The sequence below is a fragment of the Oryctolagus cuniculus genome, chromosome 21, assembly GCF_051225735.1.
Source record: "Oryctolagus cuniculus isolate XC-2025 breed Fujian yellow rabbit chromosome 21, ASM5122573v1, whole genome shotgun sequence".
Classification (NCBI taxonomy): Eukaryota; Metazoa; Chordata; class Mammalia; order Lagomorpha; family Leporidae; genus Oryctolagus; species Oryctolagus cuniculus.
The window spans coordinates 38692765-38764853 of NC_142887.1; the positions used below are offsets into that span (position 1 = coordinate 38692765).

At 39.9% G+C, this 72089-nt stretch overlaps 1 long non-coding RNA gene and 1 pseudogene across 1 annotated transcript; one reads left to right on the forward strand and one right to left on the reverse strand.

Annotated features, from left to right (window-relative positions):
* Positions 1-10573: 10573 nt before the first annotated feature.
* On the reverse strand, positions 10574-42786 carry LOC149119942 (uncharacterized). The gene is made up of 3 exons (XR_016227453.1): positions 42739-42786; positions 14001-14136; positions 10574-10935 (listed from the first exon to the last, which is right to left on the reverse strand). It is a non-coding gene; the product is annotated as an uncharacterized LOC149119942 (long non-coding RNA).
* Positions 11188-11255, forward strand: LOC149119943 (U6 spliceosomal RNA; annotated as a pseudogene).
* Positions 42787-72089: the final 29303 nt, after the last annotated feature.

The following is a 72089-nucleotide window of genomic DNA, read 5'->3' on the forward strand; positions in this document are numbered from 1 at the left end:
TGCCCTGAACTCAATATGCCAGCCTCAAAACCAAAGCTCACATCAGAAAATTCATTACAAACCATGATAAATAAGGGAAATGTGAAAAAGCCAAAGAAATGCAAGAGTCCTTTGTGATATTTGGCAGGATTTAGACACAAAGAAACTGGCTGTTTCCAGATTCATCCCCCCCTTCCACAGACTGACTTTGTAATTTTGATTGAATTCACCTCAAAATCGCTCTCACACTCCATTTGGAGGGAATTAGAATCTGTCACCTCAGCAGAAGCGTTCCATGTCATTTTCCAAAACACAGAATCTCACCTTGGTTGTGTTGCCTATGGATTTCTAATCCTGAAAGGGCAATTTGCTGTGTTTTTTTTTTTTTCTTTCATAATGGCTACTCTGTCCAAAATTTTGCTTGTATTGCATCAGAATACAAAATTTGGGAAGGAAGAAGACAAAACCAACTCAGACCCCGAAAACATTTAGGAAATTGCCACACAAGAAACCACAAATCAGCTGAGGCACCCAAAACAATGACAGCAAGCCAGAAGTGGAGCAAGCCAACAGCTGTGCCCTGATTGAAAAAGAACCTTCCTCTTGTGCCCTGAACTCAATATGCCAGCCTCAAAACCAAAGCTCACATCAGAAAATTCATTACAAACCATGATAAATAAGAAAAAAGAGAAAAAAGCCAAAAAAATGCAAGAATCCATAAGGATATAGGGCTTGATTTAGTTGCTAGGAAACCGGCTGTTCCCGGATTCATTCACCCCTCCAGCTGACTGCCTGTGGAATTCTGACTGAATTAACCTGAAAATCACTGTGAAACTCAGTTTGGAGGCAATTAATATCTGTCACCTCAGCCAAAGTGTTCCATTTTATTTTCATAAACACAAAAACTCACCTTGGTCATGTTACCTGTAGATTTCTAAGCTTCAAACGCCTATTTGTTGTGTTTTTTCTTTCATAATGGCTATTCTGTACAAACTCTTCTTTGCATTGCATCAGAATACAAAATTTGAGAAGGAAGAAGGCAAAGCCAACTCAGACCCTGAAAACATTTGGGAAATTGCCACACAAGAAACCACAAATCGGCTGAGACACTCAAAACAATGACAGCAAGCCAGAAGTGGAGCAAGCCAACAGCTGTGCCCTGATTGAAAAAGAACCATCCTCTTGTGCCCTGAACTCAATATGCCAGCCTCAAAACCAAAGCTCACATCAGAAAATTCATTACAAACCATGATAAATAAGAAAAAAGAGAAAAAAGCCAAAGAAATGCAAGAATCCATAATGATATTGGGTTTGAGTTAGTTGCAAGGAAACCGGCTGTTCCCAGATTCATCCACCACTAAAGCTGACTGCCTGTGGAATTCTGACTGAATTAACCTGACAATTGCAGTGAAACTCAAGATACCAAATTTCAGCTGAGGCACCCAAAACAAAGACAATAGCCAGAATTGGAGCACACCAACAACTGTGCCCTGTTTGAAAAAGACCATTCCTCAGGTGCCCTGAACTCTATATTGCAGCCTCAAAACCAAAGCGCACATCAGAAAATTCATTACAAACCATGATAAATAAGGGAAATGTGAAAAAGCCAAAGAAATGCAAGAGTCCTTTGTGATATTTGGCTGGATTTACACACAAAGAAACTGGCTGTTTCCAGATACATCCCCCCCTTCCACAGATTGACTTTGGAATTCTGATTGAATTCACCTCAAAATCGCACTCACACTCATTTGGGAGGGAATTAGAATCTGTCCCCTCAGCAGAAGCGTTCTATGACATTTTCCAAAACACAGAAACTCATCTTGGTTGTGTTGCCTGTAGATTTCTAATCCTGAAAGGGCAATGCGCTGTGTTTTTTTTTTTTTTTTCTTTCATAATGGCTACTCTCCAAAATCTTGCTTGTATTGCATCAGAATACAAAATTTGGGAATAAGAAGGCAAAACCGACTCAGACCCAGAAAGCATTTAGGAAATTGCCACTCAAGAAACCACAAATCGGCTGAGGCACCCAAAACAATGACAGCAAGCCAGAAGTGGAGCAAGCCAACAGCTGTGCCCTGATTGAAAAAGAACCTTCCTCTTGCGCCCTGAACTCAATATGCCAGCCTCAAAACCAAAGCTCACATCAGAAAATTCATTACAAACCATGATAAATAAGGGAAATGTGAAAAAGCCAAAGAAATGCAAGAGTCCTTTGTGATATTTGGCAGGATTTAGACACAAAGAAACTGGCTGTTTCCAGATTCATCCCCCCCTTCCACAGACTGACTTTGGAATTCTGATTGAATTCACCTCAAAATCGCTCTCACACTCCATTTGGAGGGAATTAGAATCTGTCACCTCAGCAGAAGCGTTCCATGTCATTTTCCAAAACACAGAATCTCACCTTGGTTGTGTTGCCTATGGATTTCTAATCCTGAAAGGTCAATTTGCTGTGTTTTTTTTTTTTTTCTTTCATAATGGCTACTCTGTCCAAAATCTTGCTTGTATTGCATCAGAATACAAAATTTGGGAAGGAAGAAGGCAAAACCAACTCAGACCCCGAAAACATTTAGGAAATTGCCACACAAGAAACCACAAATCGGCTGAGGCACCCAAAACAATGACAGCAAGCCAGAATTGGAGCAAGCCAACAGCTGTGCCCTGATTGAAAAAGAACCTTCCTCTTCTGCCCTGAACTCAATACGCCAGCCTCAAAACCAGAGCTCACATCAGAAAATTCATTACAAACCATGATAAATAAGAAAAAGAGAAAAAAGCCAAAGAAATGCAAGAATCCATAATGATATAGGGCTTGATTTAGTCGCTAGGCAACCGGATGTTCCTGGATTCATCCACCCCTCCAGCTGACTGCCTGTGGAATTCTGACTGAATTAACCTGAAAATCACAGTGAAACTCAGTTTGGAGGCAGTTAATATCTGTCACCTCAGCCAAAGTGTTCCATTTTTTTTTCCAAAACACAAAAACTCACCTTGGTCATGTTACCTGTAGATTTCTAAGCTTCAAATGCCTATTTGTTGGGTTTTTTATTTCATAATGGCTATTCTGTACAAACTCTTCTTTGCATTGCATCAGAATACAAAATTTGGGAAGGAAGAAGGCAAAGCCAACTCAGACCCTGAAAACATTTGGGAAATTGCCACACAAGAAACCACAAATCGGCTGAGGCACTCAAAACAATGACAGCAAGCCAGAAGTGGAGCAAGCCAACAGCTGTGCCCTGATTGAAAAAGAACCATCCTCTTGTGCCCTGAACTCCATATTGCAGCCTCAAAACCAAAGCTCACATCAGAAAATTCATTACAAACCATGATAAATAAGAAAAAAGTGAAAAAGCCAAAGAAATGCAAGAATCCGTAATGATATTGGGTGTGATTTAGTTGCAAGGAAACTGGCTGTTCCCAGATTCATCCACCACTAAAGCTGACTGCCTGTGGAATTCTGACTGAATTAACCTGACAATCCCAGTGAAACTCAAGAAACCAAATTTCAGCTGAGGCACCCAAAACAAAGACAATAGCCAGAATTTGAGCAAACCAACAGCTGTGTCCTGTTTGAAAAAGACCATTCCTCCGGTGCCCTGAACTCTATATTGCAGCCTCAAAACCAAAGTTCACATCAGAAAATTCATTACAAACCATGATAAATAAGGGAAATCTGAGAAAGCCAAAGAAATTCAAGAGTCCTTTGTGGTATTTGGCTGGATTTAGACACAAAGAAACTGGCTGTTTCCAGATTCATCCCCCCCTTCCACAGACTGACTCTGGAATTCTGATTGAATTCACCTCAATATCGCACTCACACTCATTTGGGAGGGAATTAGAATCTGTCCCCTCAGCAGAAGCGTTCCATGTCATTTTCCAAAACACAGAAACTCATCTTGGTTGTGTTGCCTGTAGATTTCTAATCCTGAAATGGCAATGCGCTGTGTTTTTTTTTTTTTTCTTTCATAATGGCTACTCTCCAAAACATGCTTGTATTGCATCAGAATACAAAATTTGGGAATAGGAAGGCAAAACCGACTCAGACCCAGAAAACATTTAGGAAATTGGCACTCAAGAAACCACAAATCGGCTGAGGCACCCAAAACAATGACAGCAAGCCAGAATTGGAGAAAGCCAACAGCTGTGCCCTCATTGAAAAGAACCTTCCTCTTGTGTCCTGAACTCCATATTGCAGCCTCAAAACCAAAGCTCACATTAGAAAATTCATTACAAACCATGATAAATAAGAAAAATGAGAAAAAAGCCAAAAAAATGCAAGAATCCATGATGATATTGGACTTGATTTAGTCGCTAGGAAACCGGCTGTTCCCGGATTCATCCACACCTGCAGCTGATGCCTGTGGAATTCTGACTGAATTAACCTGAAAATCACAGTGAAACTCAGTTTGGAGGCAATTAATATCTGTCACCTCAGCCAAAGTGTTCCATTTGATTTTCCAAAACACAAAAACTCACCTTGGTCGTGTTACCTGTAGATTTATATTCTTCAAATGCCCATTTGTAATGTTTTTTATTTCATAATGGCTACTCTGTCCAAACTCTTGTTTGTGTTGCGTCAGAATACAGAATTTGGGAATGAAGAAGGCAAAACCAACTCAGACCCAGAAAACATTTAGGAAATTGCCACACAAGAAACCACAAATCGGCTGAGGCACCCAAAACAATGACAGCAAGCCAGAATTGAAGCAGGCCAACAGCTATGCCCTGTTTGAAAAAGACCATTCCTCCTGTGCACTGAACTCTATATTGCAGCCTCAAAACCAAAGCTCACATCAGAAAATTCATTACAAACCATGATAAAAAGAAAAAAGAGAAAGAAGCCAAAGAAATGCAAGAGTCCTTTGTGATATTGGGCTTGATTTAGTTGCAAGGAAACCAGCTGTTCCCGGATTCATCCACCCCTCCTAGCTGACTGGCTGTGGAATTCTGATTGAATTCACCTGAAAATCGCACTCACTCTCGATTTGGAGGAAATTAATATCTGCCCCTCAGTGGAAGGGTTCTATGTCATTTTCCAAAACCCAAAAACTCATCTTGGTCATGTTGCCTATAATTTCTAATCATGAAAACCCAATATGTTCTGTTTTTCAATTTCCTGATGGATCCTCGTTCTAAACCCTTGTTTGTATTGCATCAGAATACACAATTTGAAAAGGAAAAAGGCAAAACCAACTCAGACCAACAAAGCATTTAGGAAAAAGTCGCTCAAAATGAAAAATTGCCTGAGGCACCCAAAGCAATTACAGAAAGCCAGAATTGGAGAGAAACAACAGCTGTGCCCAAATTGAAAAAGACCATTCCTCTGGTTCCCTGAACTCCTTAAGCCAGCCTCAAAACCACAACCCACATCAGAAAATTTATTACAAACCATGATAAATAAGAAAATGTGAAAAATGCAAAAAAGAAAAAGAAATGCAAGAGTCCTTCGTGATATGGCGCTTGTTTTAGTACAAGGAAACCAGCTGTTTCCGGATTCATCCACCCCTCCCAGCTGACTGACTGTGGAATTCTGATTGTATTCACCTGAAAAGAGAGAACATTTATAAGTATATTGGGACTGTGGAACCTGTCATTTACCAATCACATGTTAGACTGAATCATAGACCAAATATAGGGAAGAAATCCTATGCATGTAAACCTTGTGGGAATTCATTCGGTATTAAATACCCTCCATCACAGCACTCATATTGTGGAAAACCCTCATGTGTGTAATGATTGTGTGGAAACCACTCACCAGAAGTCAGATCTCATTAGACATCAGAGAATTCACACAGGGTTGAAATCTTACAAATCTAATGACTGTGGGAAGTTCTTTGGCCAGAAGAAACACCTCATAAATCATCAGAGAATTCACACAGGTGAGAAACCTTTTGAATGTAATGACTGTGGAAAATCCTTTGGCCAGAAGGCAAACCTCATAAATCATCAGAGAATTCACACAGGTGAGAAACCTTATGAATGCAATTACTATGGAAAATCCTTTGGCCAGAAGGCAAACCTCATAAATCATCAGAGAATTCACAGAGGGGAGAAACCTTATGAATGCAATCATTGTGGAAAAGCCTTTGCTGAGAAATCAAAGCTCACAAAGCATCAGACAATTTGTACTGGGGGAAACCTTATGATTGCAATGACTGTGGAAAAACCTTTGCTGAGAAGTCAAACCTCAGAAAGTATCAGAGCCTTCACACCATGGAGAAAGCTTATAAATGAAATGACTGTGGAAAAGCCTTTGGTTCCATCCTTGCATACCAAGGATAAATCCCACTTGGTCTGGGTGGATGATCTTTCTGATGCATTGTTGGATTCAATTGGCCAGAATTCTGTTGCAGATCTTTGCATGTATGTTCATCAGGGAAATTGGTCTATAATTACTTTCTTTGTTGCACTTTTTTCAAGTTTAGGAATGAAGGTGATGTTGGCTTCATAGAAAGAATTTGGGAGAATCGCCTCTCTCTCAATTGTTTTGTATAACTTGAGAAGAATTGCAGTTAGTGCTTTAAATGTCTGTTAGAATTCAGCAGTGAAGCCTTCCAGTTTTGGGGTTTTCTTGGTAGTGATGGTCTTTATTACTGGTATCATTTCCATCTGGTTATGTGTGTGTTTAGGTTTTCTATATCTTTGTTGCTCAATTTAGGTAGGTTTTATGGATGGAAGGATGGTGGAAAGCCTCTTTGCTGTACTTCATAACTCATAAGATATCAGAGTATCCACACAGGGAATTTTCTACTTGACCTTTTTGTGCAAGTTATATCTCATGAAATATTAGAGAATTCACCAAGGGGAGAAATGCATGAATATAATACATGTGAATAGCCTTTGTGGTGCAAATCAGACCTCATCAAACATAAAAGAATTCTCATGGGGAGCAATTTTATGAATGTAATGACTCAGAGCCTTTTACCATAATTCAGCCCTCATTGTACATCATCAAATTCATATAGGGAAAAACTCCTTTGAAAGTAAAATCCCTTTAATTAGAAGCCATACCTCATAAGACAACAGGGAATTCACGTGGGAGAGAAACCTTATGGGTGTAATGAGTGTTGGAAAGCTCTGCCCAAATCTCTCCTTATATCAGAATGCACAACATATATATCTAATGAATGAAATAAATGTGAGAAAGTCATTTCACATAGGTAATGCCTCATAATCCATCATGGAATTTGAACAAGGGAGAGACCTTAACAATATAATGAATGTGGAAGAGCTTTTCTCCAAAATTCATGTAAGTATTGTGACAAAACCTTTTGCTGGAAATCACATCCTATCCAACAGAGACTCATGTAAAGGAGAAAGCTTATAAATATTATTAGAGTCAGAAGTCAATGGTACATCAGAGAATTGACACAGGTGGTTTCTTAGGCGTATACTGATTGTGCAAAAACATTTTCTTTATTTCAGGCTTGTATAGACACAGAATTCACAAAAGGTGATAGTCTTTGCATGCTGTAAATACAATAAAACCTTTAGCCAGAAATTAGACATCAACAGACTTCAGAGAATTCATAAGGAACAAAAGTCTATGCAATGAATTTGGAAAATGTATTTCTGTTATAAATCAGTCTTCAATTCCCATGAATAGACTCACAAATGAGAAAACATGCATGCATAGAAAAGTTTTGTACCATAAATTATCTCTAGATGGTAAACTAATATATCACACAAAAGAAATATCATGAGTGTAATGGAATTGGGAAACCCTTTGCTATAAGGCCGATTTCCAGAAAGCTTAGCAAGATTACAGAAAAGTCTCTGAAAATGTAACATGTCTGAAAGATTTGTTGGCATCACAAACTGGAGGATAGCTCAAGTGCATGTGTTTTTGTGCCTGGCATCCAAATTGATATCTCTTTTTCTTTGATGAATTCCTTGTTTATTTATTTAGCAGATTTAGAGACAAAGGATTCCTGTCCATTGATTTACTACTATATGCCCACAATTGCCATGGTAAAGTATATGGCAAAAACTGAGTGCTGGGGGCTGTGAATCTGATTCATCACTGATAACATTGAAGACATTGGTTCCTGGTTCTTATGCTGCTATGCATGGAAATGTTTCTCTAATTTCATTTTCAAATAGTTCATTGTTAATATAAAGAAATGCTTCTAATTTTTAAAATTTCATTGAAATAATTTGTGATTAATGTGTCCTAGTCATGCATTATTACAGGGTGTAGTGCAATATTTGCACACATTTATGCAGTAAAAAGTGATCAAGCTAAGCAACTACAGTTTTATTAAGTTTTTAAAGAGTTATTTATTTGAAAGACAGAGTTACAGAGAGAAGTAGCAGCAGAGAGAGAGAGAGGTCTTCCTCTGCCGGTTCACTCCCCAGATGGCCACAATGGCCGGAGCTCTGCCAATCTGATTCCAGGAACCAGGAGCTTCTTCCAGATCTCCCACTTGGGTGCAGGGACCCAAGGACTTGGGCCATCTTCTACTGCTTTCCCAGGCCATAGCAGAGAGTTGGATCAGAAGAGGAGCAGCCAGGACTAGAACTGGTACCCACATGGGATGCTGGTGCTTCAGGCCAGGGTGTTAGCCCACTGTGCCACAATGCTGGCCCCCAAGCAACTACAGTTTCTAATTCTTCTCCATGATTTGAGACTACCAGCTCCTCTCCTTCAGTTCTTTACACAGAACCTAATATGGTTGAATGTAGTCATCTCATTATATTATGGAACACCAGAAGTTCTTTCTGCCTCTTTGATTTTTGATACCTATTATCCAATCCCCCTCTATCCCTAGCTGCTTCCCTTCTCAGCCTCTAGTAATCACAGTTCTGTGTTCAGATCCATTATTTTCTTTCACTTCCACATGCGACAAGGACCAGGTGACATTTGTGTTCCTGCTTCTGGCTTATTTCAATTAATTTAATAATATTTTGTTCTTTTTTTGTATCTAAAAGAGGTTGCCCTGTCCATTGTTTTTCATTGATGGACAGCTAGATTGGTTTCACATCCTGGCTGCAGTGAACTGTGTTATAGTGGCTGTGTTATGGGAAAATTGCTGTATCTTTGATATGCTCTCCTCCTTTCCTTCTAATAAAATTTCCTTATTCTATATAGCCAAGAGCAAGATAACTCTCACATGGTAGGTCAATTTTTATCTTAGTTTAATTTTTGTTATTTATTTGAAAGAGTTACAATAGAGGTAGAGACACAGAGAGGTCCTCCATTAGCTGGTTCGCTCTACAGATGACTACAAAGGCCAGAGTTATGCCATTCTGAAACCTGGAGACAGGAGCTTCCTCTGGGTCTCCCTCATGGGTGCATGGGCCCAAGGACTTGGGCCATCTTCTACTGCTATCCCAGGAGATAGCAGAGAGCTGTATTGGAAGAAGAGCAGCTGGAACTAGAACTGGCACCCAAATGGGATGCTGGCCCTTCAGGCCAGGGCTTTAACTCACTGCACAACAGCGCCAGCCCCAATTTTTATCCTTTTTAAGGAATGACCATACTGTTCTGCATAACATCTGTACTAACTTGTGTTTTCACCTACCATATATGGTGGTTTTCTTTTCCCATGTGCTCTCTAGCATTTGTTATTTTTTATCAGTTTGGCATAAAAATGATATAGTATTGTTCATGTTTTTGTGTATTTTGAAATCAGTTAATTTGTTTATTAAATCTTTATTATTTGAAAGGTGGATTTAGAGAGAGAGGGAAAGACATAGATAGCTTTCATCTGCTGGCTCACACCCCAGAGAGTTTCAACAGTTGAGCCTGGGGCATGCTGGAGTCAGGAGCTTCATCCAAGTCTCCCACATGAGTGGCAAGGACCTGAGTCCTTCGTCCATCTTCTGCTGGTTTCCCAGGTGTTTAGCAGTGAGCTAAATTGGAAGTGGAGATTCCTAAACTCAAAGTGGAACTCAGATGTTATGCTGGCCTCACAGATTGCAGCTTTCCCCACTTGGCCACAATGCCAGCCCCTCTATCAATTTAATTCCTCAAAAATAGCTCAGTAATGTTGGCATCTATCTCATTTTGTTTTTTCTCTGTTATTATTCAACTTATTGATGTCTTATTTTTGTTCACATTATTCCTCTCAATTGCTCTACCTGAGGTGAGTAGGGCTGCTGTGTTGCTTAAATGAAGTGTATGCTTTAGATTACTCATTTAATGAGTGCATGTCATTCACATAGCACTTCACTGAAGTTCTACTATGTCCCAAATCCTCTTCTAGGCACAGAATTTAGACCACTTTTCTCTTAGGCCCAGATCTTGCCTTTAACATACTACTTGGAATTTAGTAGCTCATGAAATCTGCAGACTGCATAAATGAATGAATATTTTGAGGGCTGTGCTTTTGTGGAGGAACTTCATAGGAGACCGAAGGAATAAAATAAATCAAAAGTATCCACAGTATATAGAATGTATACTATTTTACAAGTCACAGAGAAGAAGAAGAAGAAGAAGGAAAGTAGTAAGACTAGAAAGTTTGTGGCAAGACTAACAGGCGCTGGTCAAGAACTTAATAAGCACATTAGGAAAGCAGTAAGGTTTCTTTTTTTTTTTTGAGGAAAAGTTTTTATTTCTAGTGATGAAATTGGCTACAGAACATTATGAAAGTTTAAAAATACAAAGAGAAATTGTCTATAATTAATAGATTCAAAATTTGACAATCAGTGAATATCATTATTAGTCATTACCAACAACAGTTATTGATTTGAAAGGCAGAGTGACAGGAAGAGGGAACCACTGCTTCACTCCCCAGACACTTGCAATAGCCAAAGCTTGACCAAGCCAAAACCAGGAACTGGGAATTCATTCTGGATGTCCCATTTGGGTGCAGGGACCCAAGCACTTCTGCCATCCTCCGTCTCCTCCCAGGGTGCACACTAGCAGAAACTTGCCTCAAAGCAGAGAAGCTACCACTCAAGCCAGGCATTTGTATATGGGATGTGGGTGTGTGGTGGTGATAGCAAGCCCTCATGGATAAAAAAAAAAAAAAAAAAAAAAAAAAAAAAAAAAAAAAAACAAAGTTATTTCTATGCCAAGGAAATTACTCTGTAGTCTTTCTCTTATAAACTACGTATTGCTGAACCTAGATAATTTTTCCTTTATTTAACAATGACATGAAAATGTCAGTTGAGTTGGCTTTCCTGAAGACCTTGTTTCTTGAATATTAGTGGCTAGCTGAGATAAATTTTTTTCATCTCTTTCTCGCTTCGGCAGCACATGTGCTCGCTTCGGCAGCACATATACTAAAATTGGAATGATACAGAGAAGATTAGCATGCCCCTGCGCAGTAAGGTTTCTTTACCTCCCTGTAGGCTCTGCTCTCCAGAGGTGAACAGGGTCCTCTAAACCCACTTGCTGCACACACAAACACCTGAGTGTTGTATTCTCCCACAGGTGTTGGAGACTGATATGGTGTTCTGATTTATATTTACATAATGGCTAGTGACATCGGGCATATTCACATGTTTTGACCATGTACATTTCTTCTGAGAAATGTCTATTCAGATCCTTGCCTGTTTCTTCACTGTATTTTTTGGAGTTTTTCCAATTCATGTAAATGTTCTGGAAATCTGTAAACATTCAGAGTTTTAATTTTTCCTGCCATCTGTTCATTGTATCTACACTCTGATGTTTACTTTGTTGTGAAGAAGTATCTTAGTTGGATATACTCAAATGTCTCTGTTTTTATTTTTGTGACTATTGCTATTGGAATCTTACCCAAAAGCTATTGTGTGTTGACAATATTTAGAGTTTCCCTATGTTTACTTGGGTTTGGGTCTTATGATTACATTTTAATTCACTGTGAGTTCACTTTCACATAGTGTAAGAGATGTTGGAGTCTCTTTTCAGGCTTCTACATATGGATAATCAAGTTCCTCTGCACCACTTGTGAAAGAGATTCTTCTTTCTCCAGTTCATTTTAGTTCCTTTGTTAAATATGAGTTGCTGGTAGAAATTTGGGTTTATTTCTATGCTACCAAGTCTTTTCCATTGAACTATGTGTCTGTTATTATATCAGTGCTAACACTTCTTCTTTTTTTTTGCAGTATATTTATTTGAAAGGCAGAGTTACAGAGAGGTAGAGGCAGAGAGAGAGAGAGGTCTTCCATCCACTGGTTTACTCCCCAAATGGTCACAATGGCCGGAGCTCTGTTGATCTGAATCCAAGTGTCAGGAGCTTCTTCCAGGTCTCTATGCAGGTGCAGGGGCCCAAAGACTTTGGCCATTTTCTACTTTTTTCTCAGGCTATACCAGAGAGGGGTATAAGAAGTGGAGCAGCTGGGAAACATACTGGCACCCATATGAGATGCCGGCACTGCAGACGGTGACTTTACCTGCTTTGTCATAGTGCTGACCCCTGTAATATGTCTTAAAATATGGTGTGATGTCTCCAGCTTTTTTTTGCTTTATAATATTGCTTTAGATGTTAAGCATCTCTCATGTTTCTATGTGAATTTTAGCATCATTTTTTCTAGCTCTGAGAACATCGTTGGTATGTTGATTGGGATTACATTGAATTTGCAAATTGCTTTTGGTAGTATGGATATTTTGGTATTATTCTTCCCATTCACAAACATAAGTTTTCTGTGAGACTGTCAAAAAGCCTTGACAAAAATTGGACTTTATTACACAAAAATTCATCACTTTTTGGGATCATTTAAATCCATAATTTTGCACTAATATTTGATAAATAATTAAAGACTTTGAGCATTTTAGTAGGAGAAATTAAAATATTTATCAATTTATTCAAATATTGTTTAGATGTGATATTCAAATATTGTTTAGAGCCATTGTCTATATTCCCTCTAAATTACGATCTTTTTGCTTTTTGCCTGTTAAACTTGTCCCTTGATTCAAGAACCCTTTTTAATGTAATGTAAACTGAAAATGTCATTTCATAAGCTAAAAAAAATGACAAAGAAGGAAAAAGAAGGGAGGGAGGTTGAGTATATAATTATGTTCTCCGAATTTTTTCTATAAAACATATTGAATCATTTAAAAGCTAATTAAAATTAAACTCAAAATTGGACCATTATGACCAATATTTAAAACAAGTGATTAAAAACTGTAGATGTCTTCAATTTTGATTATCATTCTTCTTTAGAATATCTGAAAGAAATCCGGCTTCTCACTTTAAAATATACCAGTGTGTTAGAATTCAGTATTAAATGACTTTGTTTAAAAGTTTTATTTAATCTATTGCTTTAAGTAGTAATACTATGGCCATTGTAAAACAAAATCCTTATCATTTTTCATAAAACAGAAAGGGCCTTTAAAACATCATCACTAAAAATATTAAGAGACCTAAAATATAACATTCTTAAAACCCAAGTGATACCATTCAAAATTTTCAAATATGCAGGGATAGTTCATGTCAAGTAACTAAATAATTGTTAAGTGTATATATGGAATAGCTTCTATAAATTCTTTTGGCAAGGGCTGGCACTGTGGCATAGTGGGTGAGGCTGCCACCTGCAGTGCTGGTATTCCATAGGGGCATCAGTTCAAGACCTGGCTGCTCCACTTCCTATCCAGCTCTCTGCTATGGCCTGGGAAACACTATAAAATGGTGCAAGTCCTTGGGCCCCTGCACCTGCATAGGAGACCAGGAAGAGGCTCCTGGCTCCTGCCTTCCAGTCAGCACAGCTCCAGCCATGGAGGCCAACTGTGGAGTGAACCAGTGAATGGAAGACCACTCTCTCTGCCTGTCCTTCTCTCTCTGTGTAATTCTGACTTTCAAATAATATAAATAAATCTTTAAAAATTCTTTTGGCAAATAGATGAAGCTACTTGTTATACATTTCAAATAAATAGCAAACATACTAGAAAAATATATTGAATAAAATTTAAGCAACTCATAGCTATACACAGAAATTTCTCACCATAACAACATAGCAACCACTAAATTTCCAAATTCAATTTTCCACAACTTAGAATCTTTAACTCCAGAAGGAGTACAAAATTGACAGAACAGTGGCCTATGTATCAGGATACCTAATGCTAATACAGAATTATCCCTGCCACAACTTACCTATGTGACCTTGAACAATTCACTTTACTTCTCTGGGCTTGGCATTTAGCATCCTCATGTGATAAAGGAGGCTTGGATAAGATCAGTTGTACTCTATCTTGAGACTTCAATGATCTCTCAGTTTCCAAACAGGCACCTTAAGGGAAAGTAAACCTTTAGATCAAAGCTTACATTTTTAAATATAAATATATTTTAAACTGTTTCTACAACTAGTACAAAACAACACATTCAAATGTGTACCATGCCACTTTTCAATATTTGGGAATAATTAATGCATCATTTTAGAGCATTGTCTTGAGGCCAGTGCTGTGGTGTAGCTAGTAAAGCCACTGCATGCAGTGGGGGCATCCCATATGGAGGCTGGTTCAAGTCCAGGCTGCTCCACTTTCCATTCAGCTGTCTGTTATAGCCTGGGAGAGCAGTAGGAAGTTGGCCCAAGTCCTTGGGCCCCTGAATCTGCATGGGAGACCCTGAAGAGGTCCTGGCTCCTGGTTTCAGATTGGCATATCTCTGACCTTTTAGGCCATCTGGGGAGTGAACCAGCAGATGGAGGACCTCTCTCTCTCTCTCTCTTCCTCTTGTTCACTATCTGTGTAACTCTGACTTCCAAATAAATAAATAAATAAATCTTTTTAAAAATCAAAAGAATATTGTCTGGCACACAGTGAACCACTAAGTACAAGATATTATTAGGAATATTAGATTGAAATATTGAAATAAACTAGGCAATAAGCCTTAAGATGCAAATTAATACCAAGAAATATAATCTCAAATTTCTGTGTTCAACAAGGTAGTCTCTTTTCACTACTAACTTTATACTAAATAAGATATTTTGATATTTTGTTAAGAGTAAATTTATCGGGGGCCAGCGCCGTGGCTCACTTGGTTAATTCTCCACCTGTGGTGCTGGTATCCCTTATGGGCAAAGTGTTCTAGTCCTGGTTGCTCCTCTTTCAGTCCAGCTTTCTGCTATGGCCCGGGAAGGCAGTAGAGGATGGCCCAAGTGCTTGGGCCCTGCACCCGGATGGGAGACCAGGAGAAAGCACCTGACTCCTGGCTTTGGATGGGCACAGCTCCAACTGTGGCAGCCATCTGGGGACTGAACCAATGGAAGGAAGACCTTTCTGATTTCTCACTGTATATAACTCTACCTGTCAAATAAAAAAAATTATTAGTTTTTCATAAAAACTGCAGTATTGAAAAAGTTCTAAAATCCCTCTAATTCTAAATGTCTGTGACTGCTAACTCATTAGCACATATTGCATTCTTTACATCTGGGTAATCATGACAATTCACTTTTAAATGATTAACAGATCTGCTGTTATATATAAATACATGCTTTTCCGAAAATCATACAATAAGCAGGCTACATACTTTACTTCAAGTAGAACTGCCATATCCAGTCCTACAATTGTAAATAAGACAGTTTCAATTGTTCAGCATTATCAATTATAAATTCCAATCGTGTAGCAATACTCATAAGAATTTAGGGGGCCGATGCTGTGGAGTAGCAAGTGGAGCTGTGGCTTGCAGTGCTGACATTCCAATTGGGTGCCAGTTCAAGTCCTGGCTACTCAAATTACTATCCATCTTTTTAGGCAAGTAAGACTTACTATCCAGCAGTAGAGGATGGCCCAGGCCCTTGGGCTCCTGCACCTGCATAGGAGACCCAAAAGAAGCTGCTGGCTCCTGGCTTTGGATTGGCAGAGCTCCAGCCATTGTGGCCAAATGGGGAGTGAACCAGCGGTTGGAAGACTGCTCTCTCTCTCTCTCTCTCCTTCTCTGTGTAACTCTGATTTTCAAGTAAAATAAATGAATCTTTTTTTAAAAAGGATGAAATAAAAAGGAAGATGAAGATTACAAAATTGTTTAATTTTTTTAATAAATATAAATTTCCAAAGTACAGCTTTTGGATTACAGTGGCTTCCCCTCCCCCAAAACATCCCTCCCACCCATAATCCTCCTATTTCCTGCTTCCTCTCCCATCCCAGAAGATTACAAAATTGTATGAAGGACATTTGTACAGTAAACAAATATACTGATTTCCAATGCAATATTTGAATACTTGAAGCAGGAAGGCTAAGTACTTCTTTGCCAAAATAACATGTTTTCTCCAGTGTAAAACCCATTTGCCATCCCAATACACAAAGGGATTTGGGGCAAGAAGGAAAAAAGAAGTCCACACATGCAGAAATTTTAAGCAAAACAAAATAGAGAATGTATTTAGTTTCATGTAAATCACATGAGAATTAATAGTATTCTACCAATTTGCAACAAATATTTTTAACTTTAATGAATGAATGAACTTTCAGTTACATAGCAGGAAACTTCTACCCTCTCCCATAAAACTGAAAGAGAAACTTTTTAAAAGTAAAAACTGATGAAAGAATTCTGCAATACATGTTAATGTTAAGTAGCCCAGCAGAGTTTATTTAGAAATACAAACACACACACAGAAAATAAATACATTAAAATCTTACTGAATAGTCCAGTAATAGTTCAGGATCCAATATGTGTGCAAAAGATTCTGGATTTCCCAGTCACTTTGTATAGGAAATGATGTGCTTTGCTATGTAGCATGTACCTTTAGATTCCTGAACACCTCCACTTTGCTTCTTACCCTGAGTCCCAGCAAATACAGGAACACAGCTGTTGAGTCATTCATTTTCTGGATTTGGGAATATCAAAGAATTAATGAGTATAGAAAGTTGTACAGCAAAGACCAAGAATATCCAAGGGAGGTCAGGAAAATCAATTGAACAAGTCAAAATACTATGAATGTATACTGAATGCTCTGTTTTTAATATGTCTTACTTACCTAAAAAGACATGAGGGCTATTGCTCTCTCTCTCTTAATACAACTAAGGAGAAGATATCACCAATGCTCAAGAAAAATGAATACACAGCAGAGCTAATACAAAATCCCAAAATTCCAAAATAGAAAAACTGGATATGCACTCCTTACACACACCCTGAAGTGGCAATGAAGTAGAACAAATCTAAAATTAGAAAAAAATCTTTTTTTAAAGATTTATTTATTTATTTTAAAGTCAGAGTTGCACAGAGAGAGGCAGAGAAGAGAGAGGGGTCTTCCATCCACTGGTTCTCTCCCCAGTTGGCTGCAATGGCCAGAGTTGTGCCAATCCAAAGCCAGGAGCAAGGAGCTTCTTCCAGGTCTCCCACATGGGTGCAGGGGCCCAGGACTTGGGCCATCTTCTACTGCTTTCCCAGGCTATAGCAGAGATCTGGATCCATATGAGCTGCCAGCACTGCAAGTGGTGGCTCTACCCACTATGCCACACCACTGGCCCCGAAAATTCTTGTCAAATTAAGAACATTTAACCTTTGTTTTAGAGTGCATTATTAAAATATCTAAACTGGGGGAATACATAATTTCTTTCTTTAGAAATCAGAAGAGAAAAAGAACACTTCAAGCCTACTGTGACACCACACAGAAGGAATGGAGAATCATGATCTCAATTAGCCTAGGGACAGAATAAAAGGGAGGGAAATAGGAACAACAGAATTAAGATGAATAAGCTTTGACAGCTGAGGGAATCTGAATGTAAAGAAAAGGCATGCAGTTAACTGAAACAATAGAGATAATTCTGAGAGGAAAAAACATTGTTAAGTCATATTAATGGGGCCAGAGCTGTGACTTAGTAAAGTAAAAAAAAAAATCTAAAATTTGTTTTTAAATTATATAATTAAAAAAGATTAAAAAAAGATGTTCAATCTTAAGTCTCTACAGCATAAGATATACATCAATTTTCCCAGGTTCTATTTGCATTTATTAACAAAGTTTCATGGGTATAATCACTAAAGTGGCTCCAATAAGTCTTTTTATAAAAATTATTTTTTATTTTGACAGGCAGAGTGGACAGTGAGAGAGACAGAGAGAAAGGTCTTCCTTTTTCTGTTGGTTTACCCCCTAGTGACCGCTGCCACCAGTGTGCTGCGGCTGGCACATGGCGCTGATCCAAAGCCAGGAGCCAAGTGCTTCCTGCTGGTCTCCCATGCAGGTACGGGGCCCAAGCACTTTGGCCATCCTCCATTGCACTCCTGGGCCATAGCAGAGAGCTGGACTGGAAGTGGAGCAACTGGGACAGAATCTGGCTCTCCCAGCAGGACTAGAACTTGGTGTGCCTGCACCGCAGGTGGAGGATTAGCTTATTGAGCCATGGAGCCTGCCTCCAATAAGTCTTAACCTGGGATGCAACTAAATTTAACAAGGATACTCAATAGGAATTTTAGAAGAATTCCAAAATATGTATCAGAATAAAAATAAATACTTTACTTGGTACATCTCATTTTAACTATACTATTGTCTAAATTTCCAAATGTCAGATGTACTAAAAAAATCCCCAAAGCAGCAGAGTTGGTCCGACATGATGAGGAATAAAATAAAGAAAATGAGAATTCGCAGATCCCAGATTAAAATAACCAAGAAGGCCCAATAAAAGAAAACTCAATGTCTTCATACACTAACATTTATTACCTCAGATTTATTTAACAAAAAGGTGATTATTCCAGCTACATCCCATTAGGTAGCCCAATTTTACCTGCTAAATCCATTTAAAAAAAGCACCTCATGATATATTACTAAAATCATATTGCTATATGCCATCCACCATGTCCACTGTACCTTATACCTAATGTTAACAGATCTGATGAAAATCAGTAGATAAATGATGTGTCTTAACCACGTGTGGGAAATGTCTTTTGTTCAACGTTTTTCCAAAAACCCCTCAGTCTCAGTTTGCCTTCACCTTGAAAAGACACTTCTGAGGTTTACTAATCAGTCCAGCTTCTTCGGGCCTCCCTCCAATGAAAGGGGCTAAAATCCATCAAAATAAACTCTAGGCACTGTCCTTGTGCTCCCAGTGACTTTTTCACTCTAGGGGCTCACAAACCTTCTAAATTCTTTAGATCACCTGTGATGTCCATTAGTTCTCAAAGACTATGATGCAAGTAATTTCCCCTCTTGGAACCTTGTTATTAACTGTGCTGTATGAGAAATGAAGTCTCCTACACACCTTGTGCTTATGATTCTCCAAACCATGTTGCCTGCTAGGACTTTGGCCATGAATATAGGACAGCAATACCTGAACATGATTACTGAGATCTCCTTAATAAAGGATAGACTGGGGCCAGCACTGTGGTGCAGTGGTGTAATCCTTTACCTGCAATGCTGGCACCCCATATGAGCACCAGTTCTAGTCCCCATTTCTCCTTTTCCCAGCCAGCTCTCTGCAATAGCCTGGGAAAGCAGTAGAAGCTGTTCCAAGTGCTTTGGTCCCTGCCAAAATATGGGAGACCTGGAAGCTCCTAGCTCAGATTGGCCCAGCTGCAGACATTGCAGTCATTAGGGGAGTAAATGAGCATATGGAAGACCTTTCTGTGTCTCTTCTTCTCACTCTCTGTAAGTAAACCTGTCAACTACATAAATAAATTCCTTATATATATATTTACATTTATTTATATATTTATGTATATAAATATATTCATATATAAAATATATTATAATTTATCATACAATATATTATATAATATATAATTATAAACAGATAATATTATATAATTTATTATATGTATTATATATATATATATATATATTATTGAGATGACTTCAATAGCCAGAGTGTGGCCAGGTTGAAACCAGGAGCTTTTCCTCTGATGTGTGTCCCAGGAACCCAGGTACTTGGAGCATCTTTCACTGCTTTTTCAATCCATTGGTAAGGAGCTGGATCAGAAATAATTATTTATATATAAATAACAAATTCATATATAATAATTATATACAATTATATATTTATAATAATTATATGCAATTCTATATTATGTATAGAAATATATAGTATAATATATAATATATATTATAATATATAAATATATATATGATGGACCAAAATATGGTATTCTCCATTTGGCAGAAGGGACAGGCTCCAATATCTACTGTCTATGTCAGTATGTCAGCATAATGTAGGAGGTAACCCCTCTACCAAATAAGAAAAGCTATTTCAGTTCAGCTGGACATCATTCTGCTGACTGTTGACCTTATTACTGTTAGTCTGGATGCTTTCATTGGTTGCAATCCAGAGACCCAATTTTCCCATAGATATAAACATCAGCAAACATGAAAATTTGGTAAGAAAAGCTTAAACTGAGAGTTATGATTAATAACTATTTTTTTTAATTTTTATTTAATGCATATAAATTTACAAAGTACGACTTATGGATTACAATGGCTTCCCCCCCATACCGTCCCTCCCACCCACAACCCTCCCCTTTCCCACTCCCTCTCCCCTTCCATTCACATCAAGATTCATTTTTGATTATCTTAATATACAGAAGATCAGCTTAGTATACATCAAGTATGGATTTCAACAGTTTGCTCCCACACAGAAACATAAAGTGAAAAATAATAGATGATTTTTTTTTAAATGATGATGAAATCAGAGCAGACCTATTGTCATGTTTAATCCCAGTGAGAGTCAAGTTGGGAATTGATAATTTCTTTTTTTTTTTTTAACAGAGGATCAGTTTAGTATGCATTAAGTAAGGATTTCAACAGTTTGCACCCCCATAGAAACACAAAGTGAAATATATTGTTTGAGTACTCGTTATAGCATTAAATCTCAATGTACAGCACATTAAGGATAGAGATCCTACATGAGGAGTAAGTGCACAGTGACTCCTGTTGTTGACTTTACCAATTGACACTCCTGTCTATGGCATCAGTAATCTCCCTATGCTCCAGTCATGAGTTTCCAAGGCTATGGAAGCCCTCTGAGTTCTCCGACTCTTATCTTGTTTAGACAAGGTCGTAGATAACCTACGGTTCGACCCAGCCATCCCACTCCTTGGAATTTACCCAAAGGAATTTAAATTGGCAAACAAAAAAGAGGTCTGCACCCTAATGTTTATTGCAGCACAATTCACAATAGCTAAGACCTGGAACCAACCTAAATGCCCATCAACGATAGACTGGATAAAGAAATTATGGGATATGTACTCTTTAGAATACTATACCGCAGTAAGAAACAACGAAATCCAGTCATTTGCAACAAAATGGAGGAATCTGGAACACATCATGCTGAGTGAAATAAGCCAGTCCCAAAGGGACAAATACCATATGTTCTCCCTGATCAGTGACGACTGACTGAACACCAAGAGGGAAACCTGTTGGAGTGAGGTGGACACTATGGGAAATGGTGGCTTGATCAGCATAGCCCTGACTGTTAATGAACAACTTAATACATTATCCCTCTTAGTAGTTTTTTTATCTGTTCTACTTAATATGACTGGTTTAGATCTGTAATTGATGCACAGTTATTCTTAAGTGTTGAAAATTAACTGAAATGTGATCCCTGTTGAACATGGTGGTGGGAATGGGAGAGGGAAGAGATGTATAATTTGGGACATGCTCAGGCTGACTTGCCCCAAGTGGTGGAGTTGGAAGCATACCAGGGGATTCCAATTCAATCCCATTGAGGTGGCATGTACCAATGCCATCTCACTGTTCCAGGTGATCAGTTTCAGTTCACAGTTGGTCATGGTGGAGGGACTGGGAGTCAAAGGGAGCACATAGACAAGTCTAGTACCTGCTAACGCTAACCGATGGAGTAAATAAAGGGGAGAGTGATCCAACATGGGAAGTGAGATACTCAGCAGACTCATAGAATGGCAGATGTCCTAAATAGCACTCTGGCCTCAGAATCAGCCCTAAAGGCATTCGGAGCTGGCTGAAAAGCTCATGAGAGTATTTCAGGCATGGAAAGCCAAGACACTCTGGCAAAAGATCTCTGCGAGTGAGATCCCAGTGGACAGAACAGGTCATCAAAGAAGGAGGTACCTTTCTCTGAAGGGAGGAGAGAACCTCCACTTTGACTATGACCTTGTCTAAACAAGATTAATAACTATTTTAACAAAATTTCTCAGAACCCATCTAATCCAAACCTTGGACAATTGGAAGACATTGTACTTGGCCCACCCATAATCAAAATGGATTCTAAATCCTTCAACTGCAAGGAGAGTATCATAGACATTAATGCTCCAAACGGATCCAGTTCTCTGCTAATGTGTCTGGAAAAGCAGCACAGGGTGACTCAAATATTGGGGCTCCTGCACCCTTGTGAGAGACCTGGAAGAAGCCCCTGGCTCCTGATATCAGTCTGGCCTAGCCGCAGTCATTGCAGCCATTTGAGGAGTGAACAAACCAGGAGGAAGATCAATCTCTCCCATTCTCTCCATCTAGTGCTGCCTTTCAAATTCATAAAAGGATCTTTAAGAAAATAGATCACTTCAATAAATTTGCCATTGCTCAGTCATGATGACTTTTACTACCTTCAGTTCTTTTTCAAAAGATTTATTTATTGGAAAGGCAGATAGAGGAGCTGGTGGTTGTGGTGCAGTGGACAAAGCTGCTATCTGTTACATTGGCATCCTGTATGTGCACCAGTTTAAGTACCAGCTATTCCATTTCTGATCCAGCTCCTTACCAATGGACTGAAAAAGCAGGGAAAGATGGCCCAAGTGCCTGGGATGCTGCCACGCACATTGCAGGAAAAGCTCCTTGCTGCCATGCACATCGGAGGGAAAGCTCCTGGCTTCAACCTGGCCACACTCTGGCTATTAAAGTCATCTCAAAAATGAATTAGGTGGTGGAAGATTTCTGTCTCTCCCTCTCTCTGTAACTCTTTCAAGTAAGTAATTAAATATTTTAATATGATAAAAAAGGCAGAGACACACAGAGACAAAGAGAGAAGGAAAGAGAAGCAGAGAGATCTCCCATCTGCTGGTTCACTTTCTATATGGCTACCACTGTGCAAGACCAGGTTCTCAAGTCCCCATTGAGGTTACAGTTCTCCAATTTGACGACAGGAATGAAAGAATTTGAGCTATTATACATTGCTTCCCAGGGATATTAACATGAAGCTGATTTGGAAGTGTAGTACCCAAAACTCAGATTAGCACTGCAATATAGGATGTGGGCATCTGTTGTGACTGCTAACAAATTGGAAATCCTAGAGTAAAAATCAACAGATTCCTGGACATACACAATATACCAAAATTGAGTCATGAAGACACATAGAAAAGCTAAACAAATCAAAAACCAAGACAGAGATTGGATGAGTAATAAAGACCCTCCCAACAAGCAAAAGTCCAGGATCAGACAGCCTCACTATTGAATTCTACAGGACTTTTAAAGAACTAATGCTTCTCAAACTATTCAACACAATTGAAAGAGACACAATCCTCTCAAACTCCTTCTATTAATCCTGCATCACCTTAATTCTTCAACTAGAAAAAGATACAGTGGAGAGAGAGTACTATAGAAAAATATCCCTGATGGGGGCCAGTGCCATAGCACACTGGGTTGATCCTCCACCCGTGGAGACGGCATCCCATATGGGTGCCAGTTCTGGTCCCGGTTGCTGCTATTCCAGTCCAGCTTTCTGCACTGGACTGGGAGGGCAGTGGAGGATGGCCCAAGTGCCTGGGTCCCTGCACCCGCATGGGTGACCAGGGAGATGCTCCTGACTCTGGCTTCCGATTGGACCAGCACTACCTGTTGGGCCATATGGAGCATAAACAAGCAGATAAAATACTTCTGTCTCTCTGCCTCTGCCTCTCCATCTCTGTAACTCAATCTTTCAAATAAATAATTCTTTTGAAAAGGTCAACAAACAATAAAGGCTGGTGGAGAGGGAGAGAAAAAGGTACCCTAATCCACTGTTGGTGGGAATGAAGCTAGTGCAACCATTATGGAAGGCAGTATCAAAGTTCCTCAGAAATCTGAAAACAAACATACCATGTGATCCTGCCATCTGACTACTGGGAATTTATCCGCATGAAATGAAATAGAATATGCACAGGCATGAGTTATCTGTACCCTCATGTTTATTACAGCTCAATTCACAATAGCTAACATGGAATCAACCCAGATGTCCATCAACTGGTGACTGGAACAAAAATATGAGCTATATATACAGTGTAAAATACTATTCAACCATAATTGAGAATGAAATCCCATCTTCTGTAACTAAATGGATGAACTGGAAACAAGTATGCTTCATGAAAGAAGCCAGTCCCCAAAAGACAAATACCATATGTTTTCTCTGACTGGTGGTAATTAATATATAGACAACAAAAAGCAGCATATGAGTTAAATTGACATTTTGAGATTTGAGTATTGTTCATAGCACTTTTCTGTACTCTTTGATAGAGTACACAACATATACTCATTGATATTTCTGCTACTACTTGCTGAATTCTTTATTTTGTAGAGGGTTAAAGCTTGTGATTCTAAAATAAAATCAAAGCATGCAGCTGTCAAAATTAAAAGAAAATAAAACAAGAAGGAGGGAGTTGGAAATATGAGAACAAGGGAAGATAGGATAGGATGTTATCAGTTTGCTCTTCAATCTGTATATATAAATTACATGAAATTTGTTCACTTAATATGCATTTAAAAATATAAACTTAACACTGGAAGAAAAAGACCTGAGATCAGTGTTTTCTGGATTACCACTAATAAAATTTAGTCTTCATTTATGTCTGACCATATTTAATTTCTTATTTATTTATTTTATAAGAAAATTAACATCACCATTCCTAACAAGTCCATCCTGCTTCATGCATATCTATCAGTTCCCACTATGCTAATAATTTCTCATGAACTTAAATCCATATCATCTTAAAAAGATGCAATGTGGGGCTGGCGCTGTGGCATAGCAGATAAAGTTGTTGCCTGCAGTGTTGGCAAGCCATATGGGTGCCAGTTCAAGTCGCGGCTGCTCCACTTCTGAACCAGCTCTCTGCTATGTCCTGGGAAAGCATTAGAAGGTGGCCCAAGTCCTTGGGGCCTTGCACACATGTGAAAGACCCTGAAGAAGCTCCTGGCTTCAGATTGACACAGACCAGTCATTGCAGCCAACTGGGAGTAAACCAGCCGATGGAAGACCTCTCTGTCTCTGTCTGTCTGTCTCTCTCTCTCTACCTCTTCTCTATTTGTGCAACTCTTTCAAATAAATAAATTAATATTTAAGAAAAAAGCCTGATTCATGTTATTATTTATGTGTTTTAGAGGCTTTGCAGATGTTGATTACATGTGCCATGAAAACCCATTAAAATGCAAATCCTATAAGAGGCAACTCCATGTGCACTAAACTGGTAAAATCCAGTGCATGTGTTGAGAAAAACACACTAGCAATACATTTCAAAAAGCTGTGAAATATTATAAGTGGCTGTCAAAAGCTAAAAATCTGACAATGACTCATTATGTCATTTATTTATATATAATGCTGAGAAAATCAGAAGTATTTGTTAAAACTTCTGCTAAAATGCACTAGATTTATAATTTTAAATGCATCTTTCCTAGATGTAATGCAGTCCTGTACTACTTTAGAGTATCAGAAATTTAAAATGTTGGACCGGTGCTGTGGTGGAGCAGGTTAACACCCTGGTCTGAAGCGCCAGCATCCCATATGGGGGCCGGTTCAATACTCAGCTGCTCCACTTCTGATCCTGCTCTCTGCTATGGCCTGGCAAAGTAGTAGAAGATGGCCCAAGTCTTTGGGCCCCTGTACCCATCTGGGAGACCGGGAACTAGCTCCTGGCTCCTGGCTTCAGATCAGCACAGCTCTGGAAGTTGCAATCAATTAGGGAGTGAACACCAGATGGAAGACCTCTCTCTTTCTCTCTGTCTCTCCTCTCTGTCTGTAACTCGACTTGTACATAAATAAATAAATCTTTAAAACAATTAAGAAATTTAACATGTGAAAGGTTTTTAAAAAATGTATTTCTTTATTGTGAGGCAGAGTTACAGATATAGAGAGGAAGAGAAAGAGAGGTCTTCTATCGACTGGTTCACCCCTAAATGGCCAGAATGGCTGGAGCTGGGCCGATCTGAAGCCAGGTGCCAGAAGCCAGGAGTCAGCAGCTTCCTCCAGGTCTCTCACATGGGTGCAGGGGCCCAAGAACTCAGGGCATATTGCACTGCTTTCCTAGGCCATTAGTAAAGAGCTGGATTGGAAGTGCAGGAGCAGGGACTCAAACTGGTGCCCATGTGGGATGCTGGTGCTGCAGGTGGATGCTTAATCTACTATGCCACAGAGTGGGCCCAGGGAATGGTTTTAGGAAGACATCTTTCATGTAGACTAGGCTGCAATATTGCAAGGTAAGGTTTAGCTTTTATTCCCACACATCAGTATTCATCTTTTAGCAACTATAAATACTGAATATCATACATATAGACATAAATATAGGTAACTGAAGATTTTGTTGTCATTCTTTCTAATTCTCTTTTTAATGTCTGCTAATAGGTCATCTTATGGATTATTATATTGATGTTACCCATACACAAGCATCAGGCATTTCCACTGTTGAATGTGTTTATGAGTACAGGTAGATTTGTGTGTACATGAATGCACATTTGATGGAGATAGCACTGACAGTAATACTGTGAGAAATCCTAACGCTGATTCCAAACTTTCTGTCCTCCGCAGAGATGGCTGTCATTGAAGTAGACCACAGGGCCCCTTTTGCTGTTATGGACTGAAATGTGCCTCCCTAAAACTCTAACACGGAAGTGCTAACCAGCAACATGACTCTACCTGAAGAAAGTGCTTTTAAGCAGATCAAATGGTAGATGTGTCTGTCACATCGGAGAAAGGCTTCTGGAAAAATCGAGCCTATTTAAGCACCTTGATCTGATATTTTCAAGCTCTACAACTCTGAGAAGTAAAATTCCATGATTTAAATCATATTCTCTGTGGTATTTTCTTAGCAAATTAATATATCCTCATTTCTGCCAGCATTTTCTATTGTCATCCAGAAGGTCCTAGTGATTAGCAGAGAAATATAGAAACTAAAAACTGTGATTTTAGATTACCAAGTATCTACTAACACAAAAAGATCCCAGAAGCCACCTACTACCATCGTCCAGGACCCAGAAAAAAAACAGGAAGGAGTCAAGTTGCAGGGCAGTAGAAAAAAGTGAATAATGAAAGATCACAGCAGAAGTAAATAAGGAAGTGTTTGGTGCTGTGGTGTAGTGGATTAAAGCCTTGACCTGCTGTGCATGCATCCCATATGTTGCTGCTAGGAGACCAGGTGCTCCACTTCCAATCCACTCCCTACTAATGCACCTGGGAAATTGGTGGAAGATGGACCGTGTTCTACGGTGCTGGCACCCACATGAGAGACTTGGAAGAAGCATCTGGCCTTTCCAATAAATAAATAAATCTTAAAAATATAGAAACAGTGTTAGCACTGTTGGAAAACAGACTCATAGTTCAATGTAAAAGTATAGGCAGCTGAAATAAACCGACTTTTCTACAGGCAACTCCTATTTAACAAAGGAAAGAAAACAAACAGGAGAAAGAAGAACCCCTTTAGCATATGGTTTAAAGGAAAGTGATTATCCATATGTAGAAGCCTGAAAATATACCCAAAACCTCATACACTATGTAAAAGCAACTCAAGGTGAATTAAAAGTCTAAATATAAAACCAGAAACTAAGTAAACATATGAGAAACTATAAAACATAAGCATAGATAACAGTTTTGGGTAAGATTCCAAAAGCACAAGTAACAAAAATAAAATATAGAAATTTGAGCATATCATATTAAGATACATCTTCACAACAAAGTAATCAACAGAGTGAACATACAATGGACAGAATGGCAGGAAACATTGAAAACTCTGATTATGACAAAAGATTGATAGCCAGAACATACATATATAGAACTGGGAAAATCTCCAAATAAGAAGCAAAATGTACAGCTAAGAAATGGGCAAGGATCAAAACAGATGTTTCTCAGAAGAAGAAATCTCAATGGTCAAGACATAGATGAACATGCCCAATATCACTAGCCATTAGGGAAATGTAAATCAAAACCAATAGCAGACTCCATCTGTGGGAGAAGACAATGCTTGGGTTTTCATTTGTGCAACAAGTGGGTTTAGAGGACCCTGTTCACCATAAGAGGGCAGAGTCTACATGGAAGTAAGGAAACCTTAATGTTTTCCTAATGGGCTTGTTAAATTCTTGACCAGTGCCTATTACCTTTGCCGCAAACTTTCCAGTCTCACTACTTTCCTGCTTCTTCCTCTTCGCTGTGGCTTGCAAAAACAGTGTACCTTCTATATACGGAGGATACTTTTGTTTTGTTTTATTCCTCCTATCTCATGATGTTCCTCTAAGAAATCACAACCCTCCAAGTATTCATTAATTTATGCAGTCTGCAGTTTTCATGGGCTACTACATGGCAAAGTACTAGGTTAAAGGAAAGGTATAGGTCAGGAACTGAGCAAAGTTCACAATGATGAAGCCATTGGGGAAATGAACCTGATGGAAGACCTCTCTCTCTCTCTCTCTCTCTCTCTCTGCCTCTCCTTCTCTCTCTGTGTAACTCTGATTTTCAAATAAATAAATAAATCTTTAAAAACTAACAAAATATACTAAAAACCTGGTGGCAACACCTTTCTATCAGAACATGTGAAGCACTCAAACACAGTTTGTCCCAGAAAGTCAACCATAAGGGCATATCGTCTACTGCACTTGTGGACATCTCTGAGGGAGGTAAGGGGCACTTATTTCTTCCCCTCTTCTTTCTTACCACTCTCACAGTTATAACTTCTATCGATGCTTCCAAAGACCAGTCTCTATGAAATTGTAGAACTAATATCCTCCCATGTCAAAAGTGTCATGGGTTTAAACACAGAACCCAAAATAAGATAAGTAACTGGCCTTCTTAATTACACAGTGTGGAATGTAAGATTCTCAGTGGAGCACTGGGTAATATAAAGTGCTGGGCAGAGAAAAACTGTTACTTATCTGTATTTATGATGCTGTAATTCTCCTCTTTATGCAAACTCAGATTAAAAGAGCTCCCGTTAGTGGGCAGCACTGTTGCATAGTGGGTAAAGCTACTGCTGCCTTGTCAGCATCCTATATGGGTGCCGGTTGGGATCCTGGCTGCTGCACTTCCCATCCAGCTCTCTGCTGTGGACTGGGAAAACAGTAGAAGTTGGCCCAAACCCCTCATCTCCTGCACCCACCTATGAGACCTGGACAAAGTTCTGCCTTTCAAATAAATAAATAATTATTTAAAAAAACAGCTTCATCTCAGAAGGAGCTCCTGGCTACTGGCTCCAAATTGGCATACCTCCAGCTATTGCTGCCAATTGGGGAATGAACCATCGGATGGAAGACCTCTCTCTCTTTCTCTCTCTCTCTCTCTCCTCTCTGTGTAACTCTTTCAAATGAATAAATAAATCTTTAAAAAAGTAGCTCCAGTTATTGACAACACAGTAGACTTGCATTAATTTTGGTTCCCTTCTCACTTTGCAAAGGGATCAGTGGCAGGTCAAAACAGTTGACAGCCTTGCTAACAGGAGAAGAGATAGCTGAAGACAGAAAATGAAAAGCAGCCAAATACATCATCAAAGAAAGAGAAGTGGACCCCATCCAACACAAGCCTTTAAAAGTGGATGCTCACAATTAATGTGTGAAACAGCTGCCCACTGAAATCTTGTCTAGGGAGGGAAGATGTCCTAAGTTCTGCTTTTGTAAACTCCAGTCATAAATCTGTCCTAATAAATCTGTCCCTGGCATCTCTTTTACAAACATACTGGACCCACTGACCATTGGAAATGTGGTTCTAATCATGTAGGCTGCCATTTAAACCCACCAATGCTGTAACAGCTAAGAAACTTGAATTTGATGCTCAATTCTCAGGAAATCATTCCAGCTGAGCCTAGGGCCATTAATAGAAACTCCTTGGATCCTCCACTGTCTCTGTGCCTGTTTGAAAGAAGGGAGATTTCCCACCCCATGTTTCTGGAACAGCTTCAAATTCCACATTGGAAAAATTTGATAATTAATACTTGAGAGGGATCAACACACAAAGCAGCTATTCACGCTTCACACTGCTCCCCACCAGGAAGATGAGGTGCAGGATGAGAGCAGTGGGGCAGATCCTAGACAGATCCTCCTGCCCACCCCTCTGCTGCCCCAGGCTCCCTCCTGAGGGCCATCCAGCCCCACCCTGTAGGAACCAGCCCAGGAAACATCAAGAGACCAGGCCAGACTGCATTCTGAGACCACCCACAGTGGGAACCCGGCTTATTTAACTGTGGAGATCAGGAGTCTTTCTGCCTTCCTTCCCTGTGAGTGCAGGTTCCCAGAACACTGCCCCCTCTCTCCTGTAACCACTAAATAAAGCACATTAGGGACAGTTTAGGTGAGGTACTGCAGGAGAGAGTCCGGGCACTTTGAGCCTGGGAAATAGAGGTGGGAGACAGAGCAGCCCGGGTCCCAGCCCTGACCTCGGGAGAAGCTGCCAGGATTGCTGGCACACTTCTCCCACATGTGTCTCCGCCCCTTCCTGCATGCCAAACCTGCAGCAGAAAGTCCCTGGAGCAGGTACCCTTTCTTCCAGATACACGGGGAGTGAAATTGGGAGTGTGGAGAAGAGAGTCCCTGGCATGTGGGACCCACAGTTGGTGGATGAAGAGGGAAGAAGCAGCAGGAGGCAGGCTCAGGGTGAGCACTCAGAAACTGCCTGGGATCGCACGTGCAGAGCAGGAGTTGCAGTAAATGCCAGAGAAGGAGCAGCATAGCCCCCAGGGTTGACACTGATCAAGGAATGAACTCCCCTGGTCCAACTCTGAGCCCCAGGGACTGGCAGTGGCAGGTGCATGCCCACAGGTATTTGGAAAGCAGAATACCTTGGAGCTACTGGGAACTCTGGGAAATGGAGTCCAGGCTGCAGCATCCCTAGAGACACCAGCTGTTCCTCCGAAAAGCTGCAGTCAGGAGTGGGTGCCCACAACCAGAGGGCATTTGCTTTTGTTAAGTCCCTCCTTCCTTTCCTTCCCACACCAAAATCTCAGGGATCAGTTGCTGTTCCTTTCCTGCATCAAATCTGAAAGAGTGACACTCACTTCTGCTAACTGACCCCAAATCCTGGCTCCCTCATAACCTCTGTCTCTTCCAGAAAAATCTTATTTACTACTTTGGCCCTAGAAATCATAAATGACTATGATAGAATGTAACTTTTAACAGAGGTGTAGAAGGCATGGTTTAATATCCAGTTTTGAGAATACAATTTTCATTTGTGTTTTATTGATGTTTATACTTCTTTTAAGATTCATTTTTTTATTTAGAAGTCAGAGTAACAGAGAAGGAGAGGCACAGAGAGAGAGAGAGAGAGAGAGAGGTGTTTTCCATCTCCTGCTTCACTCCTCAATTGGCAGCAGCAGCACAGCGCTGACCCCTTATAGTTCTTTACAAATCATTTTACACTGTCTTTTTATTCATCTAGTAAAGAGACAGAAGAATGGACACAGAGCTAACTCTGTCCAAAATCTTGCTTGTATTGCATCAGAATACAAAATTTGGGAAGGAAGAAGGCAAAACTGACTCAGACCCAGAAAACATGTAGGAAACTGCCACTCAAGAAACCAAAAGTCAGCTGAGGCACCCAAAACAAGGACAGCAAGCCAGAATTGGAGCAAGCCAACAGCTGTGCCCTGATTGAAAAAGACCATTCCTCTTGTGCCCTGAACTCAATATTGCCGGCTCAAAACAAAAGCTCACATCAGAATATTCATTACAAACCATGATACATAAGAAAAAAGAGAAAAAAGCCAAAGAAATGCAAAAATCCATAATGATATTGGGCTTGATTTAGTCGCAGGGAAACCGGCCGTTCCCGGATTCATTCACCCCTCCAGCTGACTGCTTGTGGAATTCTGACTGAATTAACCTGAAAATCACAGTGAAACTCAGTTTGGAGGGAATTAATATCTGTCACCTCAGCCAAAGTGTTCCATTTGATTTTCCAAAACACAAAAACTCACCTTGGTCATGTTGCCTGTAAATTTCTAAGCTTCAAACACCTATTAGTTGTCCTTTTTAATTCATAATGGCTACTCTGTCCAAACTCTTGTTTGTATGGTGTCAGAATACAACATTTGGGAAGGAAGAAGGCAAAACCAACTCAGACCCAGAAAACATTTAGGAAATTGCCGCTCAAGAAACCAAAAGTCAGCTGAGGCACCCAAAACAATGACAGCAAGCCAGAATTGGAGCAAGCCAACAGCTGTGCCCTGTTTGAAAAAGACCATTCCTCTGTTACCCTGAACTCCATATTGCCACCTCAAAACCAAAGCTCATATCAGAAAATTCATTACAAACCATGATAAATAAGGGAAATGTGGAAAAACCAAAGAAATGCAAGAGTCCTTTGTAATATTGGACTGGATTTAGACACAAGGAAACTGGCTGTTTCCAGATTCGTCCCCCTTCCACAGACTGACTTTAGAATCTGATTGAATTCATCTCAAAATCACACTCACACTCAATTTGGAGGGTATTAGTATCTGTCCCCTCAGCAGAAGGGTTCCATATAATTTTCCAAAACACAGAAACTCATCTTGGTCGTGTTGCCTGTAGATTTCTAATCCAAAAAGGACAATGCGCTGTGTTTTTTTTTTTTTCTTTCATAATGTCTACTCTGTCCAAAATCTTGCTTCTATTGCATCAGAATACAAAATTTGGGAATAAGAAGGCAAAACCAACTCAGACCCAGAAAATATGTAGGAAATTGCCACTCAAGAAACCACAAATTGGCTGAGGCACCCAAAACAATGACAGGAAGCCAGAATTGGAGCAAGCCAACAGCTGTGCCCTGTTTGAAAAAGACCATTCCTCTTGTGCCCTGAACTCAATATTGCCACCTCAAAACCAAAGCTCACATTAGAAAATTCATTACAAACCATGATAAATAAGGGAAATGTGAAAAAGCCAAAGAAATGCAAGAGTCCTTTGTGATATTTGGCTGGATTTAGACACAAGGAAACTGGCTGGTTCCAGATTCTGCCCCTTTCCACAGACTGACTTTGGAATTCTGAGTGAATTGACCACAAAATCGCACTCACACTCAATTTTTAGGGAGTTAGAATCTGTCCCCTCAGGAAAAGGGTTCCATGTCATTTCCCAAACACAGAAACTCATATTGGTCGTGCTGCCTGTAGATTTCTACTCCCGAAAGGGCAATTTTCTGTGTTTTTTTTTTTTTTCTTTCCTAATGGCCGAGGCACCCAAAACAAGGACAGCAAGCCAGAATTGGAGCAAGCCAACAGCTGTGCCCTGATTGAAAAAGACCATTCCTCTCGTGCCCTGAACTCAATTTGCCAGCCTCAAAACCAAAGCTCACATCAGAAAATTCATTACAAACCATGATAAATAAGAAAAAAGAGAAAAAAGCCAAAGAAATACAAGAAACCATAATGATATTGGGCTTGATTTAGTCGCAAGGAAACCGGCTGTTTCCGGATTCATCCACCCCTCCAGCTGACGGCCTGTGGATTTCTGACTGAATTAACCTGAAAATCGCAGTGAAACTCAGTTTGGAGGCAATTAATATCTGTCATCTCAGCCAAAGTGTTCCATTTGATTTTCCAAAACACAAAACCTCACCTTGGTCGTGTTACCTGTAGATTTCTGAGCTTCAAATGCCTATTTGTTTTGTGTTTTATTTCATAATGGCTACTCTGCCCAAAGTCTTGTTTGTATGGCGTCAGAATACAAAATTTGGGAAGGTAGAAGGGAAAAGCAACTGAGACCCAGAAAACATTTAGGAAATTGCTGCTCAAGAAACCACAAATCGGCTGAGGCACCCAAAACAAAGACAGCAAGGCAGAATTGAAGCAGGCCAACAGCTGTGCCCTGCTTGAAAAAGACCATTCCTCCGGTGCCCTGAAGTCCATATTGCAGCCTCAAAACCAAAGCTCACATCGGAAAATTCATTACAAACCATGATAAATAAGAAAAAGGAGAAAAAAGCCAAAGAAATGGAAGAATCCATAATGAAATCAGAGTTGATATAGTCGCAAGGAAACCGGCTGTACCCGGATTCATCCACTGCTCCAGCTGACTGCCTGTGGAATTCTGACTGAATTAACCTGAAAATCGCAGTGAAACTCAGTTTGGAGGCAATTAATATCTGTCACCTCAGCCAAAGTGTTCCACTTGATTTTCCAAAACACAAAAACTCACCTTGGTCGTGTTACCTGTATATTTCTAAGCTTCAAACGCCTATTAGTTGTGTTTTTTATTTCATAATGGCTGCTCTGCCCAAACTCTTGTTTGTATGGCATCAGAATACAAAATTTGGGAAGGAATAAGGCAAAACCAACTCGGACCCAGAAAACATTTAGGAAATTGCCGCTAAAGAAACCAAAATTAAGCTGAGGCACCCAAAGCAATGACAGCAAGCCAGAATTAGAGCAAGCCAACAGCTGTGCCCTGTTTGAAAAAGAACCTTCCTCTTGTGCCCTGAACTCAATATGCCAGCCTCAGAAACAAAGCTCACATCAGAAAATTCATTACAAACCATGATAAATAAGAAAAAGGAGAAAAAACCAAAAGAAAAGCAAGAATCCATAATGATATTGGGCTTGATTCAGTCGCAAGGAAACCGGCTGTTCCCGGAATCATCCACCCCTCCAGCTGACTGCCTGTGTAATTCTGACTGAATTAACCTGAAAATCGCAGTGAAACTCAGTTTGGAGGCAATTAATATCTGTCACCTCAGCCAAAGTGTTCCATTTGATTTTCCAAAACACAAAAACTCACCTTGGTCGTGTTACCTGTAGATTTCTAAGCTTCAAATGCCTATTTCTTGTGTGTTTCATTTCATAATGGCTACTCTCCCCAAACTCTTGTTTGTATGCCCTCAGAATACAAAATTTGGGAAGGAAGAAGGCAAAACCAACTCAGACCCAGAAAACATTTAGGAAATTGCTGCTCAAGAAACCACAAATCGGCTGAAGCACCCAAAACAATGACAGCAAGCCAGAATTGGAGCAGGCCAACAGCTTTGCCCTGTTGAAAAAGACCATTCCCCCGGTGCCCTGAACTCCATATTGCCGCCATAAAACCAAAGCTCACATCAGAAAATTCGTTACAAACCATGATAAATAAGAAAAAGGAGAAAAAAGCCAAAGAAATGCAAGAATCCATAATGACATTTGGCCTGAATAGTCACAAGGAAACCGGCTGTTCCCGGATTCATCCACACCTCCAGCTGACAGCCTGTGGAATTCTGACTGAATTAACCTGAAAATCGCAGTGAAACTCTGTTTGGAGGCAATTACTATCTGTCACCTCAGCCAAAGTGTTCCATTTGATTTTCCAAAACACAAAAACTCACTTTGGTCATGTTACTGGTAGATTTTGAAGGTTTAAATGCCTATTTGTTGTGTTTTTTATTTCATAGTGGCTACTCTGCTGAAACTCTTGTTTCTATGGCATCAGAATACATAATTTGGGAAGGAAGAAGGCAAAACCAACTCAGACCCAGAAAACATTTAGGAAATTGCCACTCAAGAAACCAAAAGTCAGCTGAGGCACCCAAAACAATCATAGCAAGCCAGAATTGGAGCAAGCCAACAGCTGTACCCTGATTGAAAAAGAACCTACCTCTTCTGCCCTGAACTCCATATTGCAGCCTCAAAACCAAAGCTCACATCAGAAAATTCATTACAAACCATAAAAAATAAGAAAAATGAGAAAAAAGACAAGGAAATGCAAGAATCCATAATATTGGGCTTGATTCAGTCGCAAGGAAACCGGCTGTTCCCGGATTCATCCAGCCCTCCAGCTGACTGCCTGTGGATTTCTAACTGAATTAACCTGAAAATCACAGTGAAACTCGGTTTGGAGGCAATTACTATCTGTCACCTCAGCCAAAGTGTTCCATTTCATTTTCCAAAACACAAAAACTCACCGTGGTCATGTTACCTGTAGATTTCTAAGCTTCAAACGCCTATTTGTTGTGTTTTTTATTTCATAATGGCTATTCTGCCCAAACTCTTGTTTGTATGGCAGCAGAAAAGAAAATTTGGATACGAAGACGGTAAAACCAACTCAGACCCAGAAAACATTTAAAAAATTGCCGCTCAAGAAACCAAAATCAGCTGAGACACCCAAAACAATGAAGGCAAGCCAGAATTGGAGCAAGCCACAGCTGTACCCTGTTTAAAATGACCATACTTCCAGTGCCATGAACTCCATACTGCAGCCTCAAAACCAAAGCTCACATCAGAAAATTCATTTAAACCATGATAAATAAGAAAGATGAGAAAAAAGCCAAAGAAATGCAAGAATTCATAATGATATTGGGCTTGATTCAGTCGCAAGGAAACCGGCTGTTCCCGGATTCATCCACCCCTCCTGCTGACTGCCTGTTCAATTCTGACTGAAGTAACCTGAAAATCGCAGTGAAACTCAGTTTGGAGGGAATTAATATCTGTCACCTCAGCCAAAGTGTTCCATTTGATTTTCCAAAACACAAAAACTCCCCTTGGTCATGTTACCTGTAGATTTATAAGCTTCAATATCCTATTTGCTGTGTTTTTTATGTCATAATGGCTACTCTCCCCAAACTCTTGTTTGTAGAAATCAGAATACAAAATTTGGGAAGGTAGAAGGCATAACCAACTCAGACGCAGAAAACATGTAGGAAATTGCAGCTCAGGAAACCACAAATCGGCTGAGGCTCAAAACAATGACAGCAAGCCAGAATTGGAGCAGGCCAACAGCTTTGCCCTGTTTAAAAGGTCCATTCCCCCGGTGCCGTGAACTCCATATTGCAGCCTCAAAACCAAAGCTGACATCAGAAAATTCATTACAACCCATGATAAATAAGAAAAAGGAGAAAAAAGCCAAAGAAATGCAAGAATCAATAATGATATTGGGCTTGATTTAGTTGCAAGGAAACTGGCTGTTCCCGGATTCATCCACCCCTCCAGCTGACTGCCTGTGGAATTCTGACTGAATTCACCTGAATATCGCAGTGAAACTCAGTTTGGAGGCAATTAATATCTGTCACCTCAGCCAAAGTGTTCCATTTTTTTTTCCAAAACACAAAAACTCACCTTGGTAATGTTACCTGTAGATTTCTAAGCTTCAAATGCCTATTTGTTGTGTTTTTTATTTCATAATTGCTACTCTGTCCAAACTCTTGTTTGTGTTGCCTCAGAATACAAAATTAGGGAAGGAAGAAGGCAAAACCAACTCAGACCCAGAAAACATTTAGGAAATTGCCGCTCAAGAAACCACAAATTAGCTGAGGTATCGAAAACAATGACAGCAAGCCAGAATTGGAGCAAGATAACAGCTATGCCCTGATTGAAATAGAACCTTCCTCTTGTGCCATGAACTCCATATTGCAGCCTCAAAACCAAAGCTCACATCAGAAAATTCATTACAAACCATAAAAAATAAGAAAAATGATAAAAAAGCCAAAGAAATGGAAGAATCCATAATGATATTGGGCTTGATTTAGTCGCAAGGAAAGTGGCTGTTCCCAGATACATCCACCCCTCCAGCTGACAGCCTGTGGAATTCTGAGTGAATTAACCGGAGAAACACAGTGAAACTCAGTTTGGAGGCAATTAATATCTGTCACCTCAGCCAAAGTGTTCCATTTGATTTTCCAAAACACAAAACCTCACTTTGGTCGTGTTACCTGTAGATTTCAAAGCTTCAAATGCCTATTTGTTGTGTTTTTATTTCATAATGGCTACTCTCCCCAAACTCTTGTTTGTATGGCATCAGAGTACAACATTTGGGAAGGAAGAAGGCAAACCCAATTCAGACCCAGAAAACATTTAGGAAATTGCCGCTCAAGAAACTAAAAGTCAGCTGAGGTACCAAAACAATGACAGCAAGCCAGAAGTGTAGCAGGCCAACAGCTGTGCCCTGTTTGAAAAAGACCATTCCTCCGTTACCCTGAACTCCATATTGCAGCCTCAAAACCAAAGCTCACATCAGAAAATTCATTACAAACCATGATGAATAATGGAAATGTGAAAAAGCCAAAGAAATGCAAGAGTCCTTTGTGATACTTGGCGGGATTAGACAAAAGGAACCTGGCTGTTTCCAGATTCATCCCCCCATCCACAGACTGACTTTGGACTTCTGATTGAATTCACCTCAAAATCCCACTCACATTCAATTTGGATGAATTAGTATCTCTCCCCTCAGCAGAAGGGTTCCATATCATTTTCCAAACCACAGAAACTCATCTTGGTCATGTTGCCTGTAGATTTCTAATCCTGAAAGGCCAATTTGCTGTGTTTATTGTTTTCTTTCATAATGGCTACTCTGTCGACAATCTTGCTTGTATTGCATGAGAATACACAATTTGGGTATGAAGAAGGGAAAACCAACTCAGACCCAGAAAATATTCAGCAAACTGACCCTCAAGAAACCAAAAGTCAGCTGAGGCACCCAACAATGACAGCAAGCCAGAATTGGAGCAAGCCAACAACTGTGCCCCAATTGAAAAAGAACCATTCTCTTGTGCCATGAACTCCATATTGCAGCCTCAAAACCAAAGCTCACATCAGAAAATTCATTACAAACCATGATAAATAAGGGAAATGAGAAAAAGCCAAAGAAATGCAAGAGTCCTTTGTGATATTTGGCTGGATTTAGACACAAGGAAACTGGCTGTTTCAGGATTCATCCCACCCTTAAACAGACTGACTTTGGAATTCTGATTGAATTCACCTCAAAATTGCACTCACACTCAATTTGGAGGAAATTAGTATCTGTCCCCTCGGCAGAAGGAGTCCAAGTCATTTTCCAAAACACAGAAACTCATCTTGATTGTGTTGCCTGTACAGTTCTAAACATGAAAGGCCAATTTGCTTTGTTTTTTTTTTTTTTCTTTCATAATGGCTACTCTGTCAAAATCTTGCTTGTATTGCATCAGAATACAAAATTTGGGAATAAGAAGGCAAAACTAACTCAGACCCAGAAAACATTTAGGATATTGCCACTCAAGAATCCACAAATCAGCTGAGGCACCCAAAACAATGACAGCAAGCCAGAATTGGAGCAGGCCAACAGCTGTGCCCTGATTGAAAAACAACCTTCCTCTGGTGCCCTGAACTGAATATGCCAGCTTAAAACCAAAGCTCACATCAGAAAACTCATTACAAACCATGATACATAAGAAAAATGAGAAAAAAGCCAAAGAAATGCAAGAATCCATAATGATATTGGGCTTGATTTAGTCAAAAGGAAACCGGCTATTCCCAGATTCATCCACCCCTCCAGCTGACTGCCTGTGGAATTCTGACGGAATTATCCGGAAAATCGCAGGGAAACTCAGTTTGGAGGCAATTAATATCTGTCACCTCAGCCAAAGTGTCCCATTTTATTTTCCAAAACACAAAAACTCACCTTGGTCGTATTACCTGTGGATTTCGAAGCTTCAAACGCCTATTTATTGTGTTTTTTTTTTTTGGCAAAATGGCAAGTCTGTCCAAACTCTTTTTTGTATTGGGTCAGAATACAAAATTTTGGAAGGAAGAAGGAAAACCAACTCAGACGAACAAAACATTTAGGAAATTGATGCTCAAGAAACCTCAAATCGGCGGAGGCAACCAAAACAATGACAGTAAGCCAGAATTGGAGTGACCCAGCAGCTGTGCCCTGATTGAATAAGAACCTTCCTCTTGTGCCCTGAACTCCATATGCCAGCCTCAAAACCGAAGCTCACATCAGAAAATTCATTACAAACCATGATAAATCAGAAAAATGAGACAAAAGCCAAAGAAATGCAAGAATCCATAATGATGTTGGGCTGGATTTAGTTTCAAGGAAACCGGCTGTTCCCAGATTCATCCACCCCTCCAGCTGACTGCCTGTGGAATTCTGACTGAATTAACCGGAAAATCGCAGGGAAACTTAGTTTGGAGGCAATTAATATATGTCACCTCAGCCAAACTGTTCCATTTGATTTTCCAAAACACAAAAACTCACCTTAGTCATGTTACCTCTGGATTTCTAAGCTTCAAAACCTATTTGTTGTGTTTTTTATTTCATAATGGCCACTCTGCCCAAACTCTTGTTTGTATTGCATCAGAATACAATATTTGGGAAGGAAGAAGGCAAAACCAACTCAGACCCAGAAAACTTTTAAGAAATTGCTGCTCAAAAAACATCAAATTGGCGGAGGCACCCAAAACAATGACAGCAAGCCAGAATTGGAGCAGGCCAACAGCTGTGCTCTGTTTGAAAAAGACCGTTCCCCCGGTGCCCTGAACTCCATATTACAGCCTCAAAACCAAAGCTGACATCAGAAAATTCATTACAAACCAGGATAAATAAGAAAAATGAGAAAAACGCCAAAGAAATCAAGAATCCATAATGATATTGGGCTTCATTTAGTCGCAAGAAAACGGGCTGTTCCCGGATTCATCCAACCCTCCTGCTGACTGCCTGTGGAATTCTGACTGAATTAACCTGAAAATCGCAGTGAAACTCAGTTTGGAGGCAATTAATATCTGTCACCTCAGCCAAAGTGTTCCATTTGATTTTCCAAAACACAAAAACTCACCTTTGTTGTGTTACCTGTAGATTTCTAAGCTTCAAAAGCCTATTTGTGGTGTTTTTTATTTCATAATGGCTACCCTGCCGAAACTCTTGTTTGCATGGCGTCAGAATACAAAATTTGGGAAGGAAGAAGGCAAAACCAACTCAGACCCAGAAAACATTTAGGAAATTGCCGCTCAAGAAACCACAAATCGGCTGAGGCACTCAAAACAATGACAGCAAGCCAGAATTGGTGCAGGCCAACAGCTGTGCCCTGTTTGAAAAAGACCATTCCTCAGGTGCCCTGAACTCCATATTGCAGCCTCAAAACCAAAGCTCACATCAGAAAATTCATTACAAAGCATGCTATATCAGAAAAAGGAGAAAAAAGCCAAAGAAATGCAAGAATCAAGAATGATATTGGGCTTGATTTAGTCAAAAGGAAACCGGCTGTTCCCGGATTCATCCACACCTCCAGCTGACTGCCTGTGGATCTACCTGAATTCACCTGAAAATCGCAGTGAAACTCAGTTTGGAGGCAATTAATATCTGTCACCTCAGCCAAAGTGTTCCATTTTATTTTCCAAAACACAAAAACTCACCTTGCTCGTGTTACCTATGGATTTATAAGCTTCAAAACCTATTTGTTGTGATTTTATTGCATAATGGCTACTCTGCCGAAACTCTTGTTTGTATGGCGTCAGAATACAACATTTGGGAAGGAAGAAGGCAAAACCAACTCAGACCAAGAAAACCTTTAGGAAATTGTCGCTCAAAAGACCAATAATCGGCTGAGGCACCCAAAACAATGACAGCAAGGCAGAATAGGAGCAAGTCAACAGCTGTGCACTTTTTGAAAAATAACCTTCCTCCGGTGCCCTGAACTCCATATTGCAGCCTCAAAACCAAAGCTCACATCAGAAAATTCATTACAAACCATGATAAATAAGAAAAATGAGACAAAAGCCAAAGAAATGCAAGAATCCATAATGATATTGGGCTTGATTTAGTCGCAAGGAAATTGGCTGTTCCCAGATTCATCCACCCCTCCAGCTGATGCCTGTGGAATTATGACTGAATTAACCTGAAAATCGCAGTGAACCTCAGTTTGGAGGCAATTAATATCTGTCACCTCAGCCAAAGTGTTCCATTTTATTTTCCAAAATCAAAAACTCACCTTGGTCTCGTTACGATTAGACTTATAAGCTTCAAACGCCTATTTGTTGTGTTTTTTATTTCATAATGACTACTCTGTCCAAACTCTTGTTTGTATTCCATCAGAATACAATATTTGGGAAGGAAGAAGGCAAAACCAACTCAGACCCTGAAAACATTTAGGACATTGTGGCTCAAGAAACCAAAAGTCAGCTGAGGCTCCCAAAACAATGACAGCAAGCCAGAATTGGAGCAAGCCAACATCTGTACCCTGTTTGAAAAAGACCATTCCTCAGGTGCCCTGAACTAAATATTGCAACCTCAAAACCAAAGCTCACATCAGAAAATTCATTACAAACCATGATAAATAAGAAAAAGGAGAAAAAAGCCAAAGAAATGCAAGAATCAAGAATGATATTGGGCTTGATTTAGTCACAAGGAAACCGGCTGTTCCCGGATTCATCCACACCTCCAGCTGACTGCCTGTGGACTTCTGACTGAATTCACCTGAAAATCGCAGTGAAACTCAGTTTGGAGGCTATTAATATCTGTCACCTCAACAAAGTGTTCCATTTTATTTTCCAAAACACAAAAACTCACCTTGGTCGTGTTACCTGTATTTTTCTAAGCTTCAAACGCCTTTTTGTTGTGTTTTTTATTTCATAATGGCTACTCCGCCCAAACTCTTTTTTGTATTGCGTCAGAATACAACATTTGGGAAGGAAGAAGGCAAAACCAACTCAGACCCAGAAAACATTTAGGAAATTGCCGCTCAAGAAACCACAAATCGGCTGAGGCACTCAAATCAATGACAGCAAGCCAGAATTGGAGCAGCACAACAGCTGTGCCCTGTTTGAAAAAGACCATACCTCTGGTGCCCTGAACGCCATATTACAGCCTCAAAACCAAAGCTGACATCACAAAATTCATTACAAACCATGATAAATAAGAAAAATGAGAAAAAAGCCAAAGAAACGCAAGAATCCATAATGACATTGGGCTTGATTTAGTCGCAAGGAAACCAGCTGTACCCGGATTCATCCACCCCTCCAGCTGACTGCCTGTGGAATTCTGACTGAATTAACCTGAAAATCGCAGTGAAACTCAGTTTGGAGGCAATTAATATCTGTCACCTCAGCCAAAGTGTTCCATTTCATTTTCCAAAACACAAAAACGCACCTTGGTCGTGTTACCTGTAGATTTCTAAGCTTCTAACACCTATTTGTTGTGTTTTTTATTTCATAATGTCTGCTCTCTCCAAACTCTTGTTTGTAATGCGACAGAATACAAAATTTGGGAAGGAAGAAGGCAAAACCAACTCAGACCCAGAAAACATTTGGGAAATTGCCACTCAACAAACCAAAATTGAGCTGAGGCATGCAAAACAAGGACAGCAAGCCAAAATTGGAGCAAGCCAAGAGCTGTGCCCTGTTTAAAAAAAAAAACCTTCCTCTTGTGCCCTAAACTCCATATTGCAGCCTCAAAACCAAATCTCACATCAGAAAATTCATTACAAAGCAGGATAAATCAAAAAATGAGAAAAATGCCAAAGAAATACAGGAGACCTTTCTGATATTGGGCTGGATTTCGTCGCAAGGAAACCGGCTGCTCCCAGATTCATCCACCCCTCCTGCTGACTGCCTGTGGAATTCTCACTGAATTAACCTGAAAATCGCAGTCAAACTCAGTTTGGAGGCCATTAATATCTGTGACCTCAACAAAGTGTTCCATTTTATTTTCCAAAACACAAATACTCACCTTGGTCGTGTTTCGAGTAGACTTATCAGCTTCAAACGCCTATTTGTTGTGTTTTTTATTTCATAATGACTGCTGTTCCATGTCTTTTTTCAAAACACAAAATCTCACCTTGGTCGTGTTACCTGTAGCTTTCAAAAGCCTATTTGATGTGTTTTTTATTTCATAATGTCTACTCTGTCCAAAGTCTTGTTTGTATGCCATCAGAAAAGAAAATTTGGGAAGGAAGACGGCAAAACCAACTCAGACCCAGAAAACATTTAGGAAATTGCCACTCAAGAAACCAAAAGTCAGCTGAGGCACCCAAATAAATGGCAGCAAGCCAGAATTGGAGCAAGCCAACAGCTGTGCCCTGATTGAAAAAGAACCATCCTCTTGTGCCCTGAACTCAATATGCCAGCCTCAAAAACAAAGCGCACATTAGAAAATTCATTACAAACCATCATACATAACAAAAATGAGAAAAAAGCCAAAGAAATGCAAGAATCCATAATGATATTGGGATTGATTTAGTCGTAAGGAATCCGGCTATTCCTGGATTCGTCCACCCCTCGAGGTGACTGCCTGTGCAATTCTCACTGAATTAACCTGAAAATCACGGGGAAACTCAGTTTGGAGGCAATTAATATATGTCACCTGAGCCAAAGTGTTCCATTTTTTTTTCCAAAACACAAAAAATCACCTTGGTCGTGTTACCTGTAGATTTCTAAGCTTCAAACGCCTATTTGTTGTGTTTTTTATTTCATAATGGCTACTCTGTCCAAACTCTTGTTTGTATTGAGTCAGAATAAAAAATTTGGGAATAAGAAGAAAAAACCGTGTCAGACCCAGAAAACATTTAGGAAATTGCCACTCAAGAAACCTCAAATTTGCTGATGCACCCAAAACAATGACAGCAAGCCACAATTAGAGCAAGCCAACAGCTGTGCCCTGATTGAAAAAGAACATTTCTCTTGTGCCCGGAAGTTCTTATTGCAGCCTCAAATCCAAAGCTCACATCAAAAATTCATTACCAACCATGATAAATAAGAAAAAAGAGAAAAAAGCCAAAGAAATGCAAGAATCCATAATGATATTGGGCTTGATTTAGTCGTAAGAAATCCGGCTAGTCCTGGATTCATCCACCCCTCCAGGTGACTGCCTGTGCAATTCTCACTGAATTAACCTGAAAATCACAGTGAAACTCAGTTTGGAGGGAATTAATATCTGTCACCTCAGCCAAAGTGTTCCATTTTATTTTCCAAAACACAAAATCTCACCTTGGTCGTCTTACCTGTAGATTTCTAAGCTTCAAACACCTATGTGTTGTGTTGTTTATTTCATAATGGCTACTCTGTCCAAACTCTAGTTTGTATTGCGTCAGAATACAAAATTTGGGAAGGAAGAAGGCAAAACCAACTCAGACCCAGAAAACATTTAGAAAATGTGGATCAAAAAACAACAACGCTGAGGCACCCAAAACCTTTAAAGCAAGACAGAATTGTAGCAAACCAATAGCTGTGCCCTGATTGAAAAAGAACCTTCCTCTTGTGCCCTGAACCCAATATGCCAGCATCAAAACCAAAGCTCACATCAGAAAATTCATTACAAACCATGATAAAAAGAAAAATGAGAAAATAGCCAAGGAAATGCAAGAATCCATAATGATATTGGGCTTGATTCAGTCACAACGAAACCGGCTGTTCCCAGATCCATCCACCCTTCCAGCTGACTGCCTGTGGACTTCTGAATGAATTAACCTGAAAATCGCAGTGAAACTCAGTTTGGAGACTATTAATATCTGTCACCTCAGCCAAAGTGTTCCATTTTATTTTCCAAAACACAAAAACTCACCTTAGTCGTGTTACCTGTAGATTTCTAAGCTTCCAACGCCTATTTGTTGTGCTTTTAATTTCATAATGGCTACTCTGTCTAAACTCTTGTTTATATTTCTTCAGAATACAAAATTTGGGAAGGAAGAAGGCAAAACCAACTCAGACCCAGAAAACATTTAGGAAATTGCCGCTCAAGTAACCAAAAGTCAGCTGAGGCACCCAAAACAAGGACAGCAAGCCAGAATTGGAGCAAGCCAACAGCTGTGCCCTGATTGAAAAAGAACCTTCCTCTTGTGCCCTGAACTCAATATGCCAGCCTCAAAACTAAAGCTCACATCAGAAATTTCATTACAAACCATGATAAATAAGGGAAATCTAAGAAAGCCAAAGAAATGCAAGAGTCCTTTGTGATATTTGGCTGGATTTAGACAGAAGGAAACTGGCTGTTTAAAGATTCATCCCCCCCTTCCACAGACTGAGTTTGGAATTCTGACTCAATTCACCTCAAAATCGCACTCACACTCAATTTGGAGGGAATTACTATCTGTCCCCTCAGCAGAAGTGTTCCATGTCATTTTCCAAAACACAGAAACTCATCTTGCTCATGTTGCCTGTAGATTTCTAATCCTGAAAGGGTAATTTGGTGTGTTTTTTTTTTCTTTCATAATGGCTACTCTGTCCAAAATCTTGCTTATATTGCATCACAATACAAAATTTGGGAATAAGAAGGCAAAACCAACTCAGACCCAGAAAACATTTAGGAAATTGCTGCTCAAGAAACCTCAAATCGGCTGGGGCACCTAAACCAATGACAGCAAGCCAGAATTGGAGCAAGCCAACAGCTGTGCCCTGATTGAAAAAGAACCTTCCTCTTGTGCCCTGAGCTCAATATACCAGTCTCAAAACCAAAGCTCACATCAGAAAATTCATTACAAACCATGATAAATAAGAAAAAAGAGAAAAAAGGCAAAGAAATGCAGGAGTTCTTAGTAATATTGGGCTTGATTTATTGCCATGTAAACGGCTGTTTCCAGATTCATCCGCACCTCCCAGCTGAGTATCTGTGGTTTCTGACTGAATTAACCTGAATATCGCAGTGAAACTCGGTTTGGAGGCAATTAATATCTGTCACCTCAGCCAAAGTGTTCCATTTTATCTTCCAAAACTCAAAAACTCACCTTAGTCTTCTTACCTGTAGATTTCAAAACTTCAAATGCCTATTTGTTTTGTTTTTTATTTCATAATGGCTACTCTGCCCAAGCTCTTGTTTGTATTGTGCCAGAATACAAAATTTGGCAAGGAAGAAGGCAAAACCGACTCAGACCCAGAAAACATTTAGGAAATTGCCACTCAAGAATCCAAAAGTCAGCGGAGGAACCTACAACAATGACAGCAAGCCAGAATTGGAGCAAGCCAACAGCTGTGCCCTGATTGAAAAAGAACCTTCCTCTTGTGCCCTGAGCTCAATATAGCAGATTCAAAACCAAAGCTCATATCAGAAAATTCATTACAAACCATGATAAATAAGAAAAATGAGAAAAAAGCCAAAGAAATGCAGGAGTTCTTAGTAATATTGGGCTTGATTTATTGCCATGTAAACGGCTGTTTCCAGATTCATCCACACCTCCCAGCTGAGTGTCTGTGGTTTCTGACTGAATTGACCTGAAAATCGCAGTGAAACTCGGTTTGGAGGCAATTAATATCTGTCACCTCAGCCAAAGTGTTCCATTTTATTTTCCAAAACTCAAAAACTCACCTTAGTCTTCTTACCTGTAGATTTCTAAGCTTCAAATGCCTATTTGTTGTGTTTTTTATTTCATCATTGCTACTCTGTCCAAACTCTTGTTTGTATTGCGTCAGAATACAAAATTTGGGATTAAGAAGGAAAAAAAGTGTCAGACCCAGAAAACATTTAGGAAATTGCCACTCAAGAAACCAAAAGTCAGCTGAGGAACCCACAACAATGACAGCAAGCCAGAATTGGAGAAAGCCAACAGCTGTGCCCTGATTGAAAGAGAACTTTCCTCTTGTGCCCTGAACTCAATATGCCAGCCTCAAAAGCAAAGCTCACATCAGAAAATTCATTACAAACCATGATAAATAAGAAAAATGAGAAAAAAGCCAAAGAAATGCAGGAGTTCTTAGGGATATTGGGCTTGAATTATGGCCATGTAAACGGCTGTTTCCAGATTCATCCACACCTCCCAACTGAGTGTCTTTGGTTTCTGAATGAATTAACAAAAAAATCGCAGTGAAACTCGGTTTTGGAGGCAATTAATATCTGTCACCTCAGCCAGAGTGTTCAATTTTATTTTCATAAACACAAAAACTTACCTTGCTCGTGTTACATGTACATATATAAGCTTCAAACGCATATTTGTTGTGTTTTTTATTTCATAATGGCTACTCTGTCCAAACTCTTGTTTGTATTACGTCAGAATAGAAAATTTGGAAAGGAAGAAGGCAAAACCAACTCAGACCCAGAAAACATGTAGGAAATTGCCGCTAAAGAAACCAAAAACAGCTGAGGCAGGCAAAACAATGACAGCAAGCCAGAATTGCAACAAGCCAACAGCTGTGTCCTGTTTGAAAAAGACCATTGATCCGGTGCCCTGAACTCAATATGCCAGCCTCAAAACCAAAGCTCACATCAGAAAATTCATTACAAACCATGATAAATCAGAAAAATGAGACAAAAGCCAAAGAAATGCACGAGTTCTTAGTGATATTTGGCTGGATTTAGACACAAGGAAACTGGCTGTTTAAAGATTCATCCCCCCCTTCCACTGACTGACTTTGGAATTCAAATTGATTTCACCTCAAAATTGCACTCACACTCAATTTGGAGGGAATTAGAATCTGTCCCCTCAGCAGAAGGGTTCCATGTCATTTTCCAAAACACAGAAACTAATCTTGATCACGTTGCCAGTAGATTTCTAATCCTGAAAGGGCAATTTCTGTGTTTTTTTTTTTTCTTTCATTATGGCTACTCTGTCCAAATCTTGCTTGTATTGCATCAGAATACAAAATATGGGAATAAGAAGGCAAAACCGACTCAGACCCAGAAAACATTAAGGAAATTGCCGCTCAAGAAACAACAAAACGGCTGAGGTTCCCAAAACAATGACAGCAAGCCAGAATTGGAGCAAGCCAACAGCTGTGCCCTGATTGAAAAAGAACCTTCCTCTTGTGCCCTGAACTCAATATGCCAGCCTCAAAACCAAAGCTCACATCAGAAAATTCATTACAAATCATCATAAATAAGAAAAAAGAGAAAAAAGCCAAAGAAATGCAAGAATCCATAATCATAGTGGCTTGAATTAGTTGCAAGGAAACCCGCTGTTCCGCATTCATCCACCCCTCCAGCTGACTGCCTGTGGAATTCTCACTGAATTAACCTGAAAATCGCAGTAAGACTCAGTTTGGAGGCAATAATATCAGTCACCTCAGCCAAAGTGTTCCATTTGATTTTCCAAATCACAAAAACTCACCTTGGTCGTGTTACCCTTAGATTCATAAGCTTCAAACGCTAATTTGTTGTTGTTTTTTTTTTTTTATTTCATGATGGCTACTCTGTCCAAACTCTTGTTTGTATTGTGTCAGAATACAAAATGTGGGAAGGAAGAAGGGAAAACCAACTCAGACCCAGAAAACATTTAGGAAATTGCCGCTCAAGAAACCACAAATCGGCTGAGGCACCCAAAACCTTGAAAGCAAGACAGAATTGGAGCAAGCCAACAGCTGTGCCCTGATTGAACAAGACCATTAATCCAGTGCCCTGAACTCCATATTCCATCCTCAAAACCAAAGCTCACATCAGAAAATTCATTAGAAACCATGATAAATAAGGGAAATCTGAGAAAGCCAAAGAAATTCAAGAGTCCTTTTTGGTATTTGGCTGGATTTAGACACAAAGAAACTGGCTGTTTCCGGATTCATCCCCCCCTTCCACAGACAGACTTTGGAATTCTGATTGAATTCACCTCAAAATCGCACTCACACTCAATTTGGAGGGAATTAGAATCTGTCCCCTCAGCAGAAGTGTTCCATGTCATTTTCCAAAACACAGAAACTCATCTTGGTCGTGTTGCCTATAGATTTCTAATCCTGAAAGGGCAATTTGCTGTGTTTTTTTTTCTTTCATAATGGCTACTCTGTCCAAATCTTGCTTATGTTGCATCAGAATACAAAATTTGGGAATAAGAAGGCAAATCCGACTCAGACCTAGAAAACATTTAGGAAACTGCAACACAAGAATCCACAAATCAGCTGAGGCACCCAAAACAATGACAGCAAGCAGAATTGCAGCAAGACAACAGCTGTGCCCTGATTGAAAAAGAACCTCCCTCTTGTGCACAAAAATTCAATATGCCAGCCTCAAAACCAAAGCTCACATCAGAAAATTCATTACAAACCATGATAAATAAGGGAAATCTAAGAAAGCCAAAGAAATTCAAGAGTCCTTTGTGGTATTTGGCTGGATTTAGACACAAAGAAACTGGTTGTTTAAAGATTCATCCCCCCCTTCCACAGACAGACTTTGGAATTCTGATTGAATTCACCTCAAAATCGCACTCACACTCAATTTGGAGGGAATTACTATCTGTCCCCTCAGCAGAAGTGTTCCATGTCATTTTCCAAAACACAGAAACTCATCTTGGTCGAGTTGCCTGTAGATTTCTAATCCTGAAAGGGCAATTTGCTGTGTTTTTTTTTTTTTTCTTTCATAATGGCTACTCTGCCAAAATCTTGCTTGTATTGCATCAGAATACAAAATTTGGGAATAAGAAGGCAAAACCAACTCAGACCCAGAAAACATTTAGGAAATTTCCGCTCAAGAAACCACAAATCGGCTGAGGCACCCAAAACAATGACAGCAAGCCAGAATTGCAGCAAGCCAACAGCTGTGCCCTGATTGAAAAAGAACCTTCCTCTTGTGCCCTGAGCTCAATATACCAGCCTCAAAACCAAAGCTCACATCAGAAAATTCATTACAAACCAAGATAAATAAGAAACATCAGAAAAAAGCCAAAGAAATGCAGGAGTTCTTAGTGATATTGGGCTTGATTTATTCTCTTTTTGCTGGCTGGTTGCAGATTCATCAACAACTCCCAGCTGAGTGTCTGTGGTTTCTGACTGAATTAACATGAAAATCGCAGTGAAACTCGGTTTGGAGGAAATTAATATCTGTCACCTCAGCCAAAGTGTTCCATTTTATTTTCCAATACACAAAAACTCACCTTGGTCATGCTACCTGCAGATTCCTAAGCTTCAAACGCAATTTGTTGTGTTGTTTATTTCATAATGGCTACTGTGCCCAAACTCTTGTTTGCATTGTGTCAGAATGCAAAATTTCAAAAGGGAGAAGGCAAAACCAACTCAGACCCAGAAAACATTTAGGAAATTTTCACTCAAGAAACCAAAAGTCAGCTGAGGCACCCAAAACAATGACAGCAAGCCAGAAGAGGAGCACGCCAACAGCTGTGCCCTGATTGAAAAAGAACCTTCCTCTTGTGCCCTGAACTCAATATGCCAGCTTCAAAACCAAAGCTCACATCAGAAAATTCATTACAAACCATGATACATAAGAAAAATGAGAAAAAAGACAAAGAAATGCAAGAATCCCTAATTATATTGGGCTTGATTTAGTCGCAAGGAAACCGGCTGTTCCCGGATTCATTTGCCCCTCAAGCTGACGGCCTGTGGAATTCTGACTGAATTAACCTGAAAATCACAGTGAAACTCAGTTTGGAGGCAATTAATATCTGTCACCTCAGCCAAAGTGTTCCATTTGATTTTCCAAAACAGAAAAACTCACCTTGGTTGTTTTACCTGTAGATGTCTAAGTTTCAACATCCTATTTGTTGTGTGTTTTATTTCATAATGGCTACTCTGTCCAAACTCTTGTTTGTATTGCATCAGAATACAAAATTTGGGAAGGAAGAAGGCAACACCAAATCAGACCCAGAAAACATTTAGGAAATTGCCGCTCAAGAAGCCAAAAGTCACTGAGGCACCCAAAACAATGACAGCAAGCCAGAAGAGGAGCAAGCCAACAGCTGTGCCCTGATTGAAAAAGAACCTTCCTCTTGTGCCCTGAACTCAATATGCCAGCCTCAAAACCAAAGCTCACATCAGAAAATTCATTACAAACCATGATAAATAAGAAAAAAGAGAAAAAAGCCAAAGAAATGCAAGAATCCATAATGATATAGGGCTTGATTTAGTCGCTAGGAAACCGGCTGTTCCTGGATTCATCTACCCCTCCAGCTGACTGCCTGTGGAATTCTGACTGAATTAACCTGAAAATCACAGTGAAACTCAGTTTGGAGGCAATTACTATCTGTCACCTCAGCCAAAGTGTTCCATTTGATTTTCCAAAACACAAAAACTCACCTTGGTAGTGTTACTTGTAGATTTCTAAGCTTCAAACGCCTATTAGTTGTGTTTTTTCTTTCGTAATGGCTATTCTGTACAAACTCTTCTTTGCATTGCATCAGAATACAAAATTTGGGAAGGAAGAAGGCAAAGCCAACTCAGACCCGGAAAACATTTGGGAAATTGCCACACAAGAAACCACAAATCGGCTGAGGTACTCAAAATAAGGACAGCAAGCCAGAACTGCAGCCAGCCAACAGCTGTGCCCTGATTGAAAAAGAACCATCCTCTTGTGCCCTGAACTCCATATTGCAGCCTCAAAACCAAAGCTCACATCAGAAAATTCATTACAAACCATGATAAATAAGAAAAAAGAGAAAAAAGCCAAAGAAATGCAAGAATCCATAATGATATTGGGTTTGATTTAGTTGCAAGGAAACCGGCTGTTCCCAGATTCATCCACCACTAAAGCTGACTGCCTGTGGAATTCTGACTGAATTAACCTGACAATCGCAGTGAAACTCAAGAAACCAAATTTCAGCTGAGGCACCCAAAACAAAGACAATAGCCAGAATTGGAGCAGGCCAACAGCTGTGCCCTGTTTGAAAAAGACCATTCCTCCTGTGCCCTGAACTCAAAATGCCAGCCTCAAAACCAAAGGTCACATCAGAAAATTCATTACAAACCATGAGAAATAAGGGAAATGTGAAAAAGCCAAAGAAATGCAAGAGTCCTTTGTGATATTTGGCAGGATTTAGACACAAAAAAAACTGGCTGTTTCCAGATTCATCCCCCCCTTCCACAGACCGACTTTGGAATTCTGATTGAATTCACCTCAAAATCGCTCTCACACTCCATTTGGAGGGAATTAGAATCTGTCCCCTCAGCAGAAGCGTTCCATGTCATTTTCCAAAACACAGAATCTCAACTTGGTTGTGTTGCCTATGGATTTCTAATCCTGAAAGGTCAATTTGCTGTGTTTTTTTTTTTTTTTCTTTCATAATGGCTACTCTCCAAAATCTTGCTTGTATTGCATCAGAATACAAAAATTGGGAAGGAAGAAGGCAAAACCAACTCAGACCCCGAAAACATTTAGGAAATTGCCACACAAGAAACCACAAATCAGCTGAGGCACCCAAAACAATGACAGCAAGCCAGAAGTGGAGCAAGCCAACAGCTGTACCCTGATTGAAAAAGAACCTTCCTCTTGTGCCCTGAACTCAATATGCCAGCCTCAAAACCAAAGCTCACATCAGAAAATTCATACAAACCCTGATAAATAAGGGAAATGTGAAAAAGCTGAAGAAATGCAAGCCTGTGGAAGCCTAACTGAATTAACTGAATTAACCTGAAAATCACAGTGAAACTGAGTTTGGAGGCAATTAATATCTGTCACCTCAGCCAAAATGTTCCATTTCATTTTCCAAAACACAAAAACAGCTTGGTCATGTTACCTGTAGATTTGTATGCTTCAAACACCTATTTGTTGTGCTTTTTATTTCATAATGGCTACTCTGTAAAAAATCTTGCTTGTATTGCATCAGAATACAAAATTTGGGAAGGAAGAAGGCAAAGCCAACTCAGACCCAGAGAACATTTAGGAAATTGCCATTCAAGAAACCAAAAGTCAGCTGAGGCACCCAAAACCATGACAGCAAGCCAGAATTGGAGCAAGCCAACAGCTGTGCCCTGATTGAAAAAGAACCTTCCTCTTGTGCCCTAAACTCAATATGCCAGCCACAAAACCAAAGCTCACATCAAAAAATTCTTTTCAAACCATGATAAATAGGAAAAATCAGAAAAAAGTCAAAGAAATGCAAGTTTTCTTAGTGATATTGGGCTTGATTTATTCCTAAGTAAACAGCTGTTTCCAGATTCATCCACAACTCCCAGCTGAGTGAATAGGGATTCTGACTGAATTCACCTCAAAATGGTAGTGAAATTCGGTTTGGAGACAATTAATATCTGTCACCTCAGCCAAAGTGTTCCATTTTATTTTCCAAAACAAAAAAACTCACTTTGGTCATGTTACCTATAGATTTCCAAGCTTCAAACGCCTATTTGTTGTGTTTTTTCTTTCATAATGTCTACTCTGTCCAAAATCTTCCTTGTATTGCATCACATACAAAATTTGGGAAGGTAGAAGGCAAAGCCAACTCAGACACAGAAAACATTTAGGAAATTGCCACTCAAGAAACCAAAAGTCAGCTGAGGCACCCAAAACCATGACAGCAAGCCAGAATTGGAGGAGGCAATCAGCTGAGTCCTGATTGAAAAAGGCTATTCTTCCGGGACCCTGACCTCCATGTTCCAGCCTCAAAACCAAAGCTGACATCAGGAAATTCATTACAAACCACGATACATAAGAAAAATGAGAAAAAAGCCAAGAAATGCAAGAATCCATAATGATATTGAGCTGGATTTAGTCGCAAGGAAACGGGCTGTTCCCGGATTCATCCACCCCTCCAGCTGACTGCCTGTGGAATTCTGACTGAATTCAGCTGAAAATCGCAGTGAAACTCAGTTTGGAGGCAATTAATATCTGTCACCTCAGCCAAAGTGTTCCATTTGATTTTCCATAACACAAAAACTCACCTTGGTCGTGTTATCTGTAGATTTCTAAGCTTCAAACAACTATGTGTAGTGTTTTTTATTTCATAATGGCTGCTCTGGCCAAACTCTTGTTTGTATTGTGTCAGAATACAAAATTTTGGAAGGAAGAAGGCAAAACCAACTCAGACCCAGAAAACATTTAGGAAATTGCCGCTCAAGAAATCACAAATCAGCTGAGGGACCCAAAAAAATGTCAGGATGCCAGAATTGGAACACGCCAACAGCTGTGCCCTGATTGAAAAAGAACCTTCCTCTTGTGCCCTGAACTCAATATGCCAGCCTCAAAACCAAAGCTCACATCAGAAAATTCATTACAAACCATGATAAATAAGAAAAATCAGAAAAAAGCCAAAGAAATGCAGGAGTTCTTAGTGATATTGGGCTTGATTTATTCTCTTTTTGCTGGCTGGTTGCAGATTCATCAACAACTCCCAGCTGAGTGTCTGTGGTTTCTGACTGAATTAACATGAAAATCGCAGTGAAACTCGGTTTGGAGGCAATTAATATCTGTCACCTCAGCCAAAGTGTTCCATTTTATTTTCCAATACACAAAAACTCACCTTGGTCATGCTACCTGCAGATTGCTAAGCTTCAAACGCAATTTGTTGTGTTGTTTATTTCATAATGGCTACTGTGCCCAAACTTTGTTTGTATTGTGTCAGAATGCAAAATTTCAAAAGGGAGAAGGCAAAACCAACTCAGACCCAGAAAACATTTAGGAAATTTTCACTCAAGAAACCAAAAGTCAGCTGAGGCACCCAAAACAATGACAGCAAGCCAGAATTGGAGCAAGCCAACAGCTGTGCCCTGATTGAAAAAGAACCTTCCTCTTGTGCCCTGAACTCAATATGCCAGCCTCAAAACCAAAGCTCACATCAGAAAATTCATTACAAACCATGATACATAAGAAAAATGAGAAAAAAGCCAAAGAAATGCAAGAATCCCTAATTATATTGGGCTTGATTTAGTCGCAAGGAAACCGGCTGTTCCCGGATTCATTCGCCCCTCAAGCTGACGGCCTGTGGAATTCTGACTGAATTAACCTGAAAATCGCAGTGAAACTCAGTTTGGAGGCAATTAATATCTGTCACCTCAGCCAAAGTGTTCCATTTGATTTTCCAAAACAGAAAAACTCACCTTGGTTGTTTTACCTGTAGATGTCTAAGTTTCAACATCCTATTTGTTGTGTGTTTTATTTCATAATGGCTACTCTGTCCAAACTCTTGTTTGTATTGCATCAGAATACAAAATTTGGCAAGGAAGAAGGCAACACCAAATCAGACCCAGAAAACATTTAGGAAATTGCCGCTCAAGAAGCCAAAAGTCACTGAGGCACCCAAAACAATGACAGCAAGCCAGAAGAGGAGCAAGCCAACAGCTGTGCCCTGATTGAAAAAGAACCTTCCTCTTGTGCCCTGAACTCAATATGCCAGCCTCTAAACCAAAGCTCACATCAGAAAATTCATTACAAACCATGATAAATAAGAAAAAAGAGAAAAAAGCCAAAGAAATGCAAGAATCCATAATGATATAGGGCTTGATTTAGTCGCTAGGAAACCGGCTGTTCCTGGATTCATCTACCCCTCCAGCTGACTGCCTGTGGAATTCTGACTGAATTAACCTGAAAATCACAGTGAAACTCAGTTTGGAGGCAATTACTATCTGTCACCTCAGCCAAAGTGTTCCATTTGATTTTCCAAAACACAAAAACTCACCTTGGTAGTGTTACCTGTAGATTTCTAAGCCTCAAACACCTATTAGTTGTGTTTTTTCTTTCGTAATGGCTATTCTGTACAAACTCTTCTTTGCATTGCATCAGAATACAAAATTTGGGAAGGAAGAAGGCAAAGCCAACTCAGACCCTGAAAACATTTGGGAAATTGCCACACAAGAAACCACAAATCGGCTGAGGCACTCAAAACAATGACAGCAAGCCAGAAGTGGAGCAAGCCAACAGCTGTGCCCTGATTGAAAAAGAACCATCCTCTTGTGCCCTGAACTCAATACGCCAGCCTCAAAACCAAAGCTCACATCAGAAAATTCATTACAAACCATGATAAATAAGAAAAAAGAGAAAAAAGCCAAAGAAATGCAAGAATCCATAATGATATTGGGTTTGATTTAGTTGCAAGGAAACCGGCTGTTCCCAGATTCATCCACCACTAAAGCTGACTGCCTGTGGAATTCTGACTGAATTAACCTGACAATCGCAGTGAAACTCAAGAAACCAAATTTCAGCTGCGGCACCCAAAACAAAGACAATAGCCAGAATTGGAGGAGGCCAACAGCTGTGCCCTGTTTGAAAAAGACCATTCCTCCGGTGCCCTGAACTCAAAATGCCAGCCTCAAAACCAAAGGTCACATCAGAAAATTCATTACAAACCATGAGAAATAAGGGAAATGTGAAAAAGCCAAAGAAATGCAAGAGTCCTTTGTGATATTTGGCTGGATTTAGACACAAAGAAACTGGCTGTTTCCAGATTCATCCCCCCCTTCCACAGACTGACTTTGGAATTCTGATTGAATTCACCTCAAAATCGCTCTCACACTCCATTTGGAGGGCATTAGAATCTGTCCCCTCAGCAGAAGCGTTCCATGTCATTTTCCAAAACACAGAATCTCATCTTGGTTGTGTTGCCTATGGATTTCTAATCCTGAAAGGTCAATTTGCTGTGTGTGTTTTTTTTTTTTTTCTTTCATAATGGCTACTCTCCAAAATCTTGCTTGTATTGCTTCAGAATACAAAAATTGGGAAGGAAGAAGGCAAAACCAACTCAGACCCCGAAAACATTTAGGAAATTGCCACACAAGAAACCACAAATCAGCTGAGGCACCCAAAACAATGACAGCAAGCCAGAAGTGGAGCAAGCCAACAGCTGTACCCTGATTGAAAAAGAACCTTCCTCTTGTGCCCTGAACTCAATATGCCAGCCTCAAAACCAAAGCTCACATCAGAAAATTCATACAAACCATGATAAATAAGGGAAATGTGAAAAAGCTGAAGAAATGCAAGCCTGTGGAATCCTAACTGAATTAACTGAATTAACCTGAAAATCGCAGTGAAACTGAGTTTGGAGGCAATTAATATCTGTTACCTCAGCCAAAATGTTCCATTTCATTTTCCAAAACACAAAAACAGCTTGGTCATGTTACCTGTAGATTTGTATGCTTCAAACACCTATTTGTTGTGTTTTTTATTTCATAATGGCTACTCTGACCAAAATCTTGCTTGTATTGCATCAGAATACAAAATTTGGGAAGGAAGAAGGCAAAGCCTACTCAGACCCAGAGAACATTTAGGAAATTGCCACTCAAGAAACCAAAAGTCAGCTGAGGCACCCAAAACCATGACAGCAAGCCAGAAGTGGAGCAAGCCAACAGCTGTGCCCTGATTGAAAAAGAACCTTCCTCTTGTACCCTGAACTCAATATGCCAGCCTCAAAACCAAAGCTCATATCAGAAAATTCATTACAAACCATGATAAATAAGAAAAAAGAGAAAAAAGCCAAAGAAATGCAAGAATCCATAATGATATAGGGCTTGATTTAGTCGCTAGGAAACCAGCTGTTCACGGATTCATCCACCCCTCCAACTGCTGCCTGTGGAATTCTGAATGAATTAACCTGAAAATCGCAGTGAAACTCAGTTTGGAGGCAATTAATATCTGTCACCTCAGCCAAAGTGTTCCATTTTATTTTCCAAAACACAAAAACTCACCTTGGTCATGTTACCTGTTGATTTCTAAGCTTCAAACGCCTATTAGTTGTGTTTTTTATTTCATAATGGCTACTCTGTCGAAAATCTCGCTTGTATTGCATCAGAATATAAAATTTGGGAAGGAAGAAGGCAAAGCCAACTCAGACCCAGAGAACATTTAGGAAATTGCCACACAGGAAACCACAAATTGGCTGAGGAACCCAAAACAATGACAGCAAGCCAGAATTGCAGCAAGCCAACAACTGTACCCTCTTTGAAAAAGACAGGTCCTCCAGTACCCTGAACTCCATATTGCAGTCTCAAAACCAAGCTCACATCAGAAAATTCATTACAAACCATGATAAATCAGGGAAATGTGAAAAAGCCAAAGAAATGCAAGAGTCCTTTTTGATATTTGGCTGGATTCAGATACAAGGAAACTGGCTGTTTCCAGATTCATCCCCCCCTTCCACAGACTGACTTTGGAATTCTGATTGAATTCACTTCAAAATCGCACTCACACTCAATTTGGAGGGAATTAGAATCTGTCCCCTCAGCAGAAGGGTTCCTTGTCATTTTCCAAAACACAGAAACTCATCTTGGTCGTGTAGCCTGTAGATTTCTAATCCTGAAAGGGCAATGCGCTGTGTTTTTTTTTTTTTTTTCATAATGGCTACTCTCCAAAATCTTGCTTGTATTGCATCAGAATACAAAATTTGGGAATAAGTAGGTAAAACCGACTCAGACCCAGAAAACATTTAGGAAATTGGCACTCAAGAAACCACAAATCAGCTGAGACACCCAAAACAATGACAGCAAGGCAGAATTGGAACAAGCCAACAGCTGTGCCCTGATTGAAAAAGTACCTTCCTCTTGTGCCTGAACTCAATATGCCAGCCTCAAAACCAAAGCTCACATCAGAAAATTCATTACAAACCATGATAAATAAGAAAAAAGAGAAAAAAGCCAAAAAATTGCAAGAATCCATAATGATATAAGGCTTGATTTAGTCACAAGGAAACCGGCTGTTCCCGGATTCATCCACCCCTCAAGCTGACGGCCTGTGGAATTCTGACTGAATTAACCTGAAAATCACAGTGAAACTCAGTTTGGAGGCAATTAATATCTGTCACCTCAGCCAAAGTGTTACATTTTATTTTCATAAACACAAAAACTCACCTTGGTTATGTTACCTGTAGATTTCTAAGCTTCAAACGCCTATTTGTTGTGTTTTTTCTTTCATAATGGCTATTCTGTACAAACTCTTCTTTGCATTGCATCAGAATGCAAAATTTGGGAAGGAAGAAGGCAAAGCCAACTCAGACCCAGAAAACATTTGGGAAATTGCCACACAAGAAACCACAAATCGGCTGAGGTACTCAAAATAAGGACAGCAAGCCAGAACTGCAGCCAGCCAACAGCTGTGCCCTGATTGAAAAACAACCATCCTCTTCTGCCCTGAACTCAATATGCCAGCCTCAAAACCAAAGCTCACATCAGAAAATTAATTTCAAACCATGATAAATAAGAAAAAAGAGAAAAAAGCCAAAGAAATGCAAGAGTACTTTGTGATATTTGGCTGGATTTAGACACAAGGAAACTGGATGTTTCCAGATTCATCCCCCCCTTCCACAGACTGACTTTGGAATTCTGATTGAATTCACCTCAAAATCGCACTCACAATCATTTGGGAGAGAATTAGAATCTGTCCCCTCAGCAGAAGCGTTCTATGTCATTTTCCAAAACACAGAAACTCATCTTGGTCGTGTTGCCTGTAGATTTCTAATCCTGAAAGGGCAATGCACTTTTTTTTTTCTTTCATAATGGCTACTCTCCAAAATCTTGCTTGTATTGCATCAGAATACAAAATTTGGGAATAAGAAGGCAAAACCGACTCAGACCCAGAAAGCATTTAGGAAATTGGCACTCAAGAAACCACAAATCGGCTGAGGCACCCAAAACAATGACAGCAAGCCAGAAGTGGAGCAAGCCAACAGCTGTGCCCTGATTGAAAAAGAACCTTCCTCTTGTGCCCTGAACATAATATGCCAGCCTCAAAACCAAAGCTCACATCAGAAAATTCATTACAAACCATGATAAATAAGGGAAATGTGAAAAAGCCAAAGAAATGCAGGAGTCCTTTGTGATATTTGGCAGGATTTAGACACAAAGAAACTGGCTGTTTCCAGATTCATCCCCCCCTTCCACAGACCGACTTTGGAATTCTGATTGAATTCACCTCAAAATCGCTCTCACACTCCATTTGGAGGGCATTAGAATCTGTCCCCTCAGCAGAAGCGTTCCATGTCATTTTCCAAAACACAGAATCTCACCTTGGTTGTGTTGCCTATGGATTTCTAATCCTGAAAGGTCAATTTGCTGTGTTTTTTTTTTTTTCTTTCATAATGGCTGCTCTGTCCAAAATCTTGCTTGTATTGCATCAGAATACAAAAATTGGGAAGGAAGAAGGCAAAACCAACTCAGACCCCGAAAACATTTAGGAAATTGCCACTCAAGAAACCACAAATCTGCTGAGGCACCCAAAACAATGACAGCAAGCCAGAAGTGGAGCAAGCCAACAGCTGTGCCCTGATTGAAAAAGAACTTTCCTCTTGTGCCCTGAACTCAATATGCCAGCCTCAAAACCAAAGCTCACATCAGAAAATTCATTACAAACCATGATAAATAAGAAAAAAGAGAAAAAAGCCAAAAAATTGCAAGAATCCATAATGATATAGGGCTTGATTTAGTCGCTAGGAAACCAGCTGTTCCCGGATTCATCCACCCCTCCAGCTGACAGCCTGTGGAATTCTGACTGAATTAACCTGAAAATCACAGTGAAACTCAGTTTGGAGGCAATTAATATCTGTCACCTCAGCCAAAGTGTTCCATTTTATTTTCATAAACACAAAAACTCACCTTGGTCATGTTACCTGTAGATTTCTAAGCTTCAAACGCCTATTTGTTGTGTTTTTTCTTTCATAATGGCTATTCTGTACAAACTCTTCTTTGCATTGCATCAGAATACAAAATTTGGGAAGGAAGAAGGCAAAGCCAACTCAGACCCAGAAAACATTTGGGAAATTGCCACACAAGAAACCACAAATTGGCTGAGGTACTCAAAATAAGGACAGCAAGCCAGAACTGCAGCCAGCCAACAGCTGTGCCCTGATTGAAAAAGAACCATCCTCTTCTGCCCTGAACTCAATATGCCAGCCTCAAAACCAAAGCTCACATCAGAAAATTCATTACAAACCATGATAAATTAGGGTAATGTGAAAAAGCCAAAGAAATGCAAGAGTCCTTTGTGATATTTGGCTGGAATTAGACACAAAGAAACTGGCTGTTTCCAGATTCATCCCCCCTTCCGCAGACTGACTTTGGAATTCTGATTGAATTCACCTCAAAATCGCACTCACACTCATTTGGGAGGGAATTAGAATCTGTCCCCTCAGCAGAAGCGTTCTATGTCATTTTCCAAAACACAGAAACTCATCTTGGTTGTGTTGCCTGTAGATTTCTAATCCTGAAAGGGCAATGCGCTGTGTTTTTTTTTTTTTTCTTTCTTTCATAATGGCTACTCTCCAAAATCTTGCTTGTATTGCATCAGAATACAAAATTTGGGAATAAGAAGGCAAAACCGACTCAGACCCAGAAAACATTTAGGAAATTGGCACTCAAGAAACCACAAATCAGCTGAGGCACTCAAAACAATGACAGCAAGCCGGAATTGGAGCAGGCCAACAGCTGTGCCCTGATTAAAAAAGAACCTTCCTCTTCTGCCCAGAACTCAATATGCCAGCCTCAGAACCAAAGCTCACATCAGAACATTCATTGCAAACCATGATAAATAAGAAAAAGGAGAAAAAAGCAAAAGAAAAGCAAGAATCCATAATGATATAGGGCTTGATTTAGTCGCTAGGAATCCGGCTGTTCCAGGAATCATCCACCCCTCCAGCTGACTGCCTGTGGAATTCTGACAGAATTATCCTGAAAATCGCAGTGAAACTCAGTTTGGAGGCAATTAATATCTGTCACCTAGCCAAAGTGTTCCATTTGACTTTCCAAAACACAAAAACTCACCTTGGTCGTGTTACCTGTAGATTTCTAAGCTTCAAACCCCTTTTGTTGAGTTTTTCTATTTCATAATGCCTACTCTGCCAAAACTCTTATTTGTATGGCGTCAGAATACAAAATTTGGGAAGGAATAAGGCAAAACCAACGCAGACCCAGAAAACATTTAGGAAATTGCCACTCACAAACCACATATCGGCTGAGGCACCCAAAACAATGACAGCAAGCCAGAATTGGAGCAGGTCAACAGCTGTGCCCTGTTTGAAAAAGACCATTCCCTCGGTGCCCTAAACTCCATATTGCAGCCTCAAAACCAAAGCTCACATCAGAAAATTCATTACAAACCATGATAAATAGGAAATCAGAGAAAAAAGCCAAAGAAATGCAAGAATCCATAATGACATTTGGCCTTATTAGTCACAAGGAAACCGGCTGTTCCCGGATTCATCCTCTGCTCCAGCTGACTGCCTGTGCAATTCTGACTGAATCAACCTGAAAATCGCAGTGAAACTCAGTTTGGAGGCAATTACTATCTGTCACCTCAGCCAAAGTGTTCCATTTTATTTTCCAAAACACAAAAACTCACCTTGGTCATGTTACCTGTAGATTTCTAAGCTTCAAACGCCTATTTGTTGTGCTTTTTATTTCATAATGGCTACTCTGCCCAAACTGTTGTTTGTATGGCGTAAGAATACAAAATTTGAGAAGGAAGAGGGCAAAACCAACTCAGACCCCGAAAACATTTAGGAAATTGCTGCTCAGAATCCACAAATCGGCTGAGGCACCCAAAACAATGACAGCAAGCCAGAATTGAAGCAGGCCAACAGCTGTGCCCTGTTTGAAAAAGACCATTCCTCTCGTGCCCTGAACTCCATATTGCAGCCTCAAAACCAAAGCTCACATCAGAAAATTCATTACAATCCATGATAAATAAGAAAACATAGAAAAAATCCAAAGAAATGCAAGAATCCATAATGACATTTGTCCTGAATAGTCACAAGGAAACCGGCTGTTCCCGGATTCATCCACACCTCCAGCTGACTGCCTGTGCAATTCTGACTGAATCAACCTGAAAATCGCAGTGAAACTCAGTTTGGAGGCAATTACTATCTGTCACCTCAGCCAAAGTGTTCCATTTGATTTTCCAAAACACAAAAACTCACTTTGGTCATGTTACCTGTAGATTTTGAAGGTTTAAACGCCTATTTGTTGTGTTTTTTTATTTCATAGTGGCTACTCTGCTGAAACTCTTGTTTGTATGGCATCAGAATACAAAATTTGGGAAGGAAGAAGGCAAAACCAACTCAGACCCAGAAACATTTAGGAAATTGCCGCTCAGAATACACAAATCGGCTGAGGCACCCAAAACAATGACAGCAAGCCAGAATTGGAGCAGGCCAACAGCTGTGCCCTGTTTGAAAAAGAGCCTTCCTCTTGCACCCTGAACTCCAGTTTGCAGCCTCAAAACCAAAGCTCACATCAGAAAATTCATTACAAACCATGATAAATAAGAAAAAGGAGAAAAAAGCCAAAGAAATGCAAGAATCCATAATGATATTGGGCTTGATTCAGTCACAAGGAAACCGGCTGTTCCCGGATTCATCCACCCCTCCAGCTGACTGCCTGTGGAATTCTCACTGAATTAACATGAAAATCGCAGTGAAACTCAGTTTGGAGGCAATTAATATCTGTCACCACAGCCAAAGTGTTCCATTTTATATTCCAAAACACAAAAACACACCTTGGTCATGTTACCTGTAGATTTCTAAGCTTCAAAAGCCTGTTTGTTTTGTGTTTCATTTCATAATGGCTACTCTCCCCAAACTCTTGTTTGTATGCCATCAGAATACAAAATTTGGGAAGGAAGAAGGCAAAACCAACTCAGACCCAGAAAACATTTAGGAAATTGCCGCCCAGAATCCACAAATCGGCTGAGGTACTCAAAACCATGACAGGAAGCCAGAATTGGAGCAGGCCAACAGCTGTGCCCTGTTTGAAAAAGACCATTCCTCTGGTGCCCTGAACTCCATATTCAGCCACAAACCAAAGCTCACATCAGAAAATTCATTACAAACCATGATAAATAAGAAAACAGAGAAAAAAGCCAAAGAAATGCAAGAATCCATAGTGACATTTGGCCTTATTAGTCACAAGGAAACCGGCTGTTCCCGGATTCATCCTCTGCTCCAGCTCACTGCCTGTGGAATTCTGACTGAATTCACCTGAAAATCCCAGTGAAACTCAGTTTGGAGGCAATTACTATCTGTCACCTCAGCCAAAGTGTTCCATTTGTTTTTCCAAAACACAAAAACTCACTTTGGTCAAGTTACCAGTAGATTTTGTAGGTTTAAATGCCTATTTCTTGTGTTTTTTATTTCATAATGGCTAATCTGCCCAAACTCTTGTTTGTGTGCCATCAGAATACATAATTTGGGAAGGAAGAAGGCAAAACCAACTCAGACCCCGAAAACATTTAGGAAATTGCCGCTCAAGAAACCAAAAATCAGCTGAGGCACCCAAAACAATGACAGCAAGCCGGAATTGAAGCAGGCCAACAGTTGTGCCCTGTTTGAAAAAGACCATTCCCCTGGTGCCCTGAACTCCATATTGCAGCCTCAAAACCAAAGCTCACATCAGAAAATTCATTACAATCCATGATAAATAAGAAAACATAGAAAAAATCCAAAGAAATGCAAGAATCCATAATGACATTTGGCCTGAATAGTCACAAGGAAACCGGCTGTTCCCGGATTCATCCACACCTCCAGCTGACAGCCTGTGGAATTCTGACTGAATTAACCTGAAAATCGCAGTGAAACTCAGTTTGGAGGCAATTACTATCTGTCACCTCAGCCAAAGTGTTCCATTTGATTTTCCAAAACACAAAAACTCACTTTGGTCATGTTACCTGTAGATTTTGAAGGTTTAAACGCCTATTTGTTGTGTTTTTTATGTCATAATGGCTACTCTCCCCAAACTCTTGTTTGTAGAAATCAGAATACAAAATTTGGGAAGGTAGAAGGCAAAACCAACTCAGACGCAGAAAACATGTAGGAAATTGCAGCTCAGGAAACCACAAATCGGCTGAGGCTCAAAAAAATGACAGCAAGCCAGAATTGGAGCAGGCCAACAGCTTTGCCCTGTTTAAAAGGTCCATTCCCCCGGTGCCCTGAACTCCATATTTCAGCCTCAAAACCAAAGCTGACATCAGAAAATTCATTACAACCCATGATAAATAAGAAAAAGGAGAAAAAAGCCAAAGAAATGCAAGAATCAATAATGATATTGGGTTTGATTTAGTTGCAAGGAAACTGGCTGTTCCCGGATTCATCCACCCCTCCAGCTGACTGCCGGTGGAATTCTGACTGAATTCACCTGAATATCGCAGTGAAACTCAGTTTGGAGGCAATTAATATCTGTCACCTCAGCCAAAGTGTTCCATTTTTTTTTTCCAAAACACAAAAACTCACCTTGGTAATGTTACCTGTAGATTTCTAAGCTTCAAATGCCTATTTGTTGTGGTTTTTATTTCATAATTGCTACTCTGTCCAAACTCTTGTTTGTGTTGCCTCAGAATACAAAATTAGGGAAGGAAGAAGGAAAAACCAACTCAGATGCACAAAACATTTAGGAAATTGCCGCTCAAGAAACCACAAATTAGCTGAGGTATCGAAAACAATGACAGCAAGCCAGAATTGGAGCAAGACAACAGCTGTGCCCTGATTGAAATAGAACCTTCCTCTTGTGCCATGAACTCCATATTGCAGCCTCAAAACCAAAGCTCACATCAGAAAATTCATTACAAACCATAAAAAATGAGAAAAATGATAAAAAAGCCAAAGAAATGGAAGAATCCATAATGATATTGGGCTTGATTTAGTCGCAAGGAAACTGGCTGTTCCCAGATACATCCACCCCTCCAGCTGACAGCCTGTGGAATTCTGAGTGAATTAACCGGAGAAACACAGTGAAACTCAGTTTGGAGGCAATTAATATCTGTCACCTCAGCCAAAGTGTTCCATTTGATTTTCAAAAACACAAAACCTCACCTTGGTCGTGTTACCTGTAGATTTCAAAGCTTCTATGCCTATTTGTTGTGTTTTTATTTCATAATGGCTACTCTCCCCAAACTCTTGTTTGTATGGCATCAGAATACAACATTTGGGAAGGAAGAAGGCAAACCCAATTCAGACCCAGAAAACATTTAGGACATTGCCACTCAAAAGACCAATAATCGGCTGAGGCACCCAAAACAATGACAGCAAGGCAGAATAGGAGCAAGTCAACAGCTGTGCACTTTTTGAAAAATAACCTTCCTCCGGTGCCCTGAACTCCATATTGCAGCCTCAAAACCAAAGCTCACATCAGAAAATTCATTACAAACCATGATAAATAAGAAAAATGAGACAAAAGCCAAAGAAATGCAAGAATCCATAATGATATTGGGCTTGATTGAGTCGCAAGGAAATTGGCTGTTCCCAGATTCATCCACCCCTCCAGCTGATGCCTGTGGAATTATGACTGAATTAACCGGAAAATCGCAGTGAACCTCAGTTTGGAGGCAATTAATATCTGTCACCTCAGCCAAAGTGTTCCATTTGATTTTTCAAAACACAAAAACTCACCTTGGTCGTGAACCTGTAGATTTCTAAGCTTCAAACGCCTATTTGTTGTGTTTTTTATTTCATAATCGCTACTCTGTCTGAACTCATGTTTGTATTGCGTCACAATACAAAATTTGGGAAGGAAGAAGGTAAAAACCTCTCAGACCCAGAAAACATTTAGGAAATTGCCGCTCAGGAAACCAAAAGTCAGCTGAGGCACCCAAAACAATGACAGCAAGGCAGACTTGGAGCAAGTCAACAGCTGTGCCCTTTTTGAAAAATAACCTTCCTCTTGTGCCCTGAACTCCATATTGCAGCTTCAAAACCAAAGCTCACATCAGAAAATTCATTACAAACCATGATAAATAAGAAAAATGAGACAAAAGCCAAAGAAATGCTAGAATCCATAATGATATTGGGCTTGAATTAGCCGCAAGGAAATTGGCTGTTCCCAGATTCATCCACCCCTCCAGCTGACTGCCTGTGGAATTATGACTGAATTAACCTGAAAATCGCAGTGAACCTCAGTTTGGAGGCAATTAATATCTGTCACCTCAGCCAAAGTGTTCCATTTTATTTTCCAAAATCAAAAACTCACCTTGGTCTCGTTACGAGTAGACTTATAAACTTCAAACACCTATTTGTTGTGTTTTTTATTTCATAATGACTACTCTGTCCAAACTCTTGTTTGTATTCCATCAGAATACAATATTTGGGAAGGAAGAAGGCAAAACCAACTCAGACCCAGAAAACATTTAGGACATTGCCACTCAAGATACCAAAAGTCAGCTGAGGCTCCCAAAACAATGACAGAAAGCCAGAATTGGAGCAAGCCAACATCTGTACCCTGTTTGAAAAAGACCATTCCTCAGGTGCCCTGAACTCAATATTGCAACCTCAAAACCAAAGCTCACATCAGAAAATTCATTACAAACCATGATAAATAAGAAAAAGGAGAAAAAAGCCAAAGAAATGCAAGAATCAAGAATGATATTGGGCTTGATTTAGTCGCAAGGAAACCGGCTGTTCCCGGATTCATCCACACCTCCAGCTGACTGCCTGTGGACTTCTGACTGAATTCACCTGAAAATCGCAGTGAAACTCAGTTTGGAGGCTATTAATATCTGTGACCTCAGCCAAAGTGTTCCATTTTATTTTCCAAAACACAAAAACTCACCTTGGTCGTGTTACCTGTATTTTTCTAAGCTTCAAACGCCTTTTTGTTGTGTTTTTTATTTCATAATGGCTACTCCGCCCAAACTCTTGTTTGTATTGCGTCAGAATACAAATTTGGGAAGGAAGAAGGCAAAACCAACTCAGACCCAGAAAACCTTTAGGAAATTGCCGCTCAAGAAACCACAAATCGGCTGAGGCACTCAAAACAATGACAGCAAGCCAGAATTGGAGCAGCACAACAGCTGTGCCCTGTTTGAAAAAGACCATACCTCTGGTGCCCTGAACGCCATATTACAGCCTCAAAACCAAAGCTGACATCAGAAAATTCATTACAAACCATGATAAATAAGAAAAATGAGAAAAAAGCAAAGAAACGCAAGAATCCATAATGACATTGGGCTTGATTGTAGATTTCTAAGCTTCAAACGCCTATTTGTTGTGTTTTTTATTTCATAATGGCTACTCTGCCCAAACTTTTGTTTCTATTGCGTCAGATTACAAAATTTGGGAAGGAAGAAGGCAAAACCAACTCAGACCCAGAAAACATTTAGGAAATTGCCGCTCAAGGAACAAAGGGCCGCTGAGGAACCCAAAACTTTGAAAGCAAGACAGAATTGGAGCAAGCCAACAGCTGTGCCCTGATTGAAAAAGACCATTCCTCCGGTGTCCTGAACTCGATATTGCAACCTCAAAACCAAACCTCAGATCAGAAAATTCATTACAAATCATGATAAATAAGAAAAATCAAAAAATGCAAAGAAATGCAGGAGTTCTTAGTGATATTGGGCTTGATTTATTCCCTTGTTAATGGCTGTTTCCAGATTCTTCTATACCTCCCAACTGAGTGTCTGTGGTTTCTGCTGAATCAAAATGAAATTCGCTGTGAAACTCGGTTTGGAGGCAATTAATATCTGTCACCTCAGCAAAAGTGTTCCATGTCTTTTTCCAAAACACAAAATCTCACCTTGGTCGTGTTACCTGTAGCTTTCAAAAGCCTATTTGATGTGTTTTTTATTTCATAATGTCTATTCTGTCCAAACTCTTGTTTGTAATGCGTCACAATACAAAATTTGGGAAGTAAGAGGACAAAACCATCTGAGACTCAGAAAACGTTTAGGAAATTGCCACTCAAGAAACCTCAAATCGGCGGAGGCACCCAAAACAATGACAGCAAGCCAGAATTGGAGCAAGCCAGCAGCTGTGCCCTGTTTGAAAAAGACCATTCCTCCGGTGCCCTGATCTCCATATTGCAGCCTCAAAACCAAAGCTCACATCAGAAAATTCATTACAAACCTTCATACATAAGAAAAATGAGAAAATACCCAAAAATGCAAGAATCCAGAATGATATTGGGCTGGATTTGTTCGCAAGGAAACCGGCTGTTCCCGGATTCATCCAACCCTGCAGCTGACTGCCTGTGGAATTCTGACTGAATTAACCGGAAAATCGCAGTGAAACTCAGTTTGGAAGCAATTAATAACTGTCACCTCAGCTAAAGTGTTCCACTTTATTTTCTAAAACACAAAAACTCACCTCGGTCGTGTTACCTGTAGATTTCTAAGCTTCAAACGCCTATTTGTTGTGTTTTTTGTTTCATAATGGCTACTCTGCCCAAACTCCTGTTTGTATTTGGGCAGAATACAAATATTGGGAAGGAAGAAGGGAAAACCAACTCAGACCCAGAAAACATTTAGGAAATTGCCGCTCAAGCAACAAAGGGCCGCTGAGGAACCCAAATCTTTGAAAGCAAGACAGAATTGGAGCAAGCCAACAGCTGTGCCCTGATTGAAAAAGACCATTCCTCCGGTGTCCTGAACTCGATATTGCAACCTCAAAACCAAACCTCAGATCAGAAAATTCATTACAAACCATGATAAAAAAGAAAAATCAGAAAAAATCCAAAGAAATGCAGGAGTTCTTAGTGATATTGGGCTTGATGTATTCCCTTGTTAATGGCTGTTTCCAGATTCTTCTACACCTCCCAGCTGAGTGTCTGTGGTTTCTGACTGAATTAAAATGAAATTCACTGTGAAACTCGGTTTGGAGGCAATTAATATCTGTCACCTCAGCAAAAGTGTTCCATGTCTTTTTCCAAAACACAAAATCTCACCTTGGTCGTGTTACCTGTAGCTTTCAAAAGCCTATTTGATGTGTTTTTTATTTCATAATGTCTACTCTGTCCAAAGTCTTGTTTGTATGCCATCAGAAAAGAAAATTTGGGAAGGAAGACGGCAAAACCAACTCAGACCCAGAAAACATTTAGGAAATTGCCACTCAAGAAACCAAAAGTCAGCTGAGGCACCCAAATAAATGGCAGCAAGCCAGAATTGGAGCAGGCCAACAGCTGTGACCTGTTTGAAAAAGACCATTCCTCTGGTGCCCTGAACTCCATATTGCAGCCTCAAAACCAAAGATCACATCAGAAAATTCATTACAAACCATGATAAATAAGAAAAATGAGAAAAAAGCCAAAGAAATGCAAGAATCCATAATGATATTGGGCTGGATTTAGTCGCAAGGAAACCGGCTGTTCCCGGATTCATCCACCCCTCCAGCTGACAGCTTGTGGAATTCTGACTGAATTAACCTGAAAATCACAGTGAAACTCAATTTGGAGGCAATTAATATCTGTCACCTCAGCCAAAGTGTTCCATTTGATTTTCCAAAACACAAAAACTCACCTTGGTTGTGTTACCTGTAGATTTCTAAGCTTCAAACGCCTATTTGTTGTGTTTTTTATTTCATAATGGCTACTCTGCCCAAACTTTTGTTTCTATTGCGTCAGATTACAAAATTTGGGAAGGAAGAAGGCAAAACCAACTCAGACCCAGAAAACATTTAGGAAATTGCCGCTCAAGAAACAAAGGGCCGCTGAGGAACCCAAAACCTTGAAAGCAAGACAGAATTGGAGCAAGCCAACAGCTGTGCCCTGATTGAAAAAGACCATTCCTCCGGTGTCCTGAACTCGATATTGCAGCCTCAAAACCAAAGCTCACATCAGAAAATTCATTACAAACCATGATAAATAAGAAAAATCAGAAAAAATCCAAAGAAATGCAGGAGTTCTTAGTGATATTGGGCTTGATCTATTCCCTTGTTAATGGCTGTTTCCAGATTCTTCTATACCTCCCAGCTGAGTGTCTGTGGTTTCTGACAGAATTAAAATGAAATTCGCTGTGAAACTCGGTTTGGAGGCAATTAATATCTGTCACCTCAGTAAAAGTGTTCCATATCTTTTTCCAAAACACAAAATCTCACCTTGGTCGTGTTACCTGTAGCTTTCAAAAGCCTATTTGATGTGTTTTTTATTTCATAATGTCTATTCTGTCCAAAATCTTGCTTGTATTACGTCAGAATACAAAATTTGGGAAGTAAGAGGACAAAAACAACTGAGACTCAGAAAACATTTAGGAAATTGCCACTCAAGAAACCTCAAATCGGCGGAGGCACCCAAAACAATGACAGCAAGCCAGAATTGGAGCAAGCCAGCAGCTGTGCCCTGATTGAAAAAGACCATTCCTCCGGTGCCCTGAACTCCATATTGCAGCCTCAAAACCAAAGCTCACATCAGAAAATTCATTACAAACCATGATAAATAAGAAATATCAGAATAAAGCCAAAGAAATGCAAGAATCCATAATGATATTGGGCTTCATTTAGTTGCAAGGAAACCGGCTATTCCCGGATTCATCCACCCCTCCAGCTGACTGCCTGTGGAATTCTGACTGAATTAACCTGAACGGAGGCAGTTAATATCTGTCACCACAGCCAACTTGTTCCATTTGATTTTCCAAAACACAAAATCTCACCTTGGTCGTGTTACCTGTAGCTTCAAAAGCCTATTTGTTGTGTTTTTTATTTCCTAATGGCTACTCTTTCCAAACTCTTGTTTGTATTGTGTCAGAATACAAAATTTGGGAAGGAAGAAGTAAAACCAACTCAGACCAAGAAAACATTTAGGATATTGATGCTCAAGAAACTTCAAATCGGCGGAGGCACCCAAAACAATGACAGCAAGCCAGAATTGGAGCAAGCCAACAGCTGTGACCTGATTGAATAAGAACCTTCCTCTTGTGCCCTGAACTCCATATGCCAGCCTCAAAACCAAAGCTCACATCAGAAAATTCATTACAAACCACTAAAATTAAGAAAAATGAGAAAATAGCCAAGGAAATGCAAGAATCCATAATGATATTGGGCTTGATTTAGTCGCAAGGAAATCGGCTGTTCCCAGATTCATCCACAGCTCCAGCTGACTGCCTGTGGAATTCCGACTGAATTTATCAGAAAATCGCAGTGAAACTCAGTTTGGAGGCAATTAATATCTGTCACCTCAGCCAAAGTGTTCCATTTTATTTTCCAAAACAAAAAAAAATCATATTGGCGTGTTACCAGCAGATTTATAATCTGTAAATGTCTA